This window comes from Stegodyphus dumicola, chromosome 4 (genome assembly GCF_044657685.1).
Source record: "Stegodyphus dumicola isolate Sdum_Otavi_A_Nest chromosome 4, ASM4465768v1".
Classification (NCBI taxonomy): Eukaryota; Metazoa; Arthropoda; class Arachnida; order Araneae; family Eresidae; genus Stegodyphus; species Stegodyphus dumicola.
Window position 1 is genome coordinate 256,600,104 of NC_140771.1, and position 72,089 is coordinate 256,672,192.

General features: G+C 32.3%; 1 protein-coding gene and 2 pseudogenes across 1 annotated transcript; all 3 read left to right on the top strand.

The window, feature by feature from the left end:
* Positions 1 to 10,971: 10,971 nt before the first annotated feature.
* LOC146997859 (DEAD-box helicase Dbp80-like) lies at positions 10,972 to 12,146 on the top strand (annotated as a pseudogene).
* A 2,754-nt stretch (positions 12,147 to 14,900) lies between these two features.
* Positions 14,901 to 15,971, top strand: LOC146997860 (DEAD-box helicase Dbp80 pseudogene; annotated as a pseudogene).
* Positions 15,972 to 31,649: 15,678 nt separating this feature from the next.
* Positions 31,650 to 44,909, top strand: LOC146997861 (uncharacterized). The gene is made up of 3 exons (XM_085816236.1): positions 31,650 to 31,758; positions 36,568 to 37,720; positions 44,605 to 44,909. The coding sequence occupies exons 2-3, from the start codon at positions 37,014 to 37,016 to the stop codon at positions 44,660 to 44,662; spliced, it is 765 nt and encodes a 254-aa protein (XP_085672362.1). The 5' UTR covers positions 31,650 to 31,758; positions 36,568 to 37,013; the 3' UTR covers positions 44,663 to 44,909.
* Positions 44,910 to 72,089: the final 27,180 nt, after the last annotated feature.

Consider the following 72,089-nt stretch of genomic DNA (forward strand, 5'->3'; position numbering starts at 1 on the left):
TCATAATTCTTCTGAATTTTTTAAAAGTGTAAATAGATCAATGTGTACATTGACTGAGTTTGTGCAATTTTCAGATTTTTTTAAAAGTGAGAATAGATCCATGTGTACATGGACATCGAGTTAGTGCAATCCTTTGACTTGTTATTTTGGTTTTGTATAGCGGCTATCTTGAAAGTGTCCCTTTCTGGCCAATCGCCAAAAATCGGCAACTTTTGCCGAGGCTGACCCTGAAATATATTTTTACACTGTTTTTAAATTTTTTGTAGTTTTGCTGTTGAATTAAATTTTATGTGGCATAAAAGCAAAGAACATGATATTTAACAAATAATGCATAAAAGTGATAAATAAAAAGACAAAAATTTGTTAGCCATCTGACTAAGATAATTGAATATTGATATGACATATGAGGAGACTGAAAAAATATAAAAGTGTATGTGAACGCCTGACGCTTCATCGTGAATTCTAAGCATACTGCTATGCAGCTTTCAAAATGTTTTTGCTGTTGTACTGTATGAGGTGTAAAGGCAAAGAAAACAGTGCTTAATAAAAAAGTTCTGTAAAGGATGTCTGCGTAAGCAGCACTGGGCAAAATTTCTGATTACAGCAGACTGATAAGACTACAAGCTTGGCAAGAGCATTAAAAACCTTTCTAGGTGACTGTTAATACCCAAAACCTTTCAGTTTCTTTTACTTTTTTTATGAAAATTCAGAGGATAAACTATGTGAATAATTAAATTACCAAAAGATTACAAAACTTTACCAATATCTAATAAGACATATATATTTCCACTTCTTGTATCTCGAATATCTTCTGTTTTTGTTATCCACTGCCGCTCTATAGAATTCAAATAATTAACTGCGTCTTTGTAGTCTACTACAACTAGTCAAGAGTCTAGTAATAATGCGGACTAGTGGTCAAAGATTATACAATTTAATTTAAATTTAATCTGGCTCAGATAGACTACAAGCTTGGCAAGAGCATTAAAAACCTTTCTAGGTGACTGTTAATATCCAAAACCTTTCAGTTTCTTTTACTTTTTCTATGAAAATTCAGAGGATAAACTATGTGAATAATTAAATTACCAAAAGATGCAATTACAAAACTTTACCAATATCTAATAAGACATATATATTTCTACTTCTTGTATCTCGAATATCTTCTGTTTTTGTTGTCCACTGCCACTCTGTAGAATTCAAATCATTAACTGCATCTTTGTAGTCTACTACAAGTCAAGAGAGTGCGCAATGCCATTTTTGTGCATACATGGATACCGTGTATGTGCAGTTCTTAAAAACGCGGAAAGCAGTTTGCGATTCTGCACTTTCTCCCAATTTCGCACCTAATCTTAGTCATGATTAAGCACTTTTGTTCCATAAAAGTTCCATATGCGTAATTCAGATAGCAGATTGTTGGGAAAAAATTTTGAGTAAAAAATAGATAAATAAATAAAAATATGCCTTTACTTCGTGAAAACAAAATGGCGTAAAAAAAAAAAAAAAAAAAAAAAAAAAGAGCACCTAGCAGGTTGCTGTAGCACGGTTGGTCGCCAAATTTTCACCAAAAAATCGCGAAGTTACAAAAATCCAAAGATTAACGAAATACATTTTTAATTAATTATGTAGCTAATTTTGCTTTGTGAATTGTGCTTTATTTTTATTTATTTATACAGTCAAAAGTCGTTAATCCGGACTCGTCGGGACTTCGGTGATTCCAGATTATAGATCATCAGTTTGAATCTGGTAAGATGGCATGCAGAAATTATAAAATTAAAAATATAAAAACCGTAATTTATAAAATAAAGAACAATTATGATCTAGAGGGTATCAAAATTTACAAAAAAAAAAAAGCTTAATATTTATTTCTCTATCATATGAGGAAATAGAAATGGGAAGTTTTAGTAAAGGCTAAAGTCGCAAACAATTGGCTAATTTACATAATAATAAAATATTTTAAAAAATCTGAAATGTTTCAGATTTTAAATTACATCCATAGGGCATTTTGGCTAATCTTTGGAATATGGTAACAGGTAGTTTGGCAACATTTTGGTAAGGCGATAAAAGTTACTAGCAATTACTTTAGTAGTGTACATGGATAAAGTCGAGTGTGCGCAATGCCATTTTTGTGCAATTCTGGGTTGTTTTTTTAAGTGAAAATAGGTTGACATGTACATGGATGATTCCGTGTATGTGCAATTCTTAAAAATGCGGCAAGCAGTTTGCGATTCTGCACTTTCTCCCAGTTTCGCACCTAATCTTTGTCATGATTAAGCATTTTTGTTCCATAAAAGTTCTAGTATAAGCGTAATTCGGCTAGCAGATTGTTGGAAAAAATGTTGAGGGGGGGGGAAATGCCTTTACTTCGGGAAAACAAAATGGCGTCCAAAACAAAACTAGCAGGTTGCTGTAGCAGGGTTGGTTGCCAAATTTTCGCCAAGTTACCATAATCCAAAGATTAACCGGTGTTTCTTTAAACCGGTGTTTTTTTTTTTTTTTTTTTTTTTTTTTGCGTTACCTTTATTTATTAAATGTCATGTTCTTTGCACTTAAACCATAAAACATAGTTTAATAGCAATGTCGCAAATATGAGCATTTCTTTATAGAATTTCTGATACACAGTTCGACGTGCTGGAGATAAAAAGTCCCCCCCCCTAGTGTGTTGCCATTGCTCGCTTTTAAATCATTGAGTTTGTTATTCAAAAATTCGTTAAAAGTTTTACAAAATATGAAATCGATAATAAAACAAATTCCAAATGCCTATATTCGCAGTAGGATTACGTGATTCAAAATTGGATGGCTCTAGATACCTTTGTTTTATTACAATACGAGAAATATACATATACTTATGCAGATTTTTCATTATTTAATTTCTTCAAATATAATGCAGGACTCATAACATTTTGTGGCAACATTTGAAAAGTGAACCGACATTTATAGGAGTCAGACGCAAAATGCCAAAATGAAAGTAATAGTCCTTCGGGACTCAAATCCCTTTGGACTAAGAACTGCACATATCTTTGAAGAATAATTTTCCTTAAGTATTGTTTCTTTCTTCAACATGTTTCCTTTTTATTTTATAATTTTTTGCTTTAATTAAGGATTTCTGTTTTTTTCTAAAAAACACTAAATGCATTTAGAATGTACAGAAAAAGTGACTAATTATATTTCTTTAGTAATATGAACATTCAAAAGAAATATGAAATATATATGGTAACGTGCTGACGTGGCAGAATTTTTAGAATTTAGTTACTCACCGACCAACAAAATCTAGAAAAGGCAAAACTTTTAGAATTTAGAGCAAGCATTGGAAGCAGAATTTAGAAAGGTACTAGGCAGCAGAATTTAGGATTCACAGAGATTGCATCAGGCGGGAAAATGCTTAGTGCCAGCTGTGAATGATGCATTAAGACATATTAGATGAATCTTTTAAATTGTAAGTTTTCAATTTCTTTATTAATGAAAAAAATCCTTTTTATAATGCCTGCCCATGTGATAGGATTAGAAGCATTTTTTTATATTTTCCATGCTTGTGTCTAGAGAAAATAATGGGAAGATAAACATGTTAAGATTCAAGTATCAGAAGTAAGACATTCAAATATTCTGTTTTCATTGTTCTTCCAGACATTCTCCAAAAAGTAAGAAATTCATTGCACACTTTCTAGAAAATACATCCACTATGTGTTGATACCATGCATTTTTCATTTTGTCACATATTTCTCGAATCTTCTAGAATCATGGGTTGCCTTCAAATCCTTTTCCACTTTCCAAGCTGCAATGTCTAAAATCCTAAAGAAAAATTATGCCTACCGTTTCTGTAACAGCAAAAAGCCATAGTTTGGGGAAAAAAAGGGAAAAATGTAAAATTAATTTTATAGAGAAAACTGATGCACATTCTGAGACAATTACACAGGAAAAACTCTTACTATGAAAAAAGTAATCTTTGTAATATGGTAACAGGTAGTCTGGCGAAATTTTGGTAAGGCAATAAAGGTTACTAGCTAGGACTTTAGCAGTGTACATGGATAAAGTCAAGAGTGTGCGCAATGCCATTTTTGTGCAATTCTGGGATTTTTTTTAAGTGAAAATAGGTCAACGTGTACATGGATACCGTGTATGTGCAATTCTTAAAAATGCAGCAAGCAGTTTGCGATTCTGCATTTTGTCCGAATTTCGCACATAATCTTCGTCATGATTAAGCACTTTTGTTCCATAAAAGTTCTAGCATATGCGTAATTCGGCTAGCAGATTGTTTGAAAAAAATGTTGAGTAAAAAAAGTAAATAAATAAATAAAAACATGCCTTTATTCGTGAAAAACAAAATGGCGTAAAAAAAAAAAAAAAAAAAAAAAAAAAAAAAAACCACCACCTGGCAGGTTGCTGTAGCACGGTTGGTCGCCAAATTTTCACCAAAAAATCGCAAAGTTACCATAATTCAAAGATTAACCAGATACATTTTTAATTAATTACGTAGCTAATTTTGCTTTGTGAATTGTACTTTATTTTTATTTATTTATACAGTCAAAAGTCGTTAATCCGGACTCGTCGGCACTTCGGCGATTCCGGATTATAGATCATCAGTTTGAATCTGGCAAGATGGCATGCAGAAATTATAAAATTAAAAATATGAAACCGTAATTTATAAAATAAAGAATAATTATGATCTAGAGGGTATCAAAATTTACAAAAAGAAAAAGCTTAATATTTATTTGTTTACTTTATTAAACATTTCTTTCAATGTAAGTTGTTTAAGTTGCTTCGTTTTATGTGATAATACTTTCTCTTTAATTCTATAAACAGAGATAATTTCTTGTTTAGTGACAAAGTTCCCCTGTTCAAGTCCTATAATTGCTGTGTCGAGAATACCGCAATCAAAATTTTTTCGATTTCAATAACCTTTGTGTCACTTTCTTTACTACCGGAAGCAAATTATAATGACGAGGAATTTGATTTAAATCACATCAAAGATGGAATACATCGAGATGAAATACTACATTTAGTAAGGAATTATAAGCCAAATAAAATGAAAACATCTGCCCCGAAGATAAGGATAGTGCTGACAGATCAACTTCCAATTCATTGCATGCCGTGGCGTGCCCCCCCCTCCCTGCAGGATAATACTTCTGATTTCTGATTCATATCACTAATTTTATCTGCCATACACGCTAACTTGCGTATATCTTCATCACTAACTAATAATATATTCTTTATTTAGGTAGCTTCTCAAGCCAAAATTATTTGATTAAATTTTCAGACACATCTGTAGTAGCAACTGATCTCAATTTTTGCAAAAGTTGTCTTGTCTCCAAGCTCAATATCAGTAATCAAACATTTAATCTGTACATTTTCACTTTCCTTAAATACATGTAATTTTAGCATCTGAATATTTTGTGGCACTTTTGTTCGTTACAATATCCCAGATACTTCCGACTAACTTAGGTTCAAGTTGTGAAATTAAATAATTTAATTTCGTTTCTTCTGAAACAATATTACTGACCTTGGAACTGCACCTTGGAAAAAAAAAAAAAAAAAAAAAAAAAAAACATATTTCTGGCTTATCATTCCCAAAGAGGAGGTATTTTTACACTCCTCTTATGAAGTTCCAGCCACTGCACCTGCACCAATTCTTCTCCATGAGTCACGTGTTGTCATTTCAAAAATAAAACAGGGTCAGCAGTATGTTGACTACTGATATTCAAACTGCATTATAATTAGAAACAGCAAGAATCACTAATGAATAGCTAAGTTAGTGCTTTTATCTTTTTGCTATTAAATGAGCTGCTGCTTGAATAACAATAGAATCAACATTAGAAAACGGAATAATCACAAATCATTATTAGTTCCCATTCAGCGTAAAATAAATATAAATATGAATAACTACTTGTTGCCATTCACCATAAAAGAAATATAAATATGAATATTAACAAAACATTAAAGTTAGTTTTACAAAATAATTAAACACATGCAAAAATATAAAATACTTGAAATAAAAAATAATTATTACTCACGCAATAACTACACATCTTAACATTAACTTTATTTAGGAATACGGTTACTTTAATTGCAGTTTGTGAATGCTTAGAATATATCAGTAGTTTATTTCATTTTACGTTTAATTGTAATCTAATAATTATTTTTCTTATTTTCGGAAAATTGGTTATTACAGTGGGAGAAATGTCTTGACATTTGGTAAATTCATTTAAAAATGTATTATACAGTCAAAAGTCGCTAATTCGGAAACCCATAATCCGCTCCTTAAAGCTAAAAAACTTTCTGCGCATGCGCCGTGTTGGCACATGCGCAGAAAGTTTTACGCGCGCGCGTAATACCTTGACTACTGGACATATGCGTGTGCGCAAGTGCAGAATACGTTTTCGCCTGCGCATCAAATGTATAACGGACGGTGTAAGCTAAAAGCTAAGGGCAGATGTTTTTATTTTATTTGGCTTATAATTGCTTACTCGGCTTTGATATGATTTAAATCAAATGCCTCGTCCAATAGGGAAGAAAGTGACAGAGGTTATTGAAAATGAAAAAATTTTGATTGACAAATTAGTCGGTATTCTCGACACAGCAATTATAGGACTTACATTGAACTTACATTGAAAGAAATGTTTAATAAAGTAAACAAATAAATATTAAGCTTTTTTTTTGTAAATTTTGATACCCTTTAGATCATAATTGTTCTTTATTTCATAAATTACGGTTTCATATTTTTAATTTTATAATTTCTGCATGCCATTTTACCAGATTTAAACTGATGATCTATAATCCGGAAAAATCGATAACCCGGAATAGCCGAAGTCCCCACGAGTCCGGATTAACGACTTTTGACTGTATACATATATACGTATATATATATTTGCAATAAGTGAAGTTGATGACATTTACGCATGTGGCATTTTACATTTTTGGTCTATATTTTAAAATTAAATATGCTTTCCTTAAGAGAATAAAAGGTATCTTAGAGTAAGAGGTCTGTTATTTTTAGTTGTCTAACTTACATACGTGTATAATATGTTTTGCTTTTTAAGATGAAAAATATTAGTAAATGCAGAAAAAATATTTAGTGTTTGTCAATTCTTTATCAGATTTTCTCATTGCCACATGTTAAATACTCTCTTTTAGTGTAATATGATTAAAACTTTTAAAATTTATTTTCATTTTATAATTATTTTTTTTTTTGATACAGTGAGAAACAAGCAATCTATATGCTTAATTAGTAGAATTACCAAATATGGGGCCTAATTGGTTTTTCTGGTGGCATTTGTCACCAAAGATAAGCAAACCCAGATACTAAGAAATGAATAATTTCTGAGAACTGTCGATTTATCATAAAGTGAGAATGAAAGCATATTTGACATAGCGCCCAAATTTGTGAAAATATGCATAAAATAGAGTTTAGTTTCTGGTAAGGTTTGATAGTGGTCATTCTATGGCTACATGAAAAATAAATTAGATGGAAAAATACAGCATGTGTGTATGCATCCTTATGTAAACTAATCTTACAACTTAAAGTTATTTACCCATAAAAAAACCTGCCAAAATGCATAGCAGGCACATAACTGAAAAGTATCATAAATAACTTTTTTTTTAAGTAAAAAGTTTGGAATTTATTTTCTTTTAAAAAAACATTTCAGTTAAAACTCCTTTGTTTAAGTGTGCTTCTCCTTTCTTGATTTTTTTAAGCTTAAATCATCAATAAAACCCAAAATACCCAATTTGTGATTATTTCCTGCTAATTGTGTCATTTCTATAAAAATTATATAAATCAATATTTTACCTAAATGCATACTAAATCTCTCTGGATTTTGGTATTTTTTCACATCATGTGAAATTTTTGTCTTCGTGATACAGTCTGGGTTTTTTTCATTAAATACAATGTGTGTTTGCACTTGCAGTACTAAATATCCTTTCAAAATTCATCGCAAAGCTTCCCCTTCCATAGGGAGATGGTAAGTGCTAGGCAAATGTTTCAGCATATACGTTTATTGGATCATCTTAAAAGTTTTTGATGATAAATACTAATGAAGCAATAAAAAACATAAGAAAATTTGGAACTACTCTTATATGCGCCGTCAGGTCGCCAAATGTTGCGAAAAATTTCTCGCCACGGTGGCACATTACTATCTAAATTTTTTGTGTACATTTCGAACTTTATGCCTAAAATGTCCCAGACCCTCTTACAACCACATCTCTCATTGCAACATAGGCCATTTCAAAACACGCATGACACGAACCAACAAGCAATTAAACCACTCCAGCAAAAGAGTTTTCAACTTCAAAAGGGTTTGTCGCAATCGTGACAGAAACCAGTGGCAGACACATATCGCCACATTTGGTGTTACATAAGTATCATTTTGTTCTATGACTTTTTGCTTTCCTTTTGGCTGCTGAGAAATTTCTTTCATAAAAATGTTATTAGGTTCTTCATAAAGAAGTTACTGAGGCCCTGCTTGACAATCTCTCAGAGACAAAGGTGAGATGGAAATGTGAGGGGGATCAAGGTCTGGTGAACATTAAGGATGACAAAACATCTCAGCCATGCTGAATAGGTCTTTGCCTGATACTCTTTAAAGTGTAGGTCCGAGCATTGTCATGGTGAAAGATAACACCTCGACGATTGGTCAGTTCTGAGCAATTAGCTTCGGTTTCTGCTTTTAGAACTATCATTTGAAAAAGTATATTGCCTGACTTGGTAGCAATAATTTATGTTACACAATTTCTTTGTTGTCCCAACATACACAAAGCATTACTTTTTTGGGATGCTATCCTCTACAAAAGGAGGTTCATTTAGTGTATCCTGTAATCTTTTTTTTGTAACATTATTGCATAGCATCCACTTCATGTCTCCAGTAATGAGCCATTTAAAAAAATGAGCTTCTTTATTTCTTTTTAGCAAGCTAATTGGCTGGAGAGAAGGAGGCAGAGCAAACAAAAGTGCTCGATGTGTGCCTAGCACATCAAATGCGACTGGCGGTGTTTTTAATTAGTAGGGAGAAAATCATTTTAACAGCACACATGCTTTGAGTATTATATTTCTCATTTCTAAACCTTTGTAAAGAAAAGAAAAATTTGCTGGGGGTTTCAATATCTATATTTTGGACTGCGTACAGTAATTATTACTTTTTATGTTTAGAAGAGTCACCAGTATAGGTCACTGGTCATTAAATTAATTCAGACTTACCAGTGACCCTACCAAAGCTAAATTCTGGAACAACTGTTTTACAGAATCTGGAAGATGTATTCATTTATGACATGGTCATTAGGGATTTATTGTGCCTGCTGCTCTCTCAAGGTCACCATTTGGATCTCTCATGAAATCCAAAAGCGCAATTAACTATCCAGAATTTTTTTTTTTTTTTTTTAAACCACCTATGAAAATAAAGCACAATGCTAACTTCACCTAGAAAAGTGCTTTACGAGTGCTAGTTTGAATAGTAAGTTTCTATCTGCAGTTTTTTATGATGATGGGAGAGAAGTTCAACTGTATGTTTTATGTTTGTTAACCTCATTGAAGGAAGAAAGAAAAGATCACTAGGCCTTATTGGGAAAATTTAAGTGAAGATTACTTGAAAAGTTGCATTTAGTGAAATATTGAGAAATTGCATTGTGTGCTCTGATAGTGATTTAATATTTAATTTTACCTTCTTCATGCTATATACATCTCTATGGCAAATAATCTTTGTCAATTATAATAATAATAATCTTTGTCATCTTTAGAATTTAAAAAAAAATTGTTGTGAAATAACTAATTTGTTCCTCTAATTTTTAATTAAGGACTGGTTCATACTCCTGCTGTAGACATAAAGATGGGATAATGGTTAGAGATGGTGACTGCTGTCCCAGAGAGTCCAGGTTCAATTCTCAGAGAAGGCATGTGTGTTTGTAAGTGTTTTGTTGGCAAGGGGGCACTCAAAATATGCAGCTAGCTGACACCTTTTTGAGAGTTTAATGGTAGGAGAAGGTTTAGCAACCTTCGGAATTTCATCAGCAGTTAGGCTTTATGATATCTAATATGCCTACTTGAATATTTGCCTTCTTTTAACCTGTTGACGAGTCCAGTTACTGTAATGATTAGTGATACATATTGATGGGTCTGTCTTTAAATCCTGGAGAAAGCATGGATGTATGTAAGCACATAGTGTCTGCAGCAAGGGACACTGAAAATATACAGCAAACCTGAAGTCTTTTCAAGAGATTGGTGATAGAGGGAGAATGGTGCGAGTCTCTTGTACCACCACACCTCTCAAAATTGAGACAGAAAGCCAGGTTGGAGGTATACTTGCGAGAATGTACAGGTTCCAGTAATCATATAGTATGTAATCTACTGCTTTTAGTTAGTTATTTATTTCTTAGACTAAAACATTCTTTTTAAATTTGAGCATGCAATAAAATAAAGGTGAGAACACAGCAAATTTTAGGGTCACCCTCTGAAAATAAATAGCTAAGTGATTAGATCACATGCTACATGATTACCCAGGTGCTGGCCTTTCTTCAACCTGGCTCTGTTGATACAAACATATTCTTGATGTAAAAACTTCACAAAATATGATTATTTAGTCTGTCATGTTTACAAACCAAAGTCTAGATGGTAACTAAACAAGATGGTTCCAAATTGATATAGATACTATTTCTCCACTGGGAACCATTTTCTACATTTAGTTAGTAGGTAACTTGTATATTCATGAGTTTTTAGACATAGAATTGAATACCATTTAATGAAAGGCATAATAATCAGATTTATTTTTATTTATTTATTATTTTTTTTTAAGTGCAGCAATAGAGTTATCACTTTAAAGTAATGTGACATAAGTAAAATAACTGCTTTTTATGATCTTCATACATTTTAATTATTTGAACACATGCATTATATTTGTTATGATTTCAGTTTTTCTAAGTATATCTTTGTCTTTGCATATGTTAGAATTTACAGAAATCTATATTTTGACATTTACATTTTCGATAGGCTTTATCATGGCAGATGTTGATGATTGGGGTCTTTCTCCTCATATACAAGAAAAAGGAATTTCGAAATTAGTTGACAATTTAAATTTGGACAATCCTATTACACCACCTGTGCCACCTCCAATACCTCCTCCAAAGATTCCTGATGAAGCATCAAAAGACGATGATGAAAAAGATGATGAACCTGAATTAAATCCTGCTGAGATATGTCTGATGAAAAAACTTGTAAGATCTCATTTAATTGAAGTTTCTCATGATATAGATATCTAGAGAAATCCTAAAGCCTGAATTAAGTCCTGCTGAGATATCTCTGATGAAAAAACTTGTAAGATCTCATTTAATTGAAGTTTCTCATGATATAGATATCCAGACAAATCCGAATTCACCTCTTTATTCTGTGAAATGTTTTGAAGAATTGAATCTGCAACCTGAACTTCTTAAAGGTGTGTGTGGTATGGGATTTAATTCACCCTCAAAAATACAAGAGACTGCTCTTCCTACTCTTATTGCAGATTCTCCACAAAATATGACTGCTCAGTCTCAGAGTGGTATGCTTAAAACTACTGCTTTTCTTTTGGAAAGTTTGAGCAGAGTGGACACAAATTTGAAATATCCTCACGTGCTTATTTTGTCCCCAACATATGAGTTAGCCATGCAGACAGGAAAAGTGGCAAAACAAATGGCAAAATTTTGTCCTAACATTGAATTTTGTTTTGCTGTTAGAGCTGAGGTTTTGCAAAGAGGAGAAAAAATTACTGCTCATTTTATGATTGGAACTCCTGGCAAAGTTTATGATTGGGCAATGCGCTATAAGTTTTTTTGATCTCAGGAAAATAAAAGTATTTGTTTTAGATGAAGCAGATGTTATGATCTCGACTCAAGGATATCAAGACCAGTCTATTCACATTCATAAGCAGCTACTGAAAGACTGTCAGATGCTGCTGTTCTCAGCTACTTGTTCTGAAGAAGTCATGCAGTTTGCAGAATTGATTGTTTCTGATCCTATTATAATTAAACTGAAAAGGGAAGAAGACAGTTTGGATAATATAGATCAGTATTACGTAGTATGCAGAGATAAAGAAGAGAAATTTTAAGCTTTGTGTAACATATATAGTACTGTGTCAATAGGACAGGCTATTATATTTTGCTATACCAGGAAGACTGCATCTTGGTTAGTTGAATAGCTATTCTCAATAGATTTAGAGAACTAAAAGAAAAAGTAAGTAACAATTCTTGGTAAGATGCTCTATAATTATAAAAGTAAAATTTATTTATGAAAGCAGTTTTTGCTTTTCAAAGAATAAAAATATTAATTTACCTTTAATCAAACATGGTATTAATATTCGCATCATTCAAATAAGTAATTTTCTAAATTTTTGAAATTTCTGAATTTAAAGAAAAAGAGAAATGAATTATTGATATATATGCTGTTTAATTATTCTGTGTATGGTTAGTCATTATATTTCCCAATAAAAATATTTGCAAGTTATTGCGATATAAATTTTTTAAAGTTAATTTTAATCACGAAATATAAATGGACAAAAAATATATGATAACTTGATTCAATATTGTAATTTATGTAGTTAAGACCACCCAGTAATGTCCAAAGTAAATGCCTCTGGCAGCAGGAATGGCAGATGCTGTGGAAGTGACTCAGATATTGAATGTCTGATAAAGTGTCTGGAGTGATGTATTCTCCAGATATCTTTGGCAGTGTGAAAATTGCTCACATTTTGTGCAACATGACATTTGGTGTTTTTTTAGAGAGTCCGGTTATTGAACTTGTAGTAATCTCAAAAGTTTTCACACTTAGTGTGAGGACTTACCTGAAAGTAGTGTTCTTGCAGTGAGACTATTTGAAAGCAATTCAGATACATGCTGTATTCAAGGCCAGAGCCAATGCAGCTATACCAGTAGCATTTTAGGAGACATGGGATGGCAAAAATCATATCTTCAATTGTGGCTGTGTTATCTTGTGGAAAGATTACATAGATAATTGTCAGTTTGCATGAATGTACTTGATTGTCAAGGATGGACACCAAATTAGTTTAAAGTGCCGTTTAGAGCTACTGTTAACGAAGAACACAGAAAATATATAAATGAAATATATTCAAAACAGTTTGTTCAGTTGCGGGCTGCCTCTACCCGAGGCTGGGTGCATTATGAATAAAGACAAAAAATTCATAACCCCTTCACGCTGACTGTCACGTATACGTGCCAGCAACGAACACACTTACCAACCGGCCGACACGCAGTCGCGCCAGAGGATTCTACCGTTCTCTACCGACTGTCACGTATTTGTGCCAGTACTTTGGAACGTTTTTCAAACTATAATTTCTGCCACAAGATGGCACTGTATGTCCATATGGTTTCAGATACATGTACATTAGACCTTCTACTCGAAATGAGAGAAGCATGACTCACATACACATGTTTTTTGATTATATAATCTGAATGGGGTGATTTATTACGTCTCTTTAAATCACAGGTGGTAGTTGTTTACTGTAAGTAGAGAAGTTTTATTTGCTCTAAAGCATTGGGTATTTCGGTTTGCAGTTCAGTTTTTAGAAAATAATTAGATCTTGTTAGACGTGAATTCTTTGTTTTTACTGTTGCAATGTGGAAGCGTCGAAAATGTTTAACAGAGCATGAAATAGCAGAAATGATGCAAAATATTTCAGATATTGATTCTGAAAGAATAACTGAAAGACATTTTCCAAAACTTTGTTCAGAAGAGACTGATAAGAAAATAAGACGACGATGCTTCGTTTGTTCACATTCCTGGAAAAATCCTCCAAAACGGCAAATGAGTTATTACGAGTGCAAGGAATGTAACGTAGGACTGTGTGTAGATCCCTGTTTTCAAATTTTTCATACGAAAAGAGAATTTTAAGTAATATATTTAGTTTTCAGATGTATAATGTTAAAATTCATAAAATGGTGAGTAATTAAAATAAAATGTGTAAAATATGCATTTAAACAAGAAATAAGGTAATTAAAGTATATATATATAAATATCTATAAAGCATAAGCCGTTTAAATACTCTATAGAGCATTTTTAAACAATGCGTTGATACTTCGGAAATTTCATGGATTTAGGCTTAGTAGCAAAAAAGCCCCCAGCCCTGGAGAGACGCTCGCGTAAGACACTGCCGGCCTCAGCTATAAGCGCACGTTTTCGCTACCCGGCTCGAAGGGGTTAATAAGCCATTCTTTTTTTTCATCACAACATTCTCGCTCTTCCGGGATCTGCTTTCGTTCTGTCTACAAGGAAAACATTCGAAAAACTCAGCACGCAGGCTGACTTCACAAACAGCAGAGCTTCGCGCCATTTATTTCTTCAGTTCATATCACAACATCCTCCCTCCCCCTTTGAGACTCAGGTTGAGTCTCAAGCTCATAACAAACATTATTTAAAAGATCAAGTTTTTTTTTGGAGCTTTCACAAGTCGTCCAGAGGAGGAATATTGTTGCATCACCATTTTATCAGGTGCAGTTCCCCTTTTTAACATACATCCAGCACTAGAATTAGATTCCTCTGCACCCAGTTTCTTATCAGGAATCATGTTTCTATCATTGGCCTGTATCTCCAGAGGAAAGATGCATTGTATTGGTCGTACCATGACTACACTATGAGTACAATGAGACTTTTTCGTGCATCAATAGAGTTATCACTTTAAAGTAATGTGACATAAGTAAAATAACTGCTTTTTATGATCTTCATACATTTTAATTATTTGGGACACAGGCATTATATTTGTTATGATTTCAGTTTTTCTAAGTATGTCTTTGTCTTTGCATATGTTAGAATTTACAGAAATCTAAATTTCATTATATTTGTTATGATTTCAGTTTTTCTAAGTATGTCTTTGTCTTTGCATATGTTAGAATTTACAGAAATCTAAATTTTGAAATTTACATTTTTGATAGGCTTTATGATGGCAGATGTTGATGATTGGGGTCTTTCTTCTGATATACAAGAGAAAGGAATTTCAAAATTAGTTGACAATTTAAATTTGGACGATCCTATTCCACCACCTGTGCCACCTCCAATACCTCCTCCAAAGATTCCTGATGAAGCTTCGAAAGATGATGATGAAGAAGATGATGAGCCTGAATTAAATCCTGCTGAGATATCTCTGATGAAAAAACTTGTAAGATCTCATTTAATTGAAGTTTCTCATGATATAGATATCCAGACAAATCCGAATTCACCTCTTTATTCTGTGAAATGTTTTGAAGAATTGAATCTGCAACCTGAACTTCTTAAAGGTGTGTGTGGTATGGGATTTAATTCACCCTCAAAAATACAAGAGACTGCTCTTCCTACTCTTATTGCAGATCCTCCACAAAATATGATTGCTCAGTCTCAGAGTGGTACCCTGAAAACTGCTGCTTTTCTTTTGACAAGTTTGAGCAGAGTGGACACAAACTTGAAATATCCTCACGTGCTTATTTTGTCCCCAACATATGAGTTAGCCATGCAGACAGGAAAAGTGACAAAACAAATGGCAAAATTTTGTCCTAACATTGAATTTTGTTTTGCTGTTAGAGGTGAGGTTTTGCAAAGAGGAGAAAAAATTACTGCTCATTTTATGATTGGAACTCCTGGTAAAGTTTATGATTGGGCAATGCGCTATAAGTTTTTTGATCTCAGGAAAATAAAAGTATTTGTTTTAGATGAAGCAGATGTTATGATCTCGACTCAAGGATATCAAGACCAGTCTATTCGCATTCATAAGCAGCTACTGAAAGACTGTCAGATGCTGCTGTTCTCAGCTACTTGTTCTGAAGAATTCATGGAATTTGCAGAATTGATTTTTTCTGATCCTATTATAATTAAACTGAAAAGGGAAGAAGACAGTTTGGATAATATAGATCAGTATTACATAGTATGCAGAGATAAAGAAATATCAAGCTTTGTGTAACATATATATGGTACTGTGTCAATAGGACAGGCTATTATATTTTGCCATACCAGGAAGACTGCATCTTGGTTAGTTGAATAGCCATTCTCAATAGATTTAGAGAAGGAAAAGAACAAGTAAGTAACAATTCTTGGTAAGATGCTCTATAATTATAAAAGTAAAATTTATTTATGAAAGCAGTTTTTGCTTTTCAAAGAATAAAAATATGAATTTACCTTTAGTCAAACATCGTATTAATATTCGCATCATTCAAATGAGTAATTTTCTAAATTTTTGAAATTTCTGAATTTAAAGAAAAAGAGAAATGAATTATTGATATATATGTTGTTTAATTATTATGTGTATGGTTAGTCATTTCTTGGATTTTTGTCATTATATTTGCCAATAAAAATATTTGCAAGTTATTGCGATAGAAATTTTTTAAAGTTAATTTTAATCGCAAAATATAAATGGACAAATATATATGATAACTTGATTCAATATTGTAATTTATGTAGTTAAGACCACGCAGTAATGTCCAAAGTAAATGCCTCTGGCAGCATGAATGGCAGATGCTGTGGAAGTGACTCAGATATTGAATATTTGATAAAGTGTTTGGAGTGATGTATTCTCCAGATATCTTTGGCAGTGTGAAAATTGCTCACATTTTGTGCAACATGACATTTGGTGTTCTTTTAGAGAATCCGGTTATTGAACTTGTAGTAATCTCAAACGTTTTTCGCACTTAGTGTGAGGACTTACCTGGAAGTAGTGTTCTTGCAGTGAGACTATTTGAAAGCAATTCTGATGGTATGACATGCTGTATTCAAGGCCAGTGCCAATGCAGCTATACCAGTAGCATTTTAGGAGACATGGGATGGCAAAAATCATATCTTCGATTGTGGCTGTGTTATCTTATGGAAAGATTACATGTATTAATTGTCAGCTTGCATGAATGTACTTGATTGTCAAGGATGGACACCAAATTAGTTTAAAGTGCCATTTAGAGCTACTGTTAACGAAGAACACATAAAATATATAAATCAAATATATTCAAAACAGTTTGTTCAGTTGCGGGCTGCCTCTACCCGAGGCTGGGTGCATTATGAATAAAGACAAAAAATTCTTAATAAGCCATTCTTTATTTTCATCACAACATTCTCACTCTTCCGAGATCAGCTTTCGTTCTGTCTACAAACAAAACATTCGAAAAACTCAGCACGCAGGCTGACGTCACAAACAGCAGCACCTTGCGCTAGTTATTACTTCAGTTCATTTCACAACATACTCCCTCCCCCTTTGAGACTCAGGTTGAGTCTCAAGCTCATAACAAACATTATTTAAAAGATAAAGCTTTTTTTTTTTTGGAGCTTTCACAAGTTGTCCTGAGGAGGAATATTGTTGCATCACCTTTTTATCAGGTGCAGTTCCCCTTTTTAACATACATCCAGCACTAGAATTAGATTCCTCTGCACCCAGTTTCTTATCAGGAATCATGTTTCTATCATTGGCCTGTATCTCCAGAGGAAAGATGCATTGTGTTGGTTGTACAGCTGTTCCATGCCGGGTCTTAAGTTTAACCGTACAAATCTCTCCATCACTTCCAGGCATCAATTCTGTAATTCGGGCTCAGGACCAAAATAAAGGTTTTCTGTTATCATCCTCCATCAGTACTTTTTCTCATACTACAGGTTCCCGAGTTCATTTTTCATTATGTTTTAACCAGTTGACTAAGGTATTCTTTTCTAAATCGTTGTCTCAGATCATTTAACAATTTAGTTCTATACTTTAATCTCTTATTAAGACTTGAAGTATTTAATTCATCAAGATCTTCAACATTGGAATTTCTGTTCTCGATAAGAAACATGGTGGGTTTCAGAGGGACTAATTCGTGAAGACCACACCTCTCAAAATTGGGACAGAAAGCCAGGTTGGAAGTATACTTGCGAGAATGTACAGGTTCCGGTAATCATATAGTATGTGATCTACTGCGTTTAGTTAGTTATTTATTTCTTAGACTAAAACACTCTTTTTAAATTTGAGCATGCAATAAAATAAAGGTGAGAAGACAGCAAATTTTAGGGTCACCCTCTGAAAATAAATAGCTAAGTGATTAGATCACATGCTACATGATTACCCAGGTGCTGGCCTTTCTTCAACCTGGCTCTGTTGATACAAACATATTCTTGATGTAAAAACTTCACAAAATATGATTATTTAGTCTGTCATGTTTACAAACCAAAGTCTAGATGGTAACTAAACAAGATGGTTCCAAATTGAAATAGATATTATTTTTCCACTGGGAACCATTTTCTACATTTAGTTAGTAGGTAACTTGTATATTCATGAGTTTTTGGACATAGATTTGAATACCATTTAATAAAAGGCATAATAATCAGTTTTTTTTTTTTTTTTTTGTGCAGCAATAGAGTTATAACTTTAAAGTAATGTGACATAAGTAAAATAACTGCTTTTTATGATGGTCATACATTTTAATTATTTGGGACACATGCATTATATTTGTTATGATTTCAGTTTTTCTAAGTATGTCTTTGTCTTTGCATATGTTAGAATTTACAGAAATCTATATTTTGACATTTACATTTTCGATAGGCTTTATCATGGCAGATGTTGATGATAGGAGTCTTTCTGCTGATATACAAGAGAAAGGAACTTTGAAATTAATTGACAATTTAAATTCGGACGATCCTATTCCACCACCTGTGCCACCTCCAATACCTCCTCCAAAGATTCCTGATGAAGCATCAAAAGACTATGATGAAAAAGATGATGAACCTGAATTAAATCCTGCTGAGATATCTATGATGAAAAAACTTGTAATATCTCATTTAATTGAAGTTTCTCATGATATAGATATCCAGAGAAATCCTAATTCATCTCTCCATTCTGTGAAATATTTTGAAGAATTGAATCTGCGACCTGAACTTCTTAAAGGTGTGTGTGGTATTGGATTTAATTCACCCTCAAAAATACAAGAGACTGCTCTTCCTACTCTTATTGCAGATCCTCCACAAAGTATCAGTCTCAGAGTGGTACGCTTAAAACTGCTGCTTTTCTTTTGGCAAGTTTGTGCAAAAATTGTACATCTCGTGCATTTATTATTTCATAAGTTTTGGGATCTATTAATCGATAGCCTTTTCTATCCTGACAGTACCCAACAAGCATTAATTCCTTTGCTTTTATATCCCACTTTTTACGTTTTTGCTTTGGAATGTGAGCAAATGCACAACATCCAAATACTCTCAAGTATTCTAAATTTGGCTTATCCCCATACCATTTTTCATAAGGGGTCATACCTGCAACTGCAATAGTTGGAGATATATTTTTACAGTGATTTGCAGTTTGCACTGCCTCAGCCCAATAATTTTGATCAAGGTGAGCATCCACCAACATTGATCGTGCTCGCTCTACAAGAGTTCTGTTACTACGTTCAGCTACACCCATTTGCTCTGGTGTAAATGGAATAGATTTTTGATGCTGAATTCCATTTGATGCTAAATAGTTATCCATCTCATTGTTTACATACTCAGTACCATTATCTGAGTGTAAGATTTTGATTGATTTGCAAGTTTGCCTTTCCACAAATGCTTGAAATATTTTGAATTTTTCAAAAACTTCAGATTTATTTTTCAAAAAATAAACAAAAGTCATTCGCGACAAATCATCAATAAAACTAATAAAGTAGCGAGAACCACCAATTGATGTAACATTCATAGGCCCACACAGGTCACTGTGTACTATGCCTAATAACTCTTTTGCACGCTTAGCTTTTCCCTTGGGAAATGGTTGTCTATGCATTTTGCCTTTAATGCATGACACACAATTTAACAATTTTCCGTTAAATGTAAAACCTTCGACCATATCTTTTAATCTGGTCATTCCTCCTTCACTTAAATGGCCCACTCTTTTGTGTAATAATTCATTTGAAATATTTTTATCAGTAATTAAAGCCCACTCATTACATAAATCAAGAGAATACAAATTATCTCCCATACCTGTTCCAGTAGCAACTAAATGTTTACCATCATACACAAAACATCTTTCACTTGTAAAAGTACTAACCATTCCAAATACTTTATTTAAATACTTAATGGACAGCAAATTGGCTGTTAACTTTGGAACGTGTAAAACATTACTAAAAGTTACAGACTCTCTTTTTTTATTTCTAGATAAGAGGAAAGTTATTTTACCCTTACCCTCTACTTCTATTACTGAACTTCCTGTTTTTATTTGATGAATACTAGCATCCTGATAATCATCTAATAATTCTTTATGTGGAGTCATGTGGTAAGAAGCACAAGAATCCATGTACCAAATATTGGGATGTGGATTAGAATTAGCTTTCTGGGTCGGTTGTTGATGCTCATGATTCATGTGCTGAATTGGGCAACTTAACAGGTTTAGTGCAACAAAGTACTGCTGCTTTTAAAAATCTGCAGTTCATTAAATTCTTTCCCAAACGTCTCTGTTGCATTGCTTATAGCTTTGACATTTCCAGTAACTGTCGCGTCTGCTGAACGAAGCTTTTCAAAGCTCAAGCTGATTATGAGTGACCAGCAAACAAGCATGATGGAAGAGCGATTGAGCAAACAAGCATGACGCAAGAGTGTTAATATCAATTGAGGGACAAAATCTCATGATACTGAGGAATACAGTTGTTTGGTAGGAAGTTCGATATTACCCTTAATGTTACTAACAGAGGCTGTTTGAAGTCTTTAACATGACTTTGCAATATTTTTTACAATTATTCCAAATTTGTCATAGTTTAAAGCGTTGGCTTTCTTTTTCTGTTAACACAATATGTGCAGTTGATGAAAATAATTCATTCACGTCATGTTCGTTTTTGTTCTTTTACTGCTTGTAGTTGAAACGTGTTAACTTATTTTTAATGATCAGCAAACAAATGCTTTTAGATAAATGTGAAAACAATTATATTAAGAAAATTATTTCTGTACACTGATAAATGTACAGAAGTACAACAAAGTTAATAAATTAGTGGATGAATGTTCATTAGTATTTAATATCTGATACAAAATAACTGATACATGATCAGAAAATTGCATGAGGCAAAATGGCTGAAATTTTTAATTTTTATTTTAGATGCCAAGACAAGAACGAAGTTTGTATGCAGGATGATCACAGTGATGCGGAAAAGTTTGCATTCCAAGCTGAGAAGGCCACTCATTGAGCATCAGCATCAACACCTTCTATTCCAATAAAGAAATCTTTCTTCGAGAACTGATTTCAAACTCATTGAATGTAAGTAATTCTGTTGTATATTTAACGTGTTGTAACATGTTAAGATTGCAAACTAAATGAGGTACTATACAAAGTCAAGAAATAATGGAGGACCCTTGTGACCATCATTTGATTTCATTGCAAAAATTTTTATTGGTCATAGATTGTTTCAGTTTTACCGAGGGCCTCAATAATTTTGTTAGCATGACTGCTGCTAGAGTAATAAAGTACATCTTAACTACCAAGTTTATAGCTTAAAATTAGTTCATTTGTATTAGAAACTCAATATAGCAGAGAGTGGTAACTTTCATGCATGAGAATAAATAATACACAACATACCTGTTGGGAGTTTGGAACACAAGTAAAGTTTTATTGGAGTGCACAGTTATAGAAGAATATAAAAAACAGTGGTGCTATCTATGGGCCAAGAACATATTTAAAGCTAACCTTTTTTACACTCCCACTTTAGGTTTAAATATCATCCTAATTAAATACAATGAGAAATTACATCAGCACACCTACATACAATAAAACATTAAATTACATTGGCCTTCATTTTAAACCGATCATTTTGTACACATTTCATGTTTTGCACTGTTTACATTTTTTTGTCAAAAAGTCTGCAATCATATCATTAGTAGTCTTATATTGTATGTCAATGCGCTGAAGTTTCACAGCTTCTCGCACGAAATGATGTTGTATATCAATATGGTTTGATCTACCATGATACACATTATTTTTGCTGAGATTAAAGCACTGTTGTTATCGCAGTATAATAATACTGGCTTTGCAGTAATAATCCCAAGTTCTTTAACAATTTTGTTGAGCCATATGGCTTCTTTAGTAGCTGCAGAAAGAGCCATATATTCGGCTTCTGTTGTACTAGTTGCAATGGTTGGTTGACGCTTACTACACCATGACACTGCACCACCTCCGATGAGGAAAACATATCCAGTGGTTGATCGTCGATCCCCAGCATCACCTCCATAGTTTGAGTCGCTGTAACCAAGGACATCAGCACTACAGTCCTTTGAAAGAAGACAATGTAGCATCTGTAGTGGCTCGAAGATACCGCATGATGTGCTTGACAGCATTCCAGTGAACCCTTGCCAGATTATTGGAGAACTAGCTAAGGAAATTCACAGCATAAGTTATATCTGGCCATGTTGCTTGAGCTGCATAAAGAAGACTCCCAATGGCAGCCTGATAAGGAACAGGTAGCTTTTGTTCCTCACTAGTTGGTATCTGCAGTTTAGATAACACTTGATTTTGGTCTAATGGTGTTTTTACACCATGAGATTCATGCATATTATATTTGCAAAGCATACTCTCTACATACTGAGTTTGACTAAGGCTAATGGACCCTTTAGTTCTATCTCGTTCAATTTTAATTCCTAAGCAATAATTTGCTGGTCCCAAGTCTTTCATTTCAAATTTTTCTTTAAGTTGTTGTTTTACCCAATTTTTAAGTTCTATGTTATTACTAAAAATGAGTAAGTCATCAACATAAATAGTAACAATAACAAGATCTTTATTTTAATTTATTTTAATATAGACAGAACTATCAAAAGAACTTTGCCTCAGTCCCATTTCTATTAAACCCTTTTCTAACAGTTGGTACCATAGTCTACCACTCTGCTTTAAACCATCTTATGCTTTGTTTAATTTTAGGGCCTTTCCCTTTAAGTTTTGCTTGTAAAATTCACTGAAACCGTCTGGAATTTTCATATAAATGTCTTCATTTAGAGTTCCCTATACAAAAGCCATTACAGCATCCATTTGGTCAATTTCCTAATCATATATAGCTGCATAAGCTAATAAAACTCTTAATGTTACGTATCGGACAACTGGTGCAAATGTTTCAGTATAATCTATTCCCTCAATCTGAGAATAGCCCTTAGCAACTAAACGTGTTTTATATCTTTCAATCTTGCCTACTGAATTACATTTAATTTTGAAAACCCATTTACAATCTACAATGTTCTTATCATAAGGTTTATCTGTTATTTCCCATGTTTTGTTTTTAATATGGCCTAATATAGTCTCCCATATAGAATCCTTCCAATGGTTTGCATCATTGCCCCTTAATGCTTCATCAATGGTTTTCGGTTCAGAATACACACCATTTGTTGCTGCTTTAACAAAGCACATTCGATCTAAATTTGGCATTGGCATTTCTGGCATCCCGTGTGTGTCATAGTCCGTATAACTATTTGGGAATCTAAGTTTTCTGTTTCTAGTCAATGTAGGTAGCTCATCAACTACACTACTGTTATCATGGTTATCATTTTGAGCAGTATTATGTTCATCGTGATTAGATTTAACACTAGCATTAACTAATTCATGATCAGACTGAGTATTATCATTAACCATCCCTTCCAATTCACCGTTCTAATCATCAGCTATTGCATTCTCAGTATCTGAAAATGTTGTAATCACGCTCCCACTGAATGAGGATTCATCATAGAATTTTGGCATATTACTTGCCTTTTTGTACATTTCATTTTCCAAAAATTGTACATCTCGTGCATTTATTATTTCATAAGTTTTGGGATCTATTAATCGATAGCCTTTTCTATCCTGACAGTACCCAACAAGCATTAATTCCTTTGCTTTTATATCCCACTTTTTACGTTTTTGTTTTGGAATGTGAGCAAATGCACGACATCCAAATACTCTCAAGTATTCTAAATTTGGCTTATCCCCATACCATTTTTCATAAGGGGTCATACCTGCAACTGCAATAGTTGGAGATATATTTTTACAGTGATTCGCAGTTTCCACTGCTTCAGCCCAATAATTTTGATCAAGGTGAGCATCCACCAACATTGATCGTGCTCGCTCTACAAGAGTTCTGTTACTACGTTCAGCTACACCCATTTGCTCTGGTGTAAATGGAATAGGTTTTTGATGCTGAATTCCATTTGATGCTAAATAGTTATCCATCTCATTGTTTACATACTCAGTACCATTATCTGAGTGTAAGATTTTGATTGATTTGCCAGTTTGCCTTTCAACAAATGCTTGAAATATTTTGAATTTTTCAAAAACTTCAGATTTATTTTTCAAAAAATAAACAAAAGTCATTCATGACAAATCATCAATAAAACTAATAAAGTAGCGAGAACCACCAATTGATGTAACATTCATAGGCCCACATAGGTCACTGTGTACTATGCCTAATAACTCTTTTGCATGCTTAGCTTTTCCCTTGGGAAATGGTTGTCTATGCATTTTGCCTTTAATGCACGACACACAATTTAACAATTTTCCGTTAAATGTAAAACCTTCGACCATATCTTTTAATCTGGTCATTCCTCCTTCACTTAAATGGCCCACTCTTTGTGTAATAATTCATTTGAAATATTTTTATCAGTAATTAAAGCCCACTCATTACATAAATCAAGAGAATACAAATTATCTCCCATACCTGTTCCAGTTGCAACTAAATGTTTACCATCATACACAAAACATCTTTCACTTGTAAAAGTACTAACCATTCCAAATACTTTATTTAAATACTTAATGGACGGCAAATTGGCTGTTAACTTCGGAACGTGTAAAACATTACTAAAAGTTATAGACTCCCTTTTGCTTCCGATATTTTTATTTACAAATGCATATTCCTTACTTTCATTGACTAGGTGTTTTGAATCTTCGGCTAACAAGCGATTTTTAACATTGTCAACTGTTATTGCCTCACCACAATTTTTCAAAGCCATTATAAGAGGTTCAAACCTATCAGGTAAATTAGCTAAAATTATTCCTGCAATTAATTCTTCATCAGGTTTAACACCAGTCGATTTTAACTGCTGATAAGATGAAATGACCCTATGTAAATAGTCAGACATATCCTTACAATCAGTATAACAGGTATTCACTAATGTTTTAATTATTGAAACCTTTCTTGTGATTCCCTTATCCTCATATGTTTCAGCTAATACTTTCCAAGCTTCCTTTCCACTTGTTAAATCCCTTAAGCCCCGTTCACATGCAACGCTCCTTCGCACAGCTACCATTAGCAAGGGGAGAAAAAGGAGACGTAAAAGAGTTTCGTCTTTGGGACCCGTTCAGAAGACCACCGTCTTCCTTCCCCTTTACACCTAAAGCCTCTGTGAACAATCACGTCTCTGAATTGGCAGATTTCTAATACTGTTTACACATTTTTAACATGGTTTAATATTGTTAATTTTGTAATCTGTATTTTCGCAACTGGTACCTGAACTTTCGTAATGGTTCCTTAAAAATGTATGCTTTTTAATTATTATTAATATTTTATAAGCTGTTATTTAGTTCACTCTTGGTGCTTGTCGCTATGGTTTGAAGATGGTAATGGATTTTTAAACTGCTTCCTGATAAGATATGGAACTCAAACTTCGTACATACACTGCTTGTGGATGTGGTGTCACGCTTTTGATTTTTAGAGGATTAGATTTTTTTTTTTTCAAATTTAAAGTGGAAACAACTTTTTGCAAATATTAACAAATAAACTGAGAATCTCAGAATATTATAGTTTTCATCATAATACACTGTGGAAGAAAAAAAATTAAATGAAATTTTTAGCGTTAATTTTTTTAAAAAAATATTTTGGGAGAATTTTTGAAAATCGTTCATATTTTTAGACTTTTTGACGCCCATTAATTTTAAAATTTCATATCTAAAAATATATCGGTTACAAAATTCTGACATTTTCATAGCTTATAAAACAAACTTTTCGCATTTAAAAAAAATGATAAAGGAAATTAATTGGTTGATTTTTTTACTTTTTTGAAAGATATGCAATGAAGCAGAATGGGAAATATTGGTTTTTCTTGGGCATCAATTCGAAACATCGGTTTCAAAGTAATAATCTCATTATACCACACTATTTTTATGACATTATTTATGCTATACAAGTTGTTATTGTTAGCAGTTGTTAGTTCAGCGTGAAATTGTAGATATTTCTGAGTTAACTTTCTCTTAAGATGGGTTTTGCATTCCGTTGTGTTTAACGTTCTTATTAGATTGAAGCATAACTACTGTTTATACTTAATGATATTCTAAACACCACTTGTATGAGTATTCTGTGGAAAATTCTAGAACTTTGAAGTGTTTATGTTAACAAAATAAATTTAATTAAGCTATCATCGGATTTGAGTGCAATGACAATCATTTACGAACTATTATCAATCTATTACAAACCCGTACGCATGCAGCAATATTATAATTAATTAATGTTTTAAAATTGTTTTGAAAGTGTTTTACAAAACAAAAACAGGTAAAAAAAAATTCTGCTTGCGTTTTATGAGTTTTTGCAATTTTTCTGGCCTCATAAGGTTTTAAAAAAAGGTTTGTAATTTATGTTTATATTTACCAATTGAATAAATAGCACTAGGTTTGATTTATATACATATGTGTGTATTGAAATTCAGTAATAAAATTTTAAAGATTTGAAATGATTAAATGTCTATTTAGACAGTTTGTATTCTTTAAACTGCAAATGCAAACTGAGAAACCTTTTGCACTTTTTTCAATAAATCCTTTTACTGAAAGTCCTAAAACATATACAGGTATGGACTAAATTTTCTATTATTTTTACTGCTTATATAAAATTATATACTTTATAGAAACAAGGATGGGTTTTGAAAAATACTGAAAGGAAAAAATTATTTGAAATGAAAATGTGACTTGTAAAATTTTTCTTCAAAAATTTAAATTAAAAAAAAATATTAGCAAAAAATTTTTTTCAGCTTAAAATTATTTTGTCTCACAAAACCATTTAATAATATTAAAGTAGATGAAAATGCTTAAATTTTTTTTTAAATCATTCAAAAGGTATCGAGTCCCTTTTCGCGTTGAAGCCGATATGCACTTGTCTTAACTTTAGTTTTAATTTGAACGATATTTCTGGAATACCTAGCATCAGATAACCTTGTCTGTATTTGTCTATAATTTCCGTATCTTATACAGTTCTATCTAATTTTGGGGGGGATGCTATCAGCGTGATTGTTCCGCTGACAGTCCAGCGAGCAATAACTAAAATTAAGTGAACCGCGCAGTATAGTACGGGAAATCTCCCCATTTGCCCTGCTCCCGAGAGGTAAGGAACATTCAACCAAGTTCTACCTCCAATTCGGCGAGGCAGTTAATGCTTGTCCCATGTGAACGGGACACGTTGGAAGAACCGGTTTTCGCTGCCGGTCGAATCTGCTCTTGTGAACGGGGCTTTATATCATTGAAAATAATTTCACTTAACCCTTCAACTATATATGACAGAACTTTGGTATCCTTTACTGGATCTTCTTTTGTACCCTCTACATAAGCCCATAAATCTAATTTAATAAGATACATTTTCATGGAAAATTTCCAATCCATGTAATTTTCCCTTCCACTCAATTGTTTATGACTAAATGAACCTGGCATTTTTCCTTTTTTAACTTTAATCAACAAGAGACAAAAAAATTATAATTTGAGATAAATTCAAATAAATTTTCTATTGAATTAATTGTATTTTCAAAGAAACATTTGCCCAAATAATTAACAGTCAAAAATATTTGTACTAGTTACACTTTTGCAACCATGTGCTTTGGCTAACCTTAACATAACCATGTGGTCAATTTTGGTTAAAGTAATTCTAAAAATTTACAAATAGAATTAAATAAACAAACTAAACTAGTCATTAGATTACTTATCCTCATTTCTTAATCTGGCCTTGGCCCATAACCTATTAGAAGCAGAGAGTGGTTACTTGCATGCATGAGAATAAATAATACACAACATACCTGTTGGGAGTTTGGAACACAAGTGAAGTTTTATTGGAGTGCACAGTTATAGAAGAATAAAAAACAGTGGCGCCATCTATGGGCCAAAAACATATTTAAAGCTAACCTTTTTACACAATGTTTTGGTAGTTTTTCAAAACCTTTGGCCCAGAAACTTGATGACTGCGAGTCCAAAAACATATCAACTTCATTTTGACCTCCTGTGTGGAATGGAAAACAGCACCAGCAAGATGTAGCTGCAGTTGTAAAAAAAAGAAGGTCTGTGAAAGCTCGAAAATTCACATCCGGCAAAACGGAACTGTTTGATAATTTATATTAGTTTTTACTTGATTTCAGTATTTCATAAAAACTCTCATATTGCTTTTTCAAGATGTTTGACATCCGATTGTAAATTTTAAGAAATACTTGGAATATGTGTACTAAGTATTGAAAGTTTCTAAGTATGTTTGTTTTGTTTTTACAGAGTGTGGCATCAACTGTCCCACCTCCACCTCCTCCTCCATCTTGTCCAGTAACTCCACCTTGTCCAGTAAGTTTTGTGAATCTTCATATATATTATAAAGAGAATGATTAAGTATCTGTCCTTCGAATTCATAATTCAACTGAAGTTTTTCTTAAAATTTTATTTAACTTGGTTATTAGCTTTTTTTTTATCAGTAGTCAACTTAGTGTAGGAGCTTTTATTAGACATCTGTTTTTAGTTTTAATTTACCAGTTGAAGTTAATGCCCTTTCGGGGAGCATTATATGTGTAAATGTTTAAATAATGTAAAAATAAAGTAACACCTTTTATGGTTATTGCAATGAATCATTTCTTTTTATAGAAGATAATTTTGAGACGTTTATGGGTAAGTTCTTCATACTATAGCAAAATGTAGCAGTAAAGAAACATAAAATAATAGCCTCATAATTTCTTCTAAAGATGCATAAAAATGTCAGTCCATAGGACTAGAAAATATCTTGCACTGTTGTAAAGCTAGCTGTCAGCAGCTTGGAAAATGATTTAACTTTGTTCCATGTTCTAACAGAGTTTATGCCCCATCTCAGACTTTAAGTGATGACTGACATAATGAGTTGTTTGCAGAACTGCCTTTCTCATCCTCTACAGCTGTAATATCTAAAGAAAAATTAAACACGAAAGACACGAAGGATATTTTTCTTGATTATTCACTGCTTATAAAAAAATCTATAGGTCTTTTTTCTGCACTGATCTCATGGATATATATCTGTTACCTCTTTAACACAATATATTTCAATTTAAAGCATGCAGAATTCCAGGTCTGTTTCCTATTTGAATGCTTCATGCTTAATTTGAGTGGTTTAGTAATACAGAATGAGTATTGAAAACAGTATCAAAGTAATGTCCCATTCATCAGAGTCCAGTTTTCATTCTCCTTTCAAAATCCGACATACACAGATTTGTTTGAATGCACACAGATTTATTTGAAGAAGCTTAGAAATTCACATCCAACAACTCATAGTTTTTTATAATTTATATTAATCGTACTTAATGTCTGTACCTCCTAAAAACTGGCCTACAGTTATCTCAAGATTTTTCCTACCTGATTCGAATGTAAGAAATATTTAGAATATGTGCACTAAACTATTAAAAGCTTCTAAATATGTTTGTTTCTTTTGCAGGAGGGTGCGACTTCCAGGCGGCGGCGCCGTCTTCCGCCTCGTCGTAAACCGGCCGTAAGTTTTATTGATTTATCATTGTTATTTAGTTTCAGTGATTTTAGTAGACATCAGTACCTAGCTATAATTTTCCAAAAGTTAGTTAAGTGTTGTTTGTTTGGAGTGTGGCGATACTGAAGGAACTTGCTTTTGTTACTCGCCAACTGCATGCCCAAATTTCTAGCTTTAATGGATATTTTCAAGATGTGTGAAAAACACTTAATGCTCCATCGCTGCTGCGCTTGATCTGATTTATTCTCTGGCTCAAATATCTTCGGTGTTGATTTAATGAGTAATTATGATGAGTAATTGTTGTGATTGAAAGTTTATTATTTAAAATCGATCATCTGTATGTGTTTATCCAGTGGTTCTCAACCTTTTCACTAACGTGTACCATCTAAACACAAACTGAAAACCTTATGTACCACCACTACATTTTACAATGATTACTTTTCAGTTTCTCAATAGAGATATTAAAAAATATATTTTGCCATTTTCACAACCTATTGGCTGTATGTATTTCATATGCACACATAAGAAATATTAGATTAAAAATTGGTTATGTTTTTAATTATCAAAATTTCCTCTAATAGCTTTAATTTTAAAATTTAGTCTGAAATTTGGCTGTGCTTAAAATATTTGAATCTCTTTATGCCTGGTCTTATTTCACTTAGTTTTTAACGGTAAATTAGGATCCACTTATGATTTTATTCTGTATCTATTTTTCAAATTTAACATGGAAGAAAATCTTTGTTCACACAAATAGGTTGTGCATAATAAATAGGCGGTATAAATTTAATAGCTTTATTTGAAAATGCCTTTAAATTCTTTTTTTCTGTTCAGCCAAAAGTTAACAAATGAGCTATTTTTGAAATCTTCAGTTAAAGTTTGACCACAGAAAATTTCTCTCAATTGTTCTTTTTCCAAACGAGATAAAATTTCAGGTACATTTGAGCAAAATTTTCTTTTTCATAATCCTTGGGAAAATACATGTTGAGATTATTTATCAATGAAAAACAATTACTTTTAATGTCAGACATTAATTCTTTTATTTCAAATTATTTTCCATTAGAAAATTTTCTAAAATATGGTAAAATGTTTAAAATATTATTGTATAATTCTTAAATTATTAGCTCGAGTTTTTTATCGGTGCATTTATTGGTAAATAAATTAACACATTGTCCTTGCTATCCTAAATTTTATTCATTTAACTTTTCCAAAATATTTCCATGTTTTGCTTAGGGCCCCATAACACCTGAGAAGAGCCCTGGCAACTCTTATAATAAAACATATGTAAGTCCCGTTGCATAATTCTCCAAATAATCACTGCTGCGATGGTATTTGACCTACTTTGTAAAATGGCTTTCATCGATTTGTACTATTTTGTCGGGCCTTCTGATTTTACTGAAAGCTTTGTTTAGTATTCCTGCAAGCAACTGTCCCAATCTATTAATATTTTGTCAACCATCTGTTTAAGAAACAGAATGCAGTCACTAATGGATATCTAGAGCTAATTTTGTTTTCAAAATGCAAGGAAAAAATACAGTAATAACGGTTTGATTTATATGCTTGTTTTTGAATACAAAAGGGGGCTCATCGAAAATTATGCTTACATCAAATGAAAGCACATGTATTATAACGTCATTCTTATCTGTACTTGGTGTTAAATTATGCTGCTTGGCAACAGTGTTATGTTTGAAGGGATAATGATGAGTACGTTAGGCTAAGCTGTTACATTATAAGGCAATAATAATTTGCATGTTAAAATAAAGTGTCATTAAATAGTGGGAAAAATTACAGCTTGTAAATGAATTGCCATCTAATTTTAATTTTTCGTGCCATGGAAAGGATTGGCACTCTGGATAATTGGAGAGCTGTCCTGCATTTAAAAAAACCTTCCCGAGTCTTATTTATTGCATATTGCCAAATTTTTGTGGCATTAAATCAATTCATACATTGTTCTTTATGCTTATATATATGTTTTTAGTGTACTAGTGTTAAATTTTTTAATGTTCCTGAATGCAACTTTTTGCTTGAACTCCATGTTAAAAGATTTTATTTTTAATTTAAAAATTTTATTACAGCGCCGGCCGTGGACAAAGTCCATGTCGAAGTCCCAGGGTCCCGTGACTAGGTCACAATCAAAACTTAAGGGGGGCCCTGGGTCTTGGTTCTGAAACCTTTCTCTCTGAGGTAAGCTTCATTTAATTTATGCATTTTATTTTATGCTATTTTTTCATTGTTGCTAAACTGTTGTAATAAATAGTGAATTATTAGGTACATTTGTGACTATTTATTTCTATTTGTATATCATGTTATGTAGCTAAAAAAAATTATAAAGAATGCAAAGAAGTAAAACTAATAATGAAGGATGTCACTTCTGACCTTCATTTAAGTTTTGAAATGGTAATCTATATGGAGATGTCATAAGGCAATAACTGCCATTTTTCTTCATTGCCATTTCAATAACTGCCAAGCTTCTTGTGCATAGTTAGAGGAAACTGTTAATAAAAGCAGTGCATCTAACACATTGTAAAGATTTTTAACATGGATTCAAGTTAGGTGAATTGGATGACCACTTCCTGTAAGCAGTGTTTTTATGTTTGAGGTACTCATTCAGAAATTTTGGTTTATGCGGACATTCATAATTATCCATAAGAATAAATACTGGACAAACTGCTTTAGCATGCAGTCTTGCAGTGGGTTCAATAAAATCTCAGTGCAATGGAAGTGATATACTTGTGCAGATCACTGCAAGATGTTAAAAAAGAAAATACGTCCTTCAGTATTTTTTGTTGCTATTACAGGCACAGTGTCGAGTTCCATTCTTCTGAGCACTGTGACACTCACAGGGACAAAACCTCATGATACTGAGGAATACAGTTGTTTGGTAGGATGACTTCTTAATGTTACTAACTCTTAGAAAATAAAAGGTAAAAAGACTTACCTTTTAATCGATCTTCTTTCTTCTCCAAAGGCATATCCGGGAGTATTTTTCTTAAGTTCATCTATACACTACTCACAGAAAGAGAGAGGCTTCTAAGATAATAAGATATTTAATTTACAATAACAGCACTAAACTAAAAAATATATTTAACACAAAGATAAGGATTACATGCTTCACTCAAACGTCCATCACGAGTTCTCAAAGTTCAACTAAAACGTTCTGATTTAGTTTTTGCTGCGTGCATGCGCAAATCATGTGGTTGTCGGTGAGAGTTTCAACATATTCCCGCCTTTAAATTTGCTGAAAAATCAAATTTAAAACTGTAACCTTTGAACAGGCTTTACCATTCGACCACTTCTTGTAGTCATTGATGGAATCTTTTCGCTCTTAAGATCTTGATGCAAGTCATTGCGAATATCCGGATCACAGTAAGTCTCTGGTTCATCAGAAGAGCTGCTTGCCACATTTCTAAATCTAAACTGTTCATCTGATGATGTTATCTCCAAAGGATACAATGCTTGGCTGGTCGCAAAACTTCTCCAAGCTTAGTCTTGACCTTAACTAAATGCACATGTCCATCCCGAGATTTAAAAATCTCGGTTACTTTCGCCAATAACCAGTCTGTTCGCTTCTTATTATCATCGGACACTAAAACAAGATCTCCTATTTTCAGAGGTTGTGAAGCTTTTACATGTTCATAATTTTGCCGTAACTGTCCGAGATATTCGATTCAAAATCTTTTACATAGATCTAGTAAAAGTTTTTGTCGATAAATAAGCCTTTCGTTTAAAGATTTCGCATCTATATTATCCAGATCAGGTACTCCAATTTGTCGAATCTCGTGGAGAAACATGGAAGGTGTGATAGGACATAAATCTTCAACATCTTCCGAGACACGTCAATGGACGATTATTCATTATTGCTTCACAGTCACACAAAATTGTTATCATTTCTTCATAATTCAGAGATGATCATCCTAAAACTTTGTGAAGGATTCTTTTCAGGACTCCTATTAATCGCCCCCACCATCCTACCCACCAGGGAGCTGATGGCGGAAGAAATTTCCATGTGATCCTGTGTAGCTTGTTCTAAGATTTTTTCCCAATTTAAGCTTTTGAATAATCTATCACTTCCTTTGAAATTCGTTCCATTGTCGGAATAGAGGGTGTGGGGTCTTCCATGTCTAGCAATGAAACGTCTCAGCTCTTGCAGAAAACTTTCAGTTGATAGCGAGAAAATCAATTCCAAATGTACTGCACGAAAAACAGCACAGGTAAAAATCACTATCAGTGATTTTTGATTTCCCTTCAGTATCAAAGGTTCAGTCAAGTCAACACCTACATTCTCAAATACTGCTGCTTCTCTTACTCAGTCTTCAGGGAGAGGAGCACTGGGTGTTTTTGAAGAACTAGTATCGAACCTCTGACATACAACACAGCTTCTTATGACTTTCTTGACAGTCCTTCGTGCTTTCAAAATCCAATATTGTTCTCATAAAGCGGATATTAAAAATTGTACTCCTGCAAGATTGTTCATTTCATGTTTAGCTCTAATTAATTTTACTACAATAAGATGATCTGAAGGAAGAATAATGGGAAATCGAAAATTTTCTGTATCATCTCTTCTCAGAATTCTGGTTTTAACCCTGAGGATTCCGTTAGAATCAATCGTTGGTTGAAGCACACGTAATCTTTTGTCATCTAATTCAGAAAATGATTCACTCTGCACTAATCTCAAAAGAGTTAATTCGGCTCCTTTAATTTCTTCCGCTGTAATTGTTCCAAAAGTTCTTTCAATAGGACGTAGTCTGACATTTTTAACAAAACGGAAGATCCAAGATATTATCTTTAGAATGGTATTGTACGAAGAAATCTTATCAAAATTAACTTCAGTCATAGCATTCGAATCAACTGCAGAAATTATTGTCTTCTTTTTTTCAGCATTTATAATGTCAATATTTGGTACAATTTCAGAGGTAGGCCATTTTTCTGGATCATTTCTCAACCATTCAGGACCCCTCCCACCATTTCGATTTGACTAAGTTTCCGGACTGCATCCTCGGGAAGGAAGGTCCGCTGGATTTAGCGTTCCAGGAATATAATTCCAGTCGTTTGGATTACTTAGAGTACGGATTTCTTTCACTCTCTTGTGAACGAAAACGGCCTAGTTTTCATTCTTTTTTATTCAAAATAATGCATCCATAGAATCACTCCAATAATAAATAGGCAAGCTTTCTAGTCTCAAATCTTCCTTAACATGAAGTGCCAGTCTAGCACCAATCGTACAAGCTAAGAGCTCTAATTGAGGTATGGAAATCGGCTTGATAGGTGCCACTGTGGATCGAGCTGAGATGAGCTGACATGTAATGGAATTTTCATTACAGCTTCGCATAAATATGCATGTGGCGTAAGCAGATTTACTCAGGTCACAAAACACGTGTAAAGATAAATTGGAAATTCTTTTGAAGTCAGCAAAAATTCTTCTGGGTATAGCTATTTTTTCCAAATTGTGCAATTTATTTTTCCAACTTTCGAATTTGTCAGAAATGCTTGTAGATAAATTGTTACCCCATGAAATCTTCTGTTTCCAGCATTCTTGAAGCATTAACTTAGGAAACAGAGTAACAGGAGCTGTAAACCCAATCGGGTCAAAAATCCTGTGTACTATTGACAATATATTCCTTTTGCTGACAGGCTGTTTCACAGAACTATCTTTAAAGTCACAGGACAAGTGTTATTTGATAAATTCCATTTCAACCCCAGAACTCATACGGTTTTATCGGAGTCTTCATTGCAAGAATTTCCTTTAAAGTTTAAAGTTTCACCGCTAGGTTCATTGTAACACCATCTCCTTAAATCAAATTTAGCAGTCGACGTAATTTCCATCGACACATTAATGAAAGTGTTTAGTTCTTCAATAGTATCAACGCTTACCTCTTGTTGATGTTCAGGAACTAAGAGTTCTAAGGAAATTTCTAGTTCCTCTGCATTCACTTCTGTTTTTGGTAATTCAGTTTCAATTTGGCCAATTAATTTTGTAACGGCAGCTCTTATGTGGCCGCGTTTCCTTTTCAATGTATCGATGAATTCCGTCATTGTTTAATATATAGTCAATAATTCAACAAATATCAACAATTCACTTTCATCATGGCAGGGATGCCAAAAAATGTATAATTCTTAGAAAATAAAAGGTAAAAAACGTACCTTTTAATCGATCTTCTTTCTTCTCCAATGACATATCCGGGAGTATTTTTCTTAAGTACACCTATACACTACTCACAGAAAGAGAGAGGCTTCTAAGATAATAAGATATTAAATTTACAATAACAGCACTAAACTAATATATATATGTATAACACAAAGATAAGGATTACATGTTTCACTGAAATGTCTGTCCATCACGAGTTCTCAAAAATCAACTAAAAAGTTCTGATTTAGTTTTTGCTGCGCGCATGCGCAAATCACGTGGTTGTTGGTGAGAGTTTCAACACTAACAGAGGCCGTTTGAAGTCTTTAACATGAATTTGCAATATTTTTTACAATAATTTTAAATTCGTCATAGTTTAAAGTGTTGGCTTTATTTTCTGTTTAACACAATAAGTGAAGGGGGCTTTTCACTAATCTGGGACACAAACAAAAAATCTAGAACACTTTCACACATATATTTATTTCAAATATGCATGCAAGCAATCGCTAATTCAATAAATAACAATCAGTCATATTACTTATTTCTATTACTTTATATTTATTCTAAAAATAAATAAAAATATGAAAAAACATGGCGTGCAAATGCCTCTGCGTCGAAACGACTTGCTTCGGAAAATACTAGTTACAAAGTTTTTGTTTTACCAAAGTTAGCAAATTAATATTATTACGTCTACCCACAAAATTAAAAAATAACTATTCTTTATGTTTTTATAGCTTTTAAGTAACATATTAGCAACACGCTTTATTTATTTTGTTGTTAAGCAAAAAATCGACATAATATACCAGTTTTTGTATGCTGCTTGTGCTTATTTTTTATTTTGTTTCACCCTTAAATCCTTATGTTTTTAGGTTGGAGAAAAGAGGAGCCAAAAGACAGTGAGGAGTTGCAGAGTAAAAAGGACACTCAGAGGGGGCCAATAGTAGTCATAACTAACAGCAGTAGTTGTGAAGATGTTCACAGTGCAGAGGAAGACTAGACTTCTAATGAAGCTGAAGTTAAAAAGGACCTAAACTCAGTAACTGGAGATTTAGATACAAATAATGTAAATAATCTGAAAAATGGTGTAATCTCTGACTGCCAGGAGAAGAAATACAGCAGCTAAAAATGCAACACCCAAAACTTTTAGTAATGAAATAAATTCTGGAACTCTTCTATCACCACCTGTTCCTTCAAGCTCAAAATTATCCAGCACATCGAAGAATTCCGAAAAGCCGGTGAAAGCAAAAGGTAAAATTGGGTCACCACCTACATCAACCCCTAAAACGTCTTATCTCACCCCAGTGTGCCTCCAAGAATGAGTAAACAAATTCCAGCTCGTCGAACACGTAGCGACCCTGAATCTGCTGATCAACCCTCTCGCATTCCGAGGCCCATATTTACTGGCAGTCGTTCGTCCGTTTCGCCTACCCTCACTAAATCCAGTCAAAAAGGCTCTTGGAGCGCAAAGATAAATGTAGCTAAGAAATCAAAGATTGCTGAAAATTCTAAATTAAACAGTAACAAACATTCTACTTGCATCGAAATCCAAGATGCTCCAACAGAACCTGCGTCTTCTGAAACCGAGCTCGAACAGAATGAGGGAACGTGCCCAATTAAAAATATTTTTGACGAAAATTCAAAAGAGATTGTAACACCTACCAACAATGGGGATGTGAAGGAAGTACTATCCATGGATAGCAATAGTTGTAACGGCCATGAGGTTTTTGTTCGCTGTGAGTCTGACGCTTGCAATATTTCGAAAGTGGAAGTATTCAACAAAGCAATGCCTGTCTTCGAAAATTCAGTGGTTGATTCCGCTCCACTTAAGGAGGTTTTGAAAGAAATTTCTGGTACTAACCCTTTCAGAATGAGTGAAATGAATCCATTCAAGGGTGGCACAGATTGTAAAAATCCATTTTTGAAAATCACTAATCCATTCGAGGACACAGTGGAGGAAATTCCAGCCTTCCAATCAAAAGGTCAGATGTCATCGACTTTAATTCCTCCCCCAGTTCCTGAGAGGTAAGTTACAAATAACCTTTCTAAAATTGTTTTAATAAAATAAGTTTGATTATTTTCAATTTGAAACATTAAATTCAAAACACTTGTTGCGAAGCACACAGAAAATATATAAATCAAATATATTCAAAACAGTTCGTTCAGTTGCGGGCTGCCTCTACCCGAGGCTGGGTGCATTATGAATAAAGACAAATGTTCTTAATAAACCATTCTTTATTTTCATCAAAACTGTCTCACTCTTCCGAGAACAGCTTTCGTACCATCTACAAGCATTCCATTCGAAACACTCAGCACGCACGCTGACGTCACGAACAGCAGCGCCTCGCGCCAGTTATTACTTCAGTTCATTTCACAACATCCTCCCCCCTTGAGACTCAAGTTGAGTCTCAAGCTCATAACAAACATTATTTAAAAGTTCAAATTTTTTTGGAGCTCTCACAAGTCATCCAGAGGAGGAATACTGTTGCATCACCATTTAATCAGGTGCAATTTCCCTTTTTAACGTACATCCAGCACTAGAATTAGATTCCTCTGCACCCAGTTTCTTATCATGAATTATGTTTCTATCATTGGCCTGTATCTCCAGAGGAAAGATGCGTTGTATTGGTCATACAACTGTTCCATGCCGGGTCTTAAGTTTAACCGTACGAATCTTTCCATAACGTCCAGGAATCAATTCTGTAATTCGGGCTAAAGGCCAAAATAAACGTTTTCTGTTATCATCCTCCATCTATTTCTCCTACTACAGGTTCCCGAGATCGTTTTTCATTATGCTTTTGAACCAGCTGACTAAGGTATTCTTTTCTAAATCGTTGTCTCAGATCATTTAACAATTTAGTTCTATACTTTAATCTCTTATTAAGACTTGACAAACTTAATTCATCAAGATCTTCAACATTGGAATTTCTGTTCTCGATAAGAAACATGTCGGGTGTCAGAGGTACTAATTCTTGCGAATCTTCAGAAACATAAGTTAAGGGTCTACAATTAATTATAGTTTTACGATGACAAATAATAGTATAAGGTTCTTCATATGATAACACTGATTTACCTAAAGTATGTTTCAGCAATTCTTTTACTGTACGAACCAACCTAATTAAATTTTCAATTTAATTAGGTTGAATTTTCAATTTAATTAGGTTGAATTTTCTCAGAATTTTCAATTTCATACTGTGAAAGTTCAATGTTTCTATTCTTTTCAGAACCATCTTTACAATTATTTACAAATCTAAATATCCATGCAAATATTCTAATCATTTTATCATAATTGGATACACTGATTCGATGCCAAGGGGTTGCGTCTTTTGATAGATCAATATTCACTATTTTTATCTTTTCCCTCTCCAATTCTACTTCTTCATGCAAAGAAATAATCTCACCAGTGGGCCAGGTTTCAGGGCCTTCTCGCAACCACAAGGGGCCTTCCCACCATCTAGACCGAAGCATTTGCTTCGCAAAACATCCGCGCGATAACAAGTCGGCAATATTCAGTTTCCCTGGGACATGTCTCCATGAATGACCTCGCGTCAACTCTCGAATCTCTTTAACCCTATTTTCGATGAAAACGGACCAATTTCCTTGCTCTGTTATCCACCAAAGGGCAGTGGTTGAATCAGACCAGAAGGTAACTTTTAAATCGGGCAAACTGAGAGCCTTGATAATAGAATTTGCAAGTCTAGAACCTATACAACAGGCCATTAATTCTAAGCGAGGAATGCTTAAAGATTTCAAAGATGATACTCTAGACTTAGTCCGTATGAGATTTATTTTTTAATTCTAAGCGAGGAATACTTAGAGTTCAAAGGCGATACTCTAGACTTAGTCCGTACAAGATTTATTTTTACTTCAGAATTAAATAATCGAACAAAGACGCACGCTGCATACACTCCCTTGCAAGCATCCACAAATACATGTAGTTAAGATGTGTCATTGATAAACAAGTATCGAGGCAAAGTAACATCTTTCAAAACATTAACTTCTTTAAACCAGTTCAAAAATATATTTACATCATTTGGAAATAATTCATCATCCCATGCAATTTTCACTTTCCACAATTTTTGCAACAACAATTTCGGAAGCAATGTAGTTGGCATTAATAAACCAATAGGATCAAAAATTGTCTGCACAATTGCCAAAATTGACCTCTTTGTGATTTTCGTATCACAGGTCAATGTATCTGTATCTGTGCAGCACCTCAGAGTATCATTATCCAAATTCCAAATTACCCCCAAAACGGAAGTATCCCCTGAATGTTTGTCAACATTTGTACCAGCCACATTGCTTTCAAAACCGCGCAAGTTAAAACATCTATTTGACATGATTAATTTGGAATGTTCAATAAAAGTAAACTGTTAAACTGTTCATCAATACTAAAAACACTAGATAAACAATTATCCACATAAAATGACGATTTCAATTTTTGAGCAACTTCACTATATTGACGTGGACAGTTTTCTAATAGATGCTTTATAGATGCAATCAACAAGTAGGGGCTCGAAGAAACTCCAAACACAACTCAGCAATGCCTATAAATTAATTACCCTTCATTGCATGGGAAAAAAAATCTGAGAAAATCTCTATCTTTAGATGCGACAAATAACATTAGAAAAGCTTTTTCAATATCGGCACTAATACCTATCGGATACATTCTAAAATGATCTATAATATCAGGTATTAATTCAATAAGATTTATTCCTTTACACAAACATTCGTTCAAAGAGAGTTTTCCTTTCTCAGATGCAGAAGCGTCAAAAACAGGAATTTTCATGGTTTCACTTATTAATTTGATTACAGGCCTATACGGCAAATAATGACATTCATTATTTAGTTCGGTTTCTAGTACGCATTCAATAATATTCAACCTTTCCCATTCCTTGAACACATTTTGGTGATCATCGAAAAATTTACTACATCTGAGTTTATATATCATCTTTTGATACCTTTTCCAGGATAATTCTTTATTATCGGTTAAATGTGTCATATCACATTTCCAAGGAAGTTCTACTTCATATCTTCCATCTGGAAGAATTTTTATTTTATTCTAAAATTCAGATAAATTAAAACTTTCTTTCATGTTAACAGTTTCAATTGGAGCGCATATTCCTATTTTTTCAAGTTCCCATAACTCATTCAGAGGAATTCTCCTGACATGCATTGAAAATGTTTTCAAAATATTATCCTTTTCACCCGAATTTCGTTTTCCGTCCACCCAAGTTTCGTTTCAGAATTTCCCGTCAATAATTTTCCTATAACATCTGCTCCGATTAAAAGGTTAATTTCAGTTTCCTTTCGCAATGGATCAGAAAATTCGATTTCTTTTTCTTTTAATTAATTCAAAATCTCTTTATCTTTAACCTTAGGAATAAATCCGCAAATCTTTCTCAGAAAGTGCTTCAAAACTACATGCAAACGTTCCTTTTAACCCTTTGAAGTGGTTTGTCAATTTTTTAACCTCCGAAAAAATGCTAATTTTTCTACACCAAAATCTATAATCGTAAGTGTCTAGTGTTTTCTTTCGATTCTAAATGGCAACATCACCCTGTGAATGCTCAATATTTTACAGTTATGAAATTAATATACCTCGTTCCAAGGTATCATGTTAGAAGATTGATAAATTCTATTAGAGGGGAAAGAAAAAATTCAAAATCTGCAAATATATCACGTACACATGCTGAATCTTATATATTTACTTCAATTCAGTCAGAAGTGATAATTAACAGAAGATTATTTATACGATTTTAAAACCGGTATATAATATATACCGGCGCCCATACTAAGGGTACCATGCCAATAGATGGCAGCACCAGTCTTTTTCTTTTTCTACTCTGTGACATAAGAGAATTCCTTTATTATTATAACAGTTTATGATGTAATAATTTTTCATGATTAATTTATAAGTTGTTTAGGATTAAATATTATGTTCATGGAGGAATGGGGAGTTTACTGACTCTGCACTAGGACTGAATACAAGTATATTCATTTCATTTATTCTTTGTGTACTCAGCTCAAGTTTCATTCGTGTGTGTTTAGCTAAAATTTTTATTTCAGCACTTATCCCTTTCCCAAGAGAAAGACTCATTGATTTCAAAATTGCCATCTGGGGTCAAAACTTTACACAATTATGGGAGTTAAACGTGGCATGCTAGCCCCCAAAAGACACCTGTTGCTTCATGTTTTCCAAAATCCTAGAATGCAAGAAAATGAAAAGAGGTGATTGACAACCAATTTGTCATTTGTTACGTCTTCTTCCCTTTGTGAGGTGTGATAAGATCACACAAAGGGAAAGCTCACTTAAAATGAAAATGTACTTAAGTTCCATCTCATAGTGTAATCACAAAAACTGCTGGTTTGAAAGCACGTTTTTATTCTTAAGAAAATTTCTTTTTAATTCTTTTGCGCTGTGGTTGATACAAATAGGTTGTTTCCGAAATAAATTTTCACAGTTAGTGAAAGGAGGAAAAATATTTCTAAGGCCCGTTTTAGATGCAAACTAAAATTTATCCAGAAGTTGGAAAGGAGCCCCTATGAAGCCAAAGGGGGTTGAAAATCAGAATAAGAGCTTGAGGTGTATCAAATAATAAAATTGTTTAACGCCGTGGAGGGGAGGGCGATTCTTTGTATCATAGTATGAAGCATGGTGTTTTTCACATATTATCTAAAGCATAAAATACAACATACTTTCTTAGCTGAGTCAGTCGTAGAGCTTAATTTTTCAATTTTTTTAATTTTCGTCTGAGTTACATCTGCTTGTAATATTATACTAGTTCAGTTACAGCATGATACGATTTACACATGTAGCGTTATATTTGCTAAATTTTTTTATAAAATAATATTGAATTTAAATCAAGTTGAAAAGCTTTTTACCCATATTTTACATAGGTATGTTCAGCTAGGTTGCATCATCAAAGTGCATAAAAACATAAATTTTATTTTTAAAATTTTTTTTAAAAAAATTTTGTCTTTAGATTTACATAACCATATTCAAGCACTCATCACTACAGATGTACATCAAAAGTACCAGAAATTAATTTTAAAAACAAAGATTAACAGTTGGCAGCTACCTGGAAAAAAATGTCCTAGAGGGGCGCCGGTATAAAATATATACCGGCTCTCAAAATTCAGGATTTCGCTCTAGATTTTTTTTAAGTCTCAATTTTGTGTCCTTAGGGTCCATAAGTTATAGTTCATGCAAAATTTTACCACAGTTTAAATTATTTTATATACCGCCCCTCAAAGGGTTAAATTGCTGACCTCGACTGAAAACACTTTGTGTTGTTTAAGTTTCGTTTCCTCCCCCCAAAACAGTGCATGTATAACTGTCTCCTCCCAAAGTGGAGATGCTTTAAGCTGACTCAGCTATCAATTATGCAGCGAATAATTTCCTCACGACCTTGACACTGAATTCGAATGCAAACCTTTTGCAAAAATACAGTTTTGCTTCTGCCACAGTTAGAAAGAGAACTCTCTTTTGAAACATGTATCTGATCATTATTTTTTAGCTTTTGATTACACATTAAATCAAAATGATTAAAACTTTTACAAATAAAACAACTTAACTTACCTTTCAAAGGACAAAATTTACTAATGTGACTCGCTCTTTTCAGACAAGAGAAACAAGCACCTTTTTTCAATAACAGTTGTTTTTCAGCTAAAGTCATTTTTTTTGTAGTGTAACATTTTTCACTAAAATGTTTCTTTTCACAAAAATTACAGTTTGGAACACTCTTACCTGAATTCTCAAGACTTACTAGAGCTGACGCTGTTACGGGTTCATTTTGCTTTACCTGTTCGTGGTTAGTCTTTCTTCCGATGGTTCGGTTGGGAAGCGAAATGAGTTCTTGCAAGTAGAACCATCTCTTCCCCCTTAACTTCCTGTTTTAAGAAATTCATTAAATGTTGCAAGGATCGAGTCCCTTTAGTTTCATTGGAGTCGTGATTTCTGCTTCTTTCCTATGCCATCAATACTTCTTCTGGTAAGCAACTTTCCACTAAGGGGGTCAAAAAATCCCCATATTTTTCTTGGGTTCTCCCCAAACTTTCCAATGCTCGCAATTTTTCTTCTAGTTCATCATACAGGGATGGTAGATCAGTTTTGCTCTTCCGGTTACAGCGTTCTTTATCACTAGGCTTAACAAGTCTCTCACATAGATTTGCACAAGTAAATCTTCGCATAATAATAATTCATTCATGTCATGTTCGTTTTTGTTCTTGTACTGCTCGCTTATTTTTAATGATCAGCAAACTAATGCTTTTAGATAAATGTGAAAACAATTACATTGAGAAAATTATTTCTGTACACTGATAAATGTACAGAAGTACAACAAAGTTTATAAATTAGTGGATGAGTTTTGATCAGTATTTAATATCTGATACAAAATAACTGAAACACGATCAGAAAATTGCATGAGGCAAAATGGCTAAAATTTTGAATTTTTATTTTAGATGCCAAGAAAAGAACAAAGTATATTTATGTGTTGTAACATAATAAGATTGGAAACTAAATGAGGTACTATGCGAAGTCAAGAAATAATGGTGGGGGCCTTGTAATGATCATTTGAGTTCATTGCAAAAATGTTTATTGATCATAGATTGTTTCAGTTTTACCGAGGGCCTCAATAATTTTGTTAGCATGACTGCTGCTACAGTAATATGATACATCTTAACTACGAAGTTGATGGCTTAAAATTAGTTCATGTTGATTGATCATTGATTGTTTCAGTTTTATCAAGGGCCTCAATAATTTTGTTAACATGACTGCTGGTACAGTAATATAGTACATCTTAACTACCAAGTTTATAATTTAAAATTAGTTTATTTGGAGGACATAAGTAAATATAATGTGATGTAAAAATTAGCATCTGAGTTAAAGATATCAAATTTTTATTTAGGCACTTGACAAAATCAGGCGTGGAAGTCTCATTCCAAACAAGGAGGATAGAACGTTGACCATCACTGACACTGGTATTAGTATGACCACCAAAGACAACTGTAAACAACTTAGGGACAACTGTCAAATTTGGTACCAAAGCATTTATGGAAGCACTGCAGGCTGGTGCTGATATCTCTATGATTGGACAGTTTGCCATAGGTTTCTACTCTGCTCAGTTGCAGACAAAGTGACTGTAACATCAAAATATAATGAGGATGATAACTTGGGAATCATCAGCTGGTGGATCTCTCATTTTTCGACCTGACCATGGTAAGTTATTTAGTGGCAAATTGCAGTATTAATTATAATATGTTAAGTTTATAGTTTAAAATTAAGTCATTGGATGATATAAATAAATATAATGTGATGTAAAAACTAGCATCTGAATTAAAGATATCAATTTTTTTATTTAGGCACTTCGCAAAATCAGGTATGAAAGTGTGACAGATCTTAGCGAATTGGACGGCTGTAAAAATCTGTACATTAAAATCATCTTGAACAAAGAAGATAGAACCTTGACCATCATTGACACTGGTATTGGTATGACCAATGTAGATCTGGTAAACTTGGTGATTTGGTAAACAACAGATCTCCCAGTTTTTAATTTTGTAGTAAGGAAAATATTTTCCTATTATAAAATTGCAAGAAATTGTACCCTGAAAAGAGCACTAAACTCTAGTTAATTATTCATTTCCACATACCAAATGATGCAAAATTTTTTATGAACAAAAGTGCTAATTGTGCAAATTGACAACCATAGTGATAACTCAATGATAAATTTCAAAATATAGAATTTATTCATCATTGGTTTTTATTCACATTGAACATTTGTACATATATTTATCTACTAATCCATTTTTAATCCTTTTAGGTGCATTCTTATCAAAAATTATAAATACCTGTGTAAATTGGTTCATGAAATGTATGAACAAAATAAATAATAATGCTTAATTAAGCATGAACAAAAGTAAGAAATTATCACATGATGCCAGTAAATTGGTGAAGCTCAGCTCAGTTTTACTGTTGTTACAGTAAGCACCACAGATGTTAACAAATATTTTACATGGAAGTTAGGAATCCTTTGGATCCAAAGGGGCCCACAGAAGACGTTTCTCCACTATCCTGCAGGAATGGATTAGATTCTGTAATCATTAGTATTATTATTGAGGAAAATTTTGGAAGTTCCTTTGAAATCCACACTGAGGAGGAAATTAATACAGACAATAATTCTGCCCTCTAAAAATTAAGCTTTTGCTATTTTTACCCAATAAAAGATGTTAGTATTGAGGATTCCCTCCCAACTCTATTCCAAATGCTTGTAACATTCATTAGTTTATCCTGAATTTTAGAGATCTGTCTGTTTGTTCTGTGTATGATTATGTGATGTGCTCAGTTAAAAAAAAAAAAAAAAAAAAAAAAAAAAAAAAATAGAATCTCTTTAAATAACTAGAACAGATAATTCTCATTTACATGCAGGGAGGTAAAAAAACACAAAACATGAATTTTATGGTATGTATTAATAAGAATAAAATGCTTTATAAGAATATTGCATTTCATTATTCCTGAAACTGCAGCCACAGTGAATTCCTGCAGTGGCTTACACTTGTTTTTAAATATTTATATTTACTTTCCTAAACAGCCCTACAAAATGTTAAAGGAATAAATCATTCATTTTCAACACATGTAATATTGCTTATTTCTGTCACACACTACTTATTGTTATAAATAATAAAATAATTTTTTAAGTTGTATAATTTATTAAAGATGTAACTTAAATGTCTGGGCATTGGTGGATGCATTTTACGTTTAAGAAAAATGTATAAATAAAAGACTAATTAATTGCATATATTTTAGCTAAAATTGCACTTTTGAGTATGCTCTGGCATGAGGTTCATTTTTTCTATCCATTGAAAATTATTTTTCAAGAATTATATTCTTTCTTCATTCTGTTTCGCAACTCATTTTACATGTTGCGTAAGTGTTTACATGTTGGGCAACTCGTTTAAGTGCACAGAATATGGAGGAATTTTGCTAACATGTGTGCAATTCTATAAATGCAATTCTATATATGCAGTTCTATAAATGAGCACATAGAACTTTTATTTGGATATTTAACCTGGAAGAATTTTTGAGTTGAGCAGTTATTTTTAGGTCTTCATTAGGAAAATTTTCTATTTTCATATTGTTATTCATATTTGTATGTTCATATTGTTGCGTGTGTACGGGTTCGTTAGGAATTGAATGCACAAGTTCGATGAAAATTGCATAAGATTTATTATTATCACAACAAAAATGCTTAATTTTCCTCAGATATTCGTTCAGTATAACAATATCTCACAGTAGTTATCTTTTAACTACTCAAATGTTTTAGGGAACATAATTCAAAACAGCTAAAGAAAGCTAATCCACGAATTCACTACAGTCAACAAGAGCAGTTTTCTAAAAAAACTCTTAAAACAACAAACAAACAAACTAAAATCACCACGAACTGAGAGGTTTTCCTCCTTTTTATAAGATTTTAAATCGCACGTGAGAACTTTCTGGAACTTTCTCAAAATCAAAAAGAGCTATTTATTTATTTATTAAGTGTTAAATGCACATGCTCTTGTATTTTAAATTTTCTGACTTAGCTTTCCTTTAGTACTCATCACGTGCTACACTGCATGGGGAATAAAACAATATAATTTATAATTCAACTAACATTAGCTATTTAAATACCAAATCCATAACACTATATATTGTATTATTCATTTAGGAAACTTTTACATTTTGTATATCCATAGTGTGTTTGTTAGGAAAATTTAAGTTTTTTAATTTGGAGGCAGTAAAAGATACCCAAACAATTATGCCTCCACCATTCGGCAACAAAAGTATCTTTGTTGAATGTGTTAAATATTGAGGAATTTGTAGATATTGCATAATGCATACCATTTTGAATTTATTTTGCTGCAGCATCATACAGGTTCTGGTACATTACAAAGTGCAAAACCTGGATTTGTCATAACTTCGAGCATTCTAGATTTGAGATTTTTCTCGATATTACATTATCAGTTTAAATCTGATAAGATGATGTGTATGAATTATAAAACTGAAAATATGAAATAGTGATTTATGAAATAATCTAAAATTTTGTGACCTAAAGATGATTAATTAATTGATTAATATGACCTTAAGAGCACAAAAAGACTCTTTATTAAATTAAAATTTTTATGCATGTTTTGCATATAAAAATACAAGTGATATTTCAGATTTTACATTATGGCCCAAAAGGCATTATTTTTAATGTTTTGTGTGTTACCTTTACACACATTTATTAAATATCATGTTCTTCACACTTAAACCATAAAAGTTAGTCCGGCAGCAAATATCACAAAATAATTTTAAAATGATCATATCTTCAGAATTTCAGACATACAGTCTCGCACACTGGAGATAGATTTCCCCCCGTACAATGTTGCTATTGCTCGTTTTGAAATCTTTGACTTTGTTAATCAAAAATTCATTGAAGTTTTGCAAAATATATAATAAAATAGAATAATAAAACAATTTACAAATTTGGGCTCTCAGTTTTTAATTTTATTATTGGGTTGTTTTGTTATTTTCATGTTGGGGTGGAAACATGTTATTCAAAATTTGATGGCTCTAGGTACTGTTGTTTTATCACAATGTGAGAAACATACGTACATTTATGCGAGATTCTCCATTATTTAATTTCTTTAAGTATAAAACAGGGCTCTAATAGTTGGTGGCACCAATTTGAAAAGTGAACCAACATTTATAGTGAATCAATGCAAAATGCCAAAATGAAATTGAACTGAGCTAAAAAAAACCTTAATATTTATTTGTTTGCTTTATTAAACATTTCTTTCATTATAAGTTATTTAAGTTGCTTTATTTTTTTTGTGCTAGTACTATTTTCTTTTTAACTCTATAAATAGATGGAATTCAGTGTTCAATTACATTATTCAAGTCCTGTGATTGCTGTGATAGGAATTCTAGCTAAACCATCAACTAATGTTTTTTTTCGGGGGGGGGGGTCTTAAGAACCTCACTGTCATTTTCTTTATTATTGTTAGTGATATTTTTTGGATTTAGTGCCATACTATCAATTTAATTTATGATTGGGATATTGTCATCATAATGGAAAACTTTTGTTATATTATCTTCATTTATTACTTCTTCCCAAATTCCGTTAATTTGTTTTTTTGGTGCTGAAAGCCTTCAAATTTGCAACTGTCATTATAAGGCTTAAGTAGCTTATGCTATTGGCAGTATATCATGAATGTGGCTACTAAAGACATGTGCTGCTAAATTTTGCTTTACTTCTATCCTGTGTTGTCGAAGCCTGAATTATACTAGTTTAGTTATTCATCAATTGGGACGTTCTCATCACAGTCAAAAACTTCTGTGATGTCATCTTTACTTGTTTTTCTTTGCAATATCTAAAACCGTCAAATTCGTGATACTTATCATGAAGTTTAGTTATCATATACACTATTGGCATTGTATCATGGGAATGGTGATTGAAGAGATGCTGTTCTGCTAAATTTTGTCTTGCTTCTATCACATGCTGACAAAGAGTTCAGTTACTTGTTTACTTACGTCTATTTCCCATACATGATTTATCTTAGCTCCGATCAAATAAATTCTCACATGTACTTTTCTAAGGTTTATCTAGGGTAGGCGCTAGCTATTTTCGTACTTGCATATTAATTTAACGACCCACCTTGGTGCAGTCTGGTGATAGTTTATAGATGAAATGGGAGAAGTTATTGATCGAGTCTAGTTGGTGGTTTTCAAGCCATTTTTGGAAATATTCCCAAACTATCAATATTTATACTAAGTTGGTAAACATTAAGTAACATTGGTTCAATGAAAACATACTTTAGCAATTTAAAATACAAATTTTAATTATTAAATAAGGATTACATGGTACATTAAAAAAATAAAACACCAAAACACCTGCATTCTTATTCAAAAGGCACTTAAAAGGGAGGGTGATTTTTTCCTCTCTTCTTTAACGTTATGAAGAGGAACTTAAGGCAGGTACCTGTAATTGTCTGACATTGCTGGAAGGCATGTAATTGACTTTGTCAGTCAGATCGTGCATGGAACTCGTGTGATTTTATTTGTTTTGAGGCAAAAGCATCACAAAATATATCACACAGTGGAGAAGTTTTAGCAGAGAAGTATGAGTCATACTGTGTGTAAATCAAAGTATGATTTTAGGTGCAAGTGTGATTGTTGAAATTCATGAAAGCAAGTTTGAAAAGTGGAAATTTCATTGTGATAAAAGAGTGAATGGAGCCTGGGTGTTTGTTGGCACTAGAAGAGAGTTGATGTTCCCCCTCCCTTCTTTGAATTTATGAACAGAAACATAAAGCAGGTCTGATATTGCTGAAAAGCATGTAATTGTCTTTCAGTCAGTCATAGTGTTGCATTTAAAGACCCTATTTCTGGGGCTCACATAAAGTTGGTTGAGAATTTATGGAGTTCCATTGAAAGAGCTCAGCACAGATCTGGACATTTGTGATTTAATTTCTTTTGAGATGTCTCGGAGATGTGTGTCATGGATTGGAAGAGCTTTTGTGGAAAAGTATGTGTATGAGAATATGATTGGAGCTTCTGGTGTGATTGCTGAAACTGATAAAAGCAAAATTGGAATGTGGGAATTTGATCATGATAAAAGAATGAATAAAATCTGCACGTTTGGAAGCATTGTGAGAAATTCTGGCAGTGTTTTTCTCTTTTGAGTTTTCTTAAATGCAAATGGCATCTTTTAGTGTCCAAAAACTTACGTTGCTTCGTTTCCGTTATATTTTGAATAAATTGCTCAATTTAAAAATATTTTTCTTATTAATAACAATATGCAAAATGTGAAAGAAATAAGGTACATTATGCAGTAGTCTCCCGAGTATAAGCGCTTCCCACACAAAGTTTTTTTTTAACAAGCGTAAAGCAAAGAAAATAAAAATGTTCACAAAACTGAACGAAACGTTAAATTTGCTAACATTGTGCTTATTTATGGCAAAAATATCCCAGACCTTCTCAGAACCTTAACCTCGGCCTTCTCGGAACCTTCCCCACAGCGTTCTCAGAACCTTCCTCCTCTGATGAGTCAATGATTTTTTACTCACCCTTGCAGTGTCCGCTCCACCGCCCTCTCTCGTTATTAATCTTACTGACACGTCCACTTCCTCCCACTCACCATTGTTGGTTTCAGCTTGATAGTGTTTGAGAACCGGTTGGAGTTAATTTCTTATCTTTTATTGTGTTCAGTGCTTGTGCTTTTTGGTTTTGCTTTTTTCGTTACGATTTAAAATGCCAGGAAAACGAAAGAAGGTGTTGTTGACGACTGCGCAAAAACTAGAATTAATTACCAACGTAACAAATTGCGCTACAATGCAGCAGATGGAATTGGATTACGGAATCATGGAAATAACAGTGCGTGACATTCGAAAGCAAAAAGAAAAACTGGTGAACTTTACATCAATGTCGGACGGTGCTTCTGCTATAAAAACGCGAAAAACTATGAAGGGTTCTTTCTACTTTTGATGAGCTAGACACGGCGTTGACAAGAGTGGTTAGCTCATGTTCGAAAAGAGGGTACTCCTGTAAATGGTCCTATCATTGCGGCAAAGGCAAAAACCTTTTTTGAGTTTTTAGGTGTGAAAGGGAATTTTGATGCATCTTCTGGCTGGTTGACTCATTTTAAGCAGCGACATGGAATTCGAGGGGAGAAACTTAGTGGTGACCAACAAGCAAACCACCATTTCCACCATGAATTTGAAGAATTTGTTTTAAAAAAAGAGCTATCTTTTGAACAAATTTACAATGCCGACGAATCGGGACTTTTGTAGAAATGTCTTCCCGCTCGCACTTTAGCTTTTGAAAGTGAAAGTAAAGCGGCGTGTCATAAAAGCAGCAAGGAAAGGATCACTATCATGTCTTGCAGTAACGTTACCAGTGGACATAAACTTAGACTCTGTTGTCACTGGAAAGTAAAAAAAAAAACCGAGATTACAAAAGATAGAAAATTTGCCCGTTGATTACTTTAACCCTCCCCCCCCCCTGAAAAAAAAAAGGATGGATGAACCGAAACATTTTTTAAGAATGGTTCGAAAAAATCTTTGTTCTTCAAGTGTGTAAACATCTTAAATCGAAAAACCTGCCTGAAAAAGCTGTGCTATTGATTGAGAACTCACCTTCTCACCCAACAACATGCAGGCTAAAGTCTTCTGATGGACAAATTTTTGCAAAGTTTTTCCCCCCAAACTTTACTGTGCTAATAAAACCCATGGACCAAGGAGTCATTGCAACAATGAAGAGAACAAACCGAACCATGCTGGCTAATGACCAAAATTGAAGAAGGTTATGATCTGAAAGTTTCGGAAACACTACACAATCTTGGACAGCATCTACACTATTGCATCTGCATGGGACTCAGAAAACGTCAACCCTCATAAAATTCATGGAGAAAACTCATGCCTAATATTGAAGCCAACAACAACCTAACTCTTTTGAGTTGTAAAGAAGAGAATGAAGATGTAGACACGCCAATGGCAACTCTTGCCGATATGATGAAAACAGTTCCGGGTGGTGAGAACGTCGATGCTGAAAACATTAATGAGTAGTTGGAGTGTGATGTCAACGAACCTGGCTTCGAACGCTTGACAAATGACAAAATTGTGAAGAAAGCAAGGAGAGAGACCGAGAATAAAGGACAGCGAAGTGAAGGCAAAGAAGAGCCCACTGTGCAGATGCGGAAGACTCACAAAGCAGCTTTGCAAGAAGTCGACGGACACCTGAGCTATTTGGAAGAACAAGATGACGCGAAGTTGGCCGAGAAACTTATGCTATGAAAAATGCAATCTTGGATCAAGAGAAAAGGCTTCCAAAGCAAGAAGCAAACACAAATGACTGATTTCTTCGAAAAGGGGTAGTTTTACAGTTATGTTTTTATAATTACATAATACATTATAGTATTAAAACAGTACATAAGTGTTAATTTTTCTGTGTATCCATGACACCTCTTGTAAGTATACAAAGCACTTTTCTATTTTCATGAACAAAATGCATTTTATGTTAGTTTTGAGTGATATACTAAAATGTTAAGCGTTAGTTAAACATTTCCTGCTGTTTATTTCATAAAAGGATTTTTCAAAGTTGGAATGACCGTTTTCTCTTTTGCTATACCTGTTTTTATCTTTTTTCGGATTATCCGCGATTCTTATTATTCACGGCGGCCGCGCCACCCAATTCCGCAGATAATCAGGAGTGTACTGTATGTGTAAAAAAATGAATCATTTATTTCTTTAACATTTTGCAGGGCTTTTTAGCCAAAAAAAGTAAATATAAATATGCAACTGCATGAATTCACTGTGACTGCAGTTTCATGACTCATGAAATACAATATTCTTATTAGAAGGAATTTTATTATTATAAAAAATACATGCCATAAAGTTCATGATTTGTGTTTTGACCCCCTTCCCTGCATGTGAACGAGAATTATCTGATCTAGTTATTTAAAGAGATCTTTGAAACTGAGCATGTAATCATACGCAGGACAAACAGGCTGATCTCTAAAATTCAGAATAAATCAATGGATGTATAACCAGCATTTGGGGTAGAATTAAGGGGAGAAAATTCTCAGTACTACATCCTTTATTGGGTAAAAATGGCAAAGCTAAATTTTTAGAGGGCGGAATTATTGTCTGTATTAATTTTCTCCTCAGTCTGGATTTCACATTAACTTCCAAAATTTTTCTCAAAACTAATGACACAGCTCCTAGTCCATTCCTGTTTAATAGCGGAGAAACTAACTTCTTCTGTGGGCGCCTCTTCATCCAAGGATTCTCAATTTTCATGTAAACCACCTGTTAGCATTTGTGGTGTTTACTGTAACAACAGGAAAATTGGACTGCTCTTCACCAATATACTGCCATCGGTGATAATTTCCTACTTTTGTTCCTGCTTAATTAAGCATTATTATTTTATTTTATTCATGCATTTTATGAACCAATTTACTCAGGTATTTATAATCTTTGATTTTTGATAAGATCGCACCTAAAAGGATTGTACAAGATTAAAAATGGATAAGTAGCTAAATATATGTACAACTATTCAAAGTTAATAAAAATAGGAATGATGATTAAATTCTATATTTTAAAAAATATTGTTGAGTTATCACGAAGGATACAATTTCTTGCACTTTTATACAGAGAAATTGTGAGTAGGGTAGGAAAGCATTAATTTTTGAAGGAGTAAGAAAATGAGGAATATAAAATGAATAATGAATGTACACAGCGCAAATGTGGGTAAACTTCTTTGAAGTACATTATATTGGAGGAAAAGAAATTAAAGTGCGAATATTAACACATTAAACAGTGCTTGAATCTTCATATAAAAGTCTATAAATAGGCTACTGTAGAATGAGACTATTCAGATCAAATGAAATTTAAATACGAAAAATTTAATATATGTAATAAGAAAAAAAATCAGTTAAGTTGAAATAAAAGGGGAAATCATTCTGAAATCCTCTAAAAGTGGGAAATGAAATTTGTAAAACTCAAATTAGAAAGTAATGAATGGAAATTAATGCAAGTTAATGGAAAGTAATGCCAATGAAAAGCAATTTCCATTAACATGAGCAGTACAACTGGAACTTGGAACTAGTTGTTATGCTGCCATGCAACTATTATAAAATACCTCTTACAAGCTCTTTAGAGAGTCACCGAAGACCATGACAAAAGTGATAGTTCGCTAACAGAATTTCCCAGGAAAAATCACAGAAATAAGGTGGGAAGCGAGGACACTTTATCCATCAACGTCCACAACACAAAAACCATCCACTGCATAGGAAACAACGGTGAGAACTGGAAGCAGGTGGCACATGTGTCTCCATCCGCTGATCGGAAAGGAGAAGATGATCATGGGGAAGAAGGGGCCAGAACAATGCTGATATGTTCAGCTGATGAATCAGAAGCATTATAGTGGCGAATCAGGACGATTGAAGTCACGCGAATTTTGTCAGCAGGTCCATGCTATGAGAAAATTAATTTTGCATTGCAAGTTCATCATTAGATGTGGGAATTAAAGCAAATATGTGGAAATATATTAGTAATTAATTTATCTAACTTAATGAGCTGCATAAGGTCTTCAGGTGGAGAGGTTAAAGTGTGATATTCTTTGGGGAGGAAATCCCATCAGTCATGAAGTTCGTAATTTCTTGATCCAGAGGGTTGTTAGCTGGAAAAACGTTTGGCTTGAACTGATTTTTGAAAAAGTTGGCAAAAAGCTCTGCTTTTTCTTAATCAGTGCAAGAAGTATTCTTGTTTCTGATTGTCTGAGAGTTAAGCTGATGGACTTCACATTGCCGCAGTTGGAATCTGTGCTCGCTGATAAAAGACTTAATTTTTAGATTTTTGGTTTTCGCATAAGGATCCCAGATGCGATTGAAGTTTTTATGCAGGTGATTCCGTTGGTCAAATTTTATGGTGGTGGTAGAGTTATACACAAAAAGTATGAGGATTTTTAGTGAGACGATGAATTTCAAAAATTATGAGAATTTTTAGTGAGACGATGAATTTGGAAGTCGATATCATACTTTGAACTGAGTTTAGTGATATTAGGAGGTGATGTGCAGGCAAGGAGGCTTAGAATCCCAGATCTTAGAACAGTGTTTGAAAATCTATGTATGGAATGTACCAAGTCTGTTTTTCATAGAGTGACCAGAAAGAGGAGCATTTTAATGATCGCAGTAAAACTGAGCTTAGCTACATTATTATTTTGCAAAAATGTCTGCCATTATGGGCTTTGTTTTTATATTTTATTTATTGCCTTTATGCTTTCTGTGAAATTTTTGTGATAGGAGACTTCTCAGATTATATATTACAATAATTAGAACCTGATATGAGTAACTTTAATGTCCTTGAAATTATTTTCATCTAGCTTATTCACTAAAGCAAACATAAAAGAGTTCAGCACCACAGTTAATTTTATTTCTTTATTTGTTGATGTGATGCATAGAAGGTCAGCTGTTGATTTAAAGAAGAAAACTATGAGTTTCCCTTAAAAGAAATTTCACTGCTGAAAATGCAGCTGTGAAATGAATTGTTTAATTTCTAACTTAATCCGGACCTCGCCATTGTTACTGAGATTTTCCAGGTACTTTTTTTTCTCAATTTTGTACTAAAATTGGAGGAAATTATATATGTCTCAAATGAAGAATTTCAAAGTAAAGAAAAATGAAGTTAAAGAATGAGAGGGGCATTCTAAAATACAATTTGGAAAAATAAAAATGATAATATAAAATTAAATTCAGTAGGTAGGCAAGCATAGAATAAAAAAAGACATGTAAATTTTATTATTATCCCCGGTATTGTAACATGAATGGCATTTCACATCAAGAACAAAATATTTTAACACTAGTATATGTGTGTGTCACAACTCTATTATTATATGATATATATACAAACAGTTAGAACTGGATTAACCATTTAGCAAAATAATAGCAACAAGGCAACAAGGTTTAGGGCAACAAGTAAATGGTCATTTGGAACAAAAGGTCGTTAGAAACTCGAGGAAAGGATGCACCACAAAAAAATTTTATGCCAGCTTTACTGTGGTATGATGTATCTAAACCAAGACCAAGAAAGAAGAAAAGGGGGTGGGGGACAGAAGTAAATGTATATGAGGCTTAGTCTTAATCTGGCTCTACATATTTTATATGTACAGTATGTATATATAAAATAGTAATAATCTTCATAATATGCACATGGAAATGTAAATTTTAAAATTTAGTTTAATTAAATATTTATTTTATAAGGCAAATGGATAAATTTAAGAAAAAAAAAATGAAAATTATTTTGAGTTTTCTTTTTCTGTGTAACAAGTGAAATATCTAAAAGAAGTTACTTCATCCCCATACCAAGCATTTTAGGGCACTTTCTGTGGCACATGTTTGCATGATTTCTGAATTTTTCAGAATTACATAGTTGTTGTAAAGAAAATAAACAAATCATTAAAAAAACAATGCAATGAATGCAGTAATGTATGAATGGCAACATGTCTTATGACCATGGCTGGCACTAGTATTAATTTATACATTCAGTGCCTAAATATATTATGCAAATCAGATGATATTCACACTACATACCTATGAGGGGAAAAAAGTTAATTCCCTTCCAGTCCTACTATTATTTTTTGTAATAAAATATTATGATTGTGTAACCAGTTTTTCATAAAAAATTATTTTATATCAGATTCACATGCTTCACTAAACCATCTAAAAGACAGAGACAAAATTATTGTCATTCAAAAAACAGACAAAATTATGTTTAAATTTTTTTTTTTTTTTTTTTTTTTTTTTTTTTTTTTGTGCCTACCCTCTGATTCACCAGAACTAATAACAAGTTCTGGTTTCTTTGCAACAGAACGCTTTTAATTTTGTGTAGGAAATCTTTGCCTTCTCCAAACTTTTTCTTTTAAAAAACTGACAAAATTTATAAAAAATACCTTTCTGTCAAATTTTTCAAGTCTGGTTTAAATAATTTATTATGCATGCAAAATTGCATTTTTATATATTTTTTAATATCATAAGAACTAATATAATAATAATATAGTAATAATATGCAAGACTGTCTGAGTTCTACTCCAATAAAGCATTCATCTGAGAATTTATTACAAATTTTATGAGAATTAAATTACAAATTTTATGAAGGCTGATGATATATTTTGATTTCAAACTGTTTATTTCACTTTTTTAAACATGAAGTGGAACAAAAATTTCATATTATTCATGACATCGTTAAACTACCTTCTCAGTGTTGCTGACCTCAGAGTATTGAGCTAATACTTTAATTTGAAAGCCTCTTATACTATTCAGTCACTTATAAATATAATCCTTTTATCCTTAATTAATTTAAATTTTAAATGTTAGCATGTCTTTTGTGTAAAGCTTAAACTGTAATTATGTAATTTATACATTTTAGGCATTTTAAATTTGTGTGTGCATTAAAACAGTTGTCAAAGCACACTATTATAATTTTTGATACTATGTTTAAATACAATTCATCATAGAAAACTTTTTTAAAGAAAAGTTTATTGTATTAAGGCTATTGAAAATTTATACAATAATGTTTTAGTAAAAATCTTTTCCGTTATGCATATAATTTCTAAATGAATATTTTTGTTTTAAAAAATCTTCATGTTTAAAAAATTATTAAATAGATGCAAAGTGGTTCATGAAAAGTCAGTTATTAGGTTATTAGAGGAAGAAAAATTGCAGAATAAAGATTCTGTAGCACAATATATAAAATTGTGTAAATCTTTTCTGGGGAAATTTTAATCAATTTAATAATATCAATGTTTGTTGAAAAAAAAAATTTCATTTTATTATGAGGAGGGAAAATGATAAAATTGTATGCTTTAATTTGTGCATTTTCTTATTTTTGTGTGCAGCATGTACTAATTCTGTAAAATACAAAAACATGACTGCACTTAGTTGAAGCATGACTGTTTAAGGAAATATGTTGTTTTATAAAAAATTTGTGAATATGATAGATTTTGTTGTTTAAAATAATTAGCGAAATTATTGTATTATGAAGATGCATAAATACAATTTTTGACTGAAATTTTAATATGCATTTGTATTATATTTATATAAAAACAAATTTACTTTTTATTTGGATAATTATGTCCATCTCTATTTTTTGTGTGTTTTACAACTAAAAATATTTTATCAGAAATGCTAACTTTCCATAAAAGTTCTATTTTATTAGAACTGAGTATTTTTTTAAATTTTTTTTCTTTATATATTGGTGAGCCAAACTACATTTGCATGCAAAAATATTTTGTTTTATGTATTTTAATACATCTTCCTTATTTTATTTAACATTTGTAATTTAGAATAAATTATACACAGTTCTTGGCTATGTTGACCTATTCTGGCATAAACTGTTATAACTTTCATCATGTTAGGTTATATTTCTGAGTATTTGTTTGACACATTAACTCTGCATATTCTGCTTAATTCTGTAGTTTGATCTTCTGTTATATTTTGAGGATAAAATCTAAGCATTTTGCTTTTAAATGATCCTCTATGCACTTGAACTGTTATTCATATTTTCACAATAGCGAACTATCACAATAATGAATAAACTTGCTGCCATTTGTGACTAAAGTTTATGAAACAGTGCATAAAAACTTTTCTTCGCTACTGCTTCTCCAGTAGGTGGGGGGGGGCACTGAATAGGGTACACTCACTGTTCATGCCCTCACATATATGCATTACACACTCATCAGCTGAGCTGTAGTACACAAGTTTGGACCGCAAGGAGAAAAAAAAAAAAAAAACTTTTAAGCTCATCAGCCAGAAATGAGAGATATTACTGGCGCATTAAAATTAAGTCACCAATTCTTGCCTCTCTTTGACTTTTTTTCTGATGTTAGAAATCATCAACCTCACAGGACTGCCAGCTCCAGCAGTTTACTAATTATGACTGAATTTGCTACTTCAACATCGTCTGGAAAACTGGATGAGAGTTATTCAGCGCCAACACTGTGTGATATAATTTTGGACCTCAAAAATGAACTTCTTAACCACAGTAAAATCTGTTGTCTTCATTGTGCATTCTGTCTAGAATCTTCCTGAATGATTCCTGAATCTTCCCTAATGGTGAAAACTGACTGCATACATGAGACATGAAAGCATACATCTGACATTAGAGCTTTCAACATTTCTATGAACTCCTTTTATTGCCTAGAGGAGATGGATTGATTGGATACAGCATCCCACCTCCTGTGGAAAAGAAATGTTGTCTGCTTCCCGTAATGTGCCTGTGACCTCAAGTCATGTAGAAAGAAATCTGTTTTCGGCAAAAATAATATCGATGCCGCTATCTCTCTGCAGTGTCACATTTATATGTTCCCAAAGAAGGTGAGACTCTACAAAATCGTAAATATTTAAGACAGTGTTCCTGAATGTTCCATGACTGGCACAGCAGAGAAAGGGCTGTCAGTGTCTTTCAGTACAAAAGAAGAACTTCCACTTAAGGTTGTGATATATGGCTAATCAGTGGATGAAAACCCTGACTCCACCAGAAGCAAAATACAGATCAGGGAAGCAACCAACCAGCAGCTGTTTTCAGGTGTCAGCGCTTTGGGCATATGCAAACTGGATGCACTCTAGGCTTCTGGATGTCTCTACTGCTTATCATATACCTGCAAGTTCCCAGAAGATGCAGGGTTGCATAAAATGGAACTCGGACAAATATGGTCACTTTTACAAAATGTCCTTTCCATCTCAGTTATAGCCGGGAAAATTCCAGCTTCAACTGAAAGCCTAGAGTTTTGGAGTTTATCGAAATACCACCCGAAAATCGAGCCAAACTTGTCAAACAATTTGAAAACAAGGAATTTGACCAAAATTTCGGTTTTAAGGTCTCCACGATTTAGGACTTTCTGTGCAAAATTTTAGAGATTGTAAAATTGTGTTCACTTGGACTTGGCATATTGTTTCGAGAAAAAACTGTAAAGGTGTTGACAGTTTCCATAATAATGATTCACCTGGACAGTTCCGGAGCAAACAGGCAAGAAGTGCCTATCTGTATTAATTTTTCATACTCCCCCCCCCCCAATGGAGGAAGCAAATCAGGTACTTTTTACTTCCAGACTCCATAAGGAACACTTTGAATATCTGAGAAGTATCACTGAAGCTGTGATTGGCCTAAGTTTGTAAGTTCACTGTGTGTGTTTTCGTAGCAGTTCCTTTCTATGTTAACTACCTGAAAGGCAAGGACACTTATTGAAAGAGCACACTTATTTGTTATTTAACTCAGGACTTGCAGTCTGCATTGTTCAAATGTTTGTTTCCTTGCTCCTGCTCACAGAAATACTTACAATGTATTTCTAACATTACTTAAGCAGGAGAAACTGTATTTCGAGATTCCGTAGTATTTAAGTGGGAGAAACTGTATGTATTTCGAGCTCCCATAGTATTAATACTTATTGATACATATACATGATGGCAATGAGTATTTGCATTTATTATCTTTTCATATTGTGTTAAATAACTGACGCATGTGACAAAATCATCACTCCCCAGTGATCTGTAGTATTTAAACATGTACAGAAAATTTATGTAAATGAATTTTAAAAAAAATGTGAATATATGAACATGTTTTAGAAGGCAAATAATTTTGTGTATTTAATAAATAAATAATTAATTTTTTAAAATTTATGTATCTTGATTAATTTTCAATTTAAATATTGAAATTAATTTTTATTAACTTTTTCTGCTGTTGATAAACATTTAATGCTCTGAACATTCATATTAAAAATTACTTTCTATTTTTTAACATTTTAAAAATTTATATTATATGAAATTATACATAATTCTTTTATTTATATAGTTATTTTAATTTAGAAAACTAAGAAATGAGGGGAGGTAAAGATGAAATTTGTCACAAAGAAGACAAAAAAAAAAAAAAAAAAAAAAATTCATACATGATGCCAGGATTTAACTGTGAGATATTATTTGCCAAATATGCATTCTCCAAGATATATGTTGTCTTTGTTATTGATATTTGTTGTTATATCTGATCATGTTTTTCTGCTTGCAAAATTGCAACTTCATTTGGCATTTCTGTGTAAATTAGAACTAAATAACAACATAATGCTTTGTAATTTCAATATTGAGAATTGAATTGAATAATCAGAAATAGTGAATAATTCGTAAAATTCAATATTTCAGAATTGTGCCATGAAATGTATAATTTTTTAAATTTGGAAGCATTATTTGACAAATATTTTGAAAAAGGAGAAAAATCTTTTCAATACTTTATATTTCTTACATTTATTTTTTGCCTCCTCCTTGAAATTTTCCAATTAATATCTAATGTTAATTAGTTGTTAAAAGAAGATATTTTTGAATTTGATATCTGAATTTTTTTCTGTGTCAAAACAAAAAAATTGTTGCAAAAAAGTATGCCACAAGATGCATTTTTCAGATTTTAAAATTGATTCTTTTTGACAATTACAGTCAGTTTTCGAAGAGCTATTATTAGATTTATTCTGAATTTTATTAATTGCTTTATGTTGTTCAATGTATTTAATGCAAGATATCTTGCACTAAACAGTAGGTATGGCAATGACTGCTATTTAAAAAAGAAAAAAAAGAAAAAAGAAAAGAAAGAAGCATTTCTTGTGGAAAAGAAATGATTTGTAATTATAATTTTCTCTGTTGAGAAACATTAATTCCTAATATTAATTCATAAGTTATTAATATATTTTTATTTTCTAAATCTGTAAACATTATGTAACAAAATAAAGTGTTTTTCATATTTCCAAGAATTTTAATAAAAAAAAAGGGGTGAAGGGTGGGAACATCCTTCTCAATAGATTTTTTTTTCTATTCATAGAATTGCTTCTGTCTTGAAAATTTCTCATTAATAACTAATATTCAGTAACTGTTAATATGAATTCATTTTATTACCTCAACATTTTATTTTATATATCTGAAAATCATTACAATTAAATATTGTTTCGGAAATAAATTTTATATGTTGTGGAAAAAAAATTAAGGAGGCTGGCAAAATTGTTATTATACAAACCAAACCGTGGTACCATGTGTTACTATGGAAATGCATGTATTACTAAGAATTACGTAGCATCTTTTTACGTAGAAAAACTTTGTATCTATTTCATATTTCATAAGAATTATCTTTGATATTTTTGTTTTAATTATACATTTGTGAAACTTAAATTTACATAGCCATTAAATGCTACATTTCTCTGAAAATTTCAAATGGGAAATGACAGTTTTGCATTTTATAGCTGGGCTAATTTTTAGCATTCAAGAAGAATTTAAGGTCTTGTATTAAAATAAAAATAATAAAATAAATAAAATAAAAATAAAAACATCTTAGGCTAAAAAAATGAAGAGGATTTTAATATTAGTGTTTCAACCTGTAATTAATTGTTTTCTGTTAAAACCCATGAATTTTTATGCAGGATAAATCAAAGCACAGGCACAACTCTAAAGAAATCCACTTTTTTTTGTTAATTTTTTCCTTTAAATATAAGACCATGTGGAATTTTTTAAAACTTTTCTGTTGTCTTTCATTCTGAAATACTTCATTTAGCTGTGAAATGTGTAGAGTTCAAAGCTAAGTTTTAAGGAAAAATATAATTTTTTATTCTGATGTGCCTTAACGTTTAGCTGTAAACAAATTATGCTTTGAAACATTCTGCATAAATTTTTTAATTGTAAAAAAATATATTATTTTAATAATATATTAAATAATAAATATATACTTTATATATTAAATAATAAAAATATATTATTTTAATTATAAATGAGTATTTTGTAAGGAGGCAAAAATAATCTTTGAGGAATAGTATGCAAGTGCATCAACCTCTCTTCAGAGGATAATGCACGTGGTGAAAGGGAGACATGAAGTTATTTTCTTCCTTCATTCCTAAACATCTTTCATGTGTTTTTTTTAAAAATCAGCACGATTCGTATAATAAAATTGTTGAAATGCAATTTTCACTACAGGAGAGGGGGGAAAATAATGCTTAAAAATAATTTTATCCAAGTTTTTTAAAATGGTTTAGTTTGGGTAAAGGTATGCATGTCTGTTGTAAAATAAATTTTTGTGAAAAACTGGTCATAATATGATATTTTATTAAAAAAATAATTGTGAGAAAGGAGGGGAATCACTTTTTTCCCTTCATAGATATGTAATGTGAATTTGATCCATTTTGCATTGGAAATTTCTCCATGAAGGCAGTCCTTTGAATAACATTTCATCAGTCAATATTATGTATCATGTATCAAGGAAAGGACAAGTCAAACAAATTTAGATGAAAAAAACAAATTAATTGTAGAAGGACTGTATCCTGTCGTTTTTAAATAATTTATTTGCATGTTCTTATTGGATATTTTGTCTAATATTCATGAGGAGCAAGAAAGTTTTAAAACTTGAATGTCTGAAACATAAAAATACCCTTTAGCTTAGAGAATTAAGTTTATTAATTAAGAGAATTAAGATGTAGAGAATTAATTTTTAGTTCATATATATTTTAATTGTGTAAGTGTATTACTGAGATACCAGATAAATCATTTCATGGGAATAATTTATTAGTTTAGTCTTAAACAAATCATTTCTACCTTTCCGTGTGCATATTGTTTTTATTTAACATTTTGGGGGACAAATGATAAGCCTTAATAAAGATTTAAAAACATGCATTTTTGCTTAACTAATGAAAAGGCATTCTTTGAATTGAATTTGCGAGGAGAAGGAATAATTTAATTGAACATTGTGCAGGTGTTAAAAAGTAAGTTGTAAAATGTCTTTACAAATAATTTTATGGAAGGATTGCATCCATTCACTTGCTAGTAGAAAATGTTGATTTTTGTTTTAGAATAAATTTAATTTAAAGCAGTTTTCTAATTTCTGCACCAAATACTCAAAACTAAGCTTGATGTTTCATGCGTGTTATCATTTACCCAGGCTTACACATAGCTTGTGAGGCATGAATAATCATGAGATATTTAAGAATTAAATCTTAAATTATTTTAATTATTAAATAATAGTTGCGTTCATTCCAAACCCTTCTTATGTAATTTTTTTTTTAATGTATAGCTTAATATCTCTGTTGCAATGAAGTGAATGAAAAGTGCGACTTTTTCACTTTAAATCTATATTTGAACTATTTGAAAGAAAAGTACTGTGAGAATTTCTGCTTTTAAATTGCGTTTTTTATTTATGCTTATGAGACTTACTCCACTTTCTACACTTTTTTCTGCATTCATCATTTTCATTTTGCTGAACTACTGTCTGTGTACTATAGCAAGTTACTGTATTATGATTAGCTTTGTCCTTACTGTTCAGTAATCATCAAAACTATTTACAGTACATGTGAATATGAAGTTCATAATAGTTGAAGATAACAGAGCATGCAGTTATATCAGTATTTCTATGATAGGAAGAGGTTCTAAAATCACAGATTCATAAGTGAAAAATTTTATATTATTTGTATAAAATCTCAGGAAATTGTATAGATAGTAACTGTTTCTATTTTTATTTTTAGTCTTATTTTATTTTTTTAATGTATCCGCCCCACCCCATATTAAATGTGAGTGATAGTGTTTATTTTGCAAAAGAAAAATAAAGTCTATGGTTTTAGCAGACATTTTTGAACAACTTATTTTTCTGTGCATAGACCTGATATGCAGTTCTGTTCTAATATATCTGAATAAATGTTCTGATATGAATATTTCATCCTACAACCCCTCAAGGCAATGCAACAGTTATATATTTAATAACTTTAGTTATTATGAGTTTTTTATGCGTAAGTCAAAGATTACTGCGTATTAATTACCGTATTTTTCAGCGTGTGACACCCATCAGTGTATAATGTGCATCTATAATTTTACGCTGCAATTTTAAAGTTTTGGGTATATCGCCGTATAATGTGCCTTTCAAACAATAATATACTGCATTGGCAAGTCATAAGAGGAACAATATATGTGTGGGTTAAATGCTTGAGGGAGTAACTCCTGCAAAGAGGATGGATTCAATGCAAATGTCCAAAAGAATGCTATGGTAGGGTTTCGAGAGAAGGTGGATATAATCTGGAGTAAGAATGCACTTCCAACACCAAAGAAGTCGTGGAATTAGATTTCAGTTGTTTTCTCTTTCTGTAGTCATTTGAAGCCGTGATTTTCAAGTAAACATTAAAGGTTTTAGTTGAAATACAGTTGACCTTGTGTTGATTTTAGTAGTCAATATGGTTCCTGCAAAAAACACACTGCTGGTTTCAAATGCAAAGTCATTCAGTTTGTGAAAGAAAATGGAAATTGTGCTGCAGCAAGGATGTTTGGTGTTGGTGAACGATGGACCCAGTGATGTTTGTTTATGTACCAGATTTACAGTGACGGTGAAGATAAAACAGAAATCTATGATGTGCCTGATGATATAACGGAATACCAGCATGTTGAACATTTTATGCTATCCGATAATGAAAAGATTTTAAATTTAAAAGGTATGTCATTTCTTTTAAAACAGCATAAGTAAACACAAAAATGTAACTTATGTATGCCGATTTTTTTCCATATTTTTAATTTGTTATTTTTATATCCGGCATGCACTCGTATAACATGCACTAGTAAATTTCGATCATATTTTTAGCAAAAATGCATGTTATATGCTGAAATATATGTTATGTACTGTATAGAAATGCATTACTTGCCATTTAATGTCAGAATTAATAATATAGCTGCTAAAAAATAGAACATATTTTGGGTTTCATATTTTAATTATACCAAAATGTATCATATTTGCATAAATTTATACATTTTGAGCAGAAGGCTGAAATATATAGGAGAGATAAATATTATTAATTCAGTAATAAGAATAGAAAATAGGCAGAGTGTAATTGAACATTTTAAAATTGATACTTATTCAAATGAACTATGCTTCAACGCGTATGTTATTTTGTATATGAAATACTAATGACATTTTAAATAATCAAAATGACAATAAAATTTATACATCAAAGGCAACCTTATGGACAAAGGACTGCATATCTAGTAGAATAACATATTGTTAGTACTGTCTTGAGACAAGTTTTTGAATTTTATTGTTGAGAGACTTTAATAATGAATAGTCTTTCAGCAAATTTTAATTCTTTTTTCAATTAAAATAATTTAAATTCCAAAATGAACACATAATTTTAGGAAGCTTATAGCCATGTCACAATATGAAAAAAATTATTCTGCAGCAAACAGTTAAAACTGTTAGTTAAGCAGAAATATGAGATTCTGAGACGACGATCATTTTAAACTGCTTAATATGTATTAAAGGGGAAAAAAAGATTTGTCTATTAAATAGTTGATATTTTGAAATACATAATTATAAATTTAAATTAAATAAAAATGTAAAAATTTATTTTGCTGCTGTCATAAAAGAAATACAGAAATTCATAATTTGTTTCACCTTTTCAACAACATCTCTTCACTGAATATATAAATATTCATGATAGCTAATGATGTCCAATTAGCTACATATCTTGTTTACCAATCACCAGTTTACCAATTATGTTGAGAGTTTATTGCAAATGTTTTGGTATCTGAATGTAATAATTATGATGGATGGAGAATTTTTGAAATATAAACCAGGTTACGAAATAAAAAAGAACATTTATTAACACAATCTAAAGAGGGAAAAAAAAGACAGTCAGCAGCACTGCATGACGAAAGTGTAAATCAGTCTGGAGAATACAGGAGCACTGCTATGCTGCAGTAATGAGCCATCTTCATCACTTGTAATATGCTGCAGATGTAGGTAAAAACACAGATCCCATGTGGCACACAGCTATCACACCTCTCCTGAAGAAGTGGATTTTTAATTAACTTGCTTGAAATAAAACTTGAACTTACAAGAGCAAGTCCATGTTGTGCTGGATACATCTCTACTATTCTTCTTAATGGCCATGTAGCTGGGAAAATGTCACCTTTAAGGAGAATAATATCACCAATTTCCAGGATTGACCATTCTGATCTGGATTTCAGCATATGCAAGCATTCACTGTGCCATCTCTCTTCTTCGTCTTCTTTATTTTCTGCAACAGAAACCTCATGGAATGAAGGTGAGGCCTGATACAATCACATTCAGGAACACTTGTAGTAGTTTCTCATAATTCTTTCAAAATTCACTCAGTTTTCTCTTTGCTGCAATAAAGTTACTTCCTTATCACAGGAAATGTGTCAGGTATGCCTTGGCTTTCAGCAAGCCTCTTGAATGCAACAGTCAATTGTTAAATCTGAGACAGCTTCTTGGTGAATAGCTAGCTGTTGTTGCCATGAAATGAATAATGCAGAATAGTTGTTAGTATTTTTCATTTACCATGTCCTTAGTTAAATTTTAAGTTACTGGGCCCACATAATTAATACTACAGTTAGCAAGTGCCCCTTCTAATTATACTTTAAATTCTGGAAAGTTAAAATTTACTTTTACACTTTACTTTGCTTTAAAATCTTTTAATAATTTTCTTTGCTCCATTGATAATACAGTTGTGTTTTAAAATGGAATTTACCACTATACAGCTTGCATATGTAAGTTATCTAATTTCATTCAGCTCAATCAAGAGTTCATCCAGTCTATTAGGAGAAGGAATAATAAATGAATGCTTAGCATTATAATTTATTCTAGTATGCTGAATACAACCTGCCACTTGTAGGAGGCCATCTTCCAAAAATTATTTGATGCCACCAACAAAATGATTTTCAAAGGTTTCTTGTAACTTAATAATTGTATTCCATCTTTAAAATGAACTTACTATACTCACAATGCTAAATAATGTCTTGATGCTTTTCTACATTCCAAGGAGTTAGGTTCACCCTTGAAATTTGGCAAACAGTTTTGTATCTTTTCGATAAGGGAGCTGTGCTAATTTTAAGTTTCAATTTTTAAACTATGTCATGAAAGTGGTATTAGTCCTCTTTTCATCCTCAATGCATCTGATCCTCAGGGATGTTACACAATTCAAAACTCAGTCAAATTCAAGGGGCCTCTTTTAAACACCACAGTCAGTTTATTTTGAGCTTTTCTAACAGACTCCCCAGGAAGCAAGGCCTGCTGGGTATAATTTTGATGGAATATAATTCTGATCGAGACCTCAGTAAAACTCCGAGATTTCGTACTTCAGTGAACAATAAATGTTTTCCATCTGCGACAAGGTGATGATAACCTTATTAGTGCAACTTTAGAGTCATCTCATGCAAAGATTTGAAACTCAGAATATTTTGGATGGAACCAACAAACTGTGATAGCATTCAATTCTAATATAGGAAAAGAAGAATAACTGTAGTTATGACAGCTATTGTAATATTAAGTTCTTGCTGTTATAATTAATCACTTATTAGTTTTTCATTAATACTGTTAGGAACCAGATCATACCAATCACTATTGGAAATCCGAAGATGTCGATACATAATCTCCATCGCTTTTACAGCTATTGGAAGGTTAAAAAATCTCCGATGATTGTAATAGTAATTTTCTTCAACAGCCAAGACTGTCTTAATCTCATTAAATAATAATATTGAATCACATTATAATTTCAACAATTTAGACAATTTATTAGGCATAATTTGCATGTTGAGAGAACCAGTTTCCTGGTTCAACAAATATTGGCTTAAAGAAAGGCTAATTGGTTCACCATTTTTTTAGTTTAAACCACTTCTTTAGTTCCTTAATTTGTTTAGTCACCTATTTCATAGCTTCCGATATATAAACTGGCTACAAGTATCAAAAGCTTTTTCAGTGCTTCTCAATCTAAAGAAAAGATCATCGCATAAAAATAATTTTTTATTATCTCTGATTTGTGGCGAATCTTTTTCAATATCCGCAGCAATTGTTTCAAAGTATCATTGGCAGAAATAAAAAGGAGGCATGAAATAAGTTACCATGATTAATCGATTCCATACATCTGTTCTGCGAAGCATTTCTACCTTCTTTAGCTATAAGAATGTGCTCATACAATTTGGCAGTATCAGACATAAATCCTACAACATGTATTATGAAACTTCCAAGTACCAAAACTAATCACACTTGGTAGTTAGTCCTACAAATAATATGGAATTCAAAGACTTTCCTTTATATTAGGTTTAGAAAAACCATAGCACTATTTGGAATAAATGCAGAATGTTGAGGAATGTATTATGCATTTTCAGGTAAACCTGGGTGTTAAATTAACTAGACTCATAGACTCAGTTTTTCATAATCGGACATGTATTCTTTATAACCTTTTTGCAAACTAGGATTTCACTTAAATTTGTGATCAATGGCAATTAAGTGGGAAATTGCCACTTCTTTATATTCTCTCATATTTTCAGCAGAATCTCAAAACGCTCAAAAAAATCTCAAAAGCTTTACGACGAGTCTAATCAGAATTCACTTTGAAAAGTTTTACACGATATTTCTCTTTGTGTGCTGGCACTGTAACCCTTTGAAGTAACTCACTAGTTTCCCAAAACCACTTCAGGGCTTTGTCAGTGTTTAACTCGGTCCAAAAGTTGTGTAATGAATTGTGGTTTCATTATCACGAAATGTGTTTCGAATTCTTCCAGAAAGTACTCAACCAAAATATGTGTGTTGTGCCACTACTGAATTTTTAATTGTACCTGGCAACAAAAGGCAAATCCATTATAACTGCCAATAATAATGTCAATTTTTCTCACTGTATTGAAGATCAGCTAATAACAGAATCTGCAGATGGCAGAATATTATGATTCGTACGCCTCGGTGGAAGAGGAGAGGTAACTTATTTAGCATAACACTCTCTTGCAGAATGAAATTATAGAATCATGGGTGGAAAAGCACATTTGGATAAACAGTAGATAGAGCATAACTTCTTTTCAGTGGTAACTTCAGTGCACAAGACTCCGAAATAAAGCTGCATTCATTACCAGTATGCAGAAGAACAGAACAACTGTGCTGGTTTCCCATTCTATCAAGTGCTTGAACGATTGCTGTGGGAAACAATACTTCTTATTTTTTCCACCAAAATAAAGCTCTAAATTATACGTCCAAGACTGTGGCCAGTAACAGACGCTTAGTAAGGTATCAGGATGGTAAGTAACATCATCATATTTCACCTATTTCGCTGAGTATATAGAGGGCAGTAAATGCTTTTACCGATTTCTACTGTTTGTACAGCTTAAGAGAAGAAATACTCTTAAGAGTAGAAATAATTTTTTATTGCTTTGAATGTTTAAATGCACCTTGAAAGATTGAATATCTAAAAATTTTTAACAAAAATTAATAAATAATTACTTTGACTGTATGTTTGTTCATTCAAATTAGAAATATTTTGTTGTGTTAATTATATATTTTTATCTAATACACAATGTAGCAAAAATAAGTAAAATGTCTGTCTTAATTGTTTAAAGCAAAACCAGGAAACACAATTTACTGCAAAAAGAACTGCATCTGTGTCATCTGTCCTTTTCTCAATTTAATGGAACCACTTGCTATATATGTATTTAAAAGAAGGCTCTTAATTATTTAAAAAATTTTAATCTGTTTGTTTTCAGTCCCAAATTTAATTTAGTAGAACACAGCAGTCTCATTGTGCATAATGTTGCAAAGTCGTAACATTATATCATCTTTAATATGCCCAGAAGTCCGCAAAATTCCATGCTTCTGCGGCCATCGCAAAGATGTTGATTTCCCCTCTTTACCTTCACGTAATTTCATGCAAAGATATTGCTTCCGCATCTTTCCATACCACATTCTTTCGAAAAAACATAAGATCTTAGGTTGTAACTATATGGTATTGTGATGACGTACTGAACATACCATTTTTGCTCAATTACTATGAAACTAATTCCTTATTAGTTTTGTAATTACCTCTTTTTGGGATTGTTGCAAAGACTCATTATAATGCCTTTTTGTAAATATAGTCTGTTTTATTGAACCATTGAGTGTTTTATTAAAAGATTTAATTTTTTAATTCATTCTTTTCCTAAGTTCCGACATATATCTACTTACTTGTTATTGAGAACATCTGAATATTGTGCATATTTAATATAAAGCTACATCTTTTAACAAACTGTTCAGTACCTCAGATTGACTTATAAAATAATAAACTTAGTACCTCAGATTGACTTATAAAATAATGAACTTAAAAAAGGCATGTTTAGATCTTTCTGCATAAAATATAACTGACCTAATAATATAAGCATCATTATGAAATTTGCTTGATTTTCATTCTTTTTGTACATAAAAAAAATATTAAATTTAGAAAATAAATTTTGCAGGAGTCCTGTTTCTTCCAACAATTTGTTAGGAATTAAAAATTCAGTACATTGATACTGAATTTAGTCTACAGATTTTTATTAAAATATTCACCTGATAAATCAAAGTACAGCAAAATATGATTCTTTATTTCTGTTGAACATACAGAGCTTTGTTTTTACATGCTGACTTTTAAATATTTTTCTTTCATTAAGCACTACATGCATTTCAACTCTTCTTCAAATTCACTGCTCGTTTGTCCCACATTTTCTCAAAATATGACTTGTCTGCTGCATTCATTGCTTTATTATCTGCTTCTATGTAAACTTTATATAAATTGTTCATTTTTGTCCTATGCGTGATATACCAGTTTCATTAATCAGTGGTGCATAAAAAATGTTCCTAATTAAATTCCACAATACTGGTTATTAATTTACATAGCATACTACATAAAGAACAGTGTTTACTGAAAAGATAATAATGTTTTCAAATTCTGTTGATCCCTTTGGGGTACATTCATAAGCCGTTTTAACAGAAGTATTACGTAAAGTTCCTTCGGATTTTAGTGTGAAGGAATAACTTTTAATTGAACTGAATAACCTTCACTGAAATTTAATATAAAACAAATAACCTTTTAATG

Excerpts from the sequence above, each read along its gene's own strand:
- LOC146997861 (XM_085816236.1), top strand. The coding sequence starts at position 37,014 with ATGAGTAAACAAATTCCAGCTCGTCGAACACGTAGCGACCCTGAATCT. Across the intron at positions 37,721-44,604 it reads CCTCCCCCAGTTCCTGAGAG|GCACTTGACAAAATCAGGCG; the intron begins GTAAGTTACAAA and ends ATTTTTATTTAG.